General features: G+C 39.5%; 3 protein-coding genes and 2 non-coding genes across 5 annotated transcripts; 3 read left to right on the top strand and 2 right to left on the bottom strand.

Annotated features, from left to right (window-relative positions):
- The first annotated feature begins 618 nt into the window (after window positions 1–618).
- Window positions 619–691, top strand: Trnar-ucu. The gene has a single exon. It is a non-coding gene; the product is annotated as a tRNA-Arg (tRNA).
- A 1,234-nt stretch (window positions 692–1,925) lies between these two features.
- On the top strand, window positions 1,926–1,998 carry Trnar-ucu. Its single transcript has one exon. It is a non-coding gene; the product is annotated as a tRNA-Arg (tRNA).
- A 17,859-nt stretch (window positions 1,999–19,857) lies between these two features.
- On the bottom strand, window positions 19,858–22,354 carry LOC115210691 (ubiquitin-conjugating enzyme E2 A). Its single transcript, XM_029779372.2, has 2 exons — window positions 22,058–22,354; window positions 19,858–21,683 (listed from the first exon to the last, which is right to left on the bottom strand). The coding sequence occupies exon 2, from the start codon at window positions 21,454–21,456 to the stop codon at window positions 20,974–20,976; it is 483 nt and encodes a 160-aa protein (XP_029635232.1). The 5' UTR covers window positions 21,457–21,683; window positions 22,058–22,354; the 3' UTR covers window positions 19,858–20,973.
- An 8,992-nt stretch (window positions 22,355–31,346) lies between these two features.
- LOC115210835 (60S ribosomal protein L29-1) lies at window positions 31,347–66,254 on the top strand. The gene is made up of 4 exons (XM_029779584.2): window positions 31,347–31,447; window positions 52,344–52,397; window positions 65,202–65,266; window positions 66,027–66,254. Exons 2-4 carry the CDS (start codon window positions 52,361–52,363, stop codon window positions 66,204–66,206), a joined length of 282 nt encoding a protein of 93 aa, XP_029635444.1. The 5' UTR covers window positions 31,347–31,447; window positions 52,344–52,360; the 3' UTR covers window positions 66,207–66,254.
- On the bottom strand, window positions 42,547–51,324 carry LOC115210834 (G-protein coupled receptor moody-like). The gene is made up of 3 exons (XM_029779583.2): window positions 50,872–51,324; window positions 45,595–45,798; window positions 42,547–43,388 (listed from the first exon to the last, which is right to left on the bottom strand). The coding sequence occupies exons 1-3, from the start codon at window positions 51,035–51,037 to the stop codon at window positions 42,625–42,627; spliced, it is 1,134 nt and encodes a 377-aa protein (XP_029635443.1). The 5' UTR covers window positions 51,038–51,324; the 3' UTR covers window positions 42,547–42,624.
- Window positions 66,255–72,089: the final 5,835 nt, after the last annotated feature.

Below are 72,089 nucleotides of genomic sequence, written 5' to 3'. Positions count from 1 at the left end.
GCTTTACTGCAATTCACTGTTAGAAATAGTAGCTAAATATCCCGAAAATTATACACTCTCATCTTTAAAATAAGAGAATACATTACATGAGAAATATGCTGTATATATTAGACAAGAGAAGCACGGTTGGAATAACTTTGATCAGTGGTCTGCTCGGTCAAGACTGACCGAGTATTTAAAAGAAAACAACCATTGTAGTCTCTTCTTTAAATACCCAATCCTTCTTCCATGCAATTACTTCCCCCTACAACCATCTAATATCAATGGATTCCTACTCAGTAGCAGTTGTTAAACAATACTAATTTAGACCGTCAATTATCTAATCTCATAAATCACCCCCTACCCTCATCCTTCATTCTAAGACGTTTTAAGAATGCTCTGGCGATGGGTGGCGGCAGTAATTTAAGAACATAAGCTCTCTAATTACAGCTGGAACTGGTTCCCCGCACCTTTAAAAGCTCCATCAGAAAGCGTAATGAGAGAGAAGCCATTAGTAAGGTGTAAGAAAGTGTATAATCACAGATCTCACATTGACATGTCTTAAATACAAGAAGAGGACTTGGAAAAAACCCACTTACAACAATCTATATATTGGTTTTAGAATCAAGCATTAGTGCAGTCCCTGTAGCGCAGCGGATAGCGCGCTGGACTTCTAATCCAGAGGCCGTGGGTTCGAGTCCCACCAGGGATGATTTTTTTTTTTTTACCCCCTTCATAAAACTTCAATTTATCGGAACTTATCCAACCTTGAAATGGTTTAGCAGAAAATCTTTAACAGATAAAGAACCGGTGGTGACCATTTTCTTACATCTATTCCTTTACGCCTTTCAAGAAATCTGATTCACATCCTCCACGCCTTCGTTGCCAACAAAACTCGGAGGCAGCCACAGACGAATCCGAAACGCACCTATTTTCTTCATTATCTTAACGACTGTCAAATTAATCATCAGGAAAGTAAAGCACCGAATTTTGAGTTCAGTCTTACTGAACGGCTTCTTAAACAAGTATTTCCTACTCCAGCATATCCAAAATATTGTGAATGAAATTTGATGAATGGTAACTTTATGACGGAGGAATAGTTCTTGTTTTGGGGTGGTCAACTCACTAGCGTAGCTAGCGGAGAACGGAGGGGCGGTCCGCCCAGGACGGCACTGATATGGGGACGGTACTATTTTGGGGGTCAACTGTAGGCAATATCTATTTCCTGTGGGGGCCCGGCACGACAGAGTGAAGGGCTGTCCCGAGCGGCACACACTCTAGCTATGCTAGTGGGTCAACTTGTTTGATTGTCCAGTTTAACGCCACCCCTTGGTACTCTGTGGTCAGTATTCACTCAGTGGTTACCCAGTTCAACTACATCTCTCTCTCAATCTCTCCTTCTCTCTCTCTCTCTCTCTCTCTCACACACACACACACATCTTTAGGATTAGGACATTTTTCTCAGACCGTTCTCTGATCCCTTAACCACAGAGTTTGCACTCCATGGTCCTAGCCCCTCAGCACCGTCTCCAACCCAACCCCACAACCTAACATTCTATAAGGAATCTATGCCCGCTGTCTTTGTCTCTTTAATGAAATTCGGGTCAGATGTGGACGCATGCGCCGTTGCAGCGCGTTGCTGCATTCATCGTTCCCCAATATATTCCTGTGTCCTCCCGGGAAACCCATCCAGTAGGGTCCTAGTCAGTCCTCATCTCCATGGGATACCTCCTCATCAGCTTTAACCATGTGGTATGCCACATGGTTCATGGAACTATTTTAAAATCTTTACAAAGTCGAACAGAAAGTAAAGTCGTTGTTAGATAATAGCAATCTTATATAGAATGTACTCACTGACCTCACCTTGATAAATTACAAATAAAAGCAGACGACAAGATTATATTTAAAACAATCTGTATTTCATTTTGATGTCAATTGCCGTTAGTGTCCCTGTAGCGCAGTGGATAGCGCGCTGGACTTCTAATCCAGAGGCCGTGGGTTCGAATCCCACCAGGGATGTCAGGAAGCAAATTTTATTTCTTAAAAATTTCATTCATATCTTCCTTTTTGATATTTTTTCTCTTCAAATCCTTGTTGCAACGCAGTTGTTTTCTATAAATTTGACCCTCCACCACACACACACACACACGCTCCAGCCCATTTATTTTCTTGTCATATTTGAAATAGGAATTCCTTTCTTTGTTCAAGGGCACATCAGGATCTCATATAAAAACCTCTCTCCCGGTCCACTCTGTCATTATTGTCCATAATGCTTCTTTGTACATCTTTTTCTCACCCATTTTTACATTTACACCCCCCCCCCCTCAGCTCTTAATGTCTCTATCCCAGTGGCAACAACTGATTGGTCTTGGAATGGAGTCGATAGATATTTTAATTAGTACCAACACCATTTGGACTGTAACCAATTTCAGCCAATAAAAATCTTGGGTCCAGACATGATTGTATGACTAAAATGTACACTTCGCATTTTGCGAGGTTTCGTGTTCAAACTCATTACGCGGCACTTCGGGCAAATATCTTCTACCATATCCTAAAGTTTCGCAATATGAATTTCAAGAGACCGATAGTGTCTGGAGGCGTGTCGGAGGAACGATTTCCTGTCGTGGGCGAGGAAGATGTAATTCCTCGCTTGGTTTAATACCATCATCACCTCCTCTTTTCATACCTTTAGCAGGCTGCACTCTCTGGCAAACTTTTATACAACGTCTTTGATCTGGGAATAATTTCCTCCTCTGTCTCTCTCTGTCTGTCTGTCTCTCTCTCTCTCTCTCTCTCTCTCTCTCTCTCTCTCTCTCTCTCTCTCTCTCTCTCTCTCTCTCTCTCTCTCTCTCTCCCTCTCTCTCTCTCTGTAATCTTTTAATAAACTTTGCAACGCTCTTTCAGAAATAAATCTCAAAACTGTTTCCTCGGCTAAATTAGTCAAAATTATATTCAAAGCTATCTGAAATGGTTTTATCAGCAAACCACGTGACTTAACTCCAGCTAGCTCCACTCACTTGGCAATTGGTGCAGTTATAATGAACAAAAGTTTAGTCGTTGCCTTGATGGGAGCTCATAGAACGGAAGCATCAATAACTTTTCAGTAATATAACGACTAGAGACGAAAGATAACTCGTACAAAAAATTTAAGAGTTACCTCCCTTAGAAACAAACTAATTCGTGATTAATTTATTGTTATTGGTATTGCTGCTGAGCGTAGCAAGATGGGAGAAGTCCGAAACGTGGTCCTTTGCTATTCGTAAGACCCGCAGAAGAGAAAGCAGGTCAACCTCCGACACCGAGAGCATCGACGGATGGATGAATGCGCATCCAGGCTCAGCGGTTGCGTAGGAAGTCCGGGAACAAGAAACAGGAAGGAAGAGGGAGAGAAAGTTGGAGCGAAAGAGTACAACAGAGGTCGCCACCACCCCCTGCCGGAGCCTCGTGGAGCTTTAGGTGTTTTCGCTCAATAAACACACACAACGCCCGGTCTGGGAATCGAAGCCGCGAATCCGCTGCCCTACCATTGGGCCATTGCGCCTCCGCTGCTTCTGCTGCTGCAGTCCTATGTGTAAACCCTGGTCAAACGCTGACTCGCTTCAGAAAAGGAGTCGCTACATGATTGACCTAAGGAAATATCTAACTATCGATGCTAAATCTCCTTTTCTCTCTCTCCCTATGACCATTGGCCATCTTTCTTCTAATTTGTGTTTCTTTCTCTCCGTTGTAGCTAGATCAAGGAAGACGTGTTTTTGTCTATCTCCTGTCCAAGCTTGATTTACGCGTTCGCCACCACAACCTCATTTAGGCTTAGCAGCCCTTCTTGTTTGTTTTCACTGTCCTGTTTTTGTTAACAATTTTGACTCACCGCAAAATCCCAAATTTTATTCAATTTGCTTTGCGGGAGCAACTGTTTTATTGAAAGCGTATATTGTTGTTAAATGCTCGAAATACGAGAATAGAAAAACAGTCAACGACTGATGATGGGTCGTTCTTTGTGTTATTTGTTTTGTTTTCCAGTTGTGTCTTTCGTTTTCTAGGGTTCTTTACATTCTGAGTTCAAACCCTGCCGAGCTCAACTTTGCCTTCAATCTTTTTTATCTTTTGGGTTCGTTCATCTCTTTACGTTCTTTGTTCAAATTCTGCCGAGGTCAACTTTACCTTTCATCCATTCGGGGTTGGTAGAATGTGATAACTAATAGATTAGCCCCTCCCCTCAAAACTGCTGGAATTCAACCAAAATCCAAATCATTATTTATTAGTTTATTTCCATTTGTCATCTTTCTATAATCCTCAGAGTAACTCTCCGTGGCTATTTTTTTGCGTACATTTACCGCCATGCACCCCATCACCCTTGGGCCAGTGGAGTAGTAGATTCGGTTGAACAACGGCGGGAATCTTAGATTAAGGTTACATCAAATCCTGCTTCACATCAATATAATTTTCCATTTTCTAAAATTGTACTGCGAGACAAAAACGGTTTTATCTAAAATTTTCTCTTGATTTACCTTACAAATCACCGACATCAGCTGCAACAGCAGTGGAGGCGCAATGGCCCAATGGTTAGGGCAGCGGACTCGTAGTCGGAGGATCGCGGTTTCGATTCCCAGACCGGGTGTTGTGTGTGTTTATTGAGCGAAAACACCTCAAGCTCCACGAGGCTCCGGCAGGGAGTGGTGGCGACCCCTGTTGAACTCTTTCGCTCCAACTTTCTCTCGCTCTTCCTTCCTGTTTCTTGTCCCGACTTCCTACGCAACCGCTGAGCCTGGATGCGCATTCATCCATCCGTCGACGCTCTCGGTGCCGGGGGTTGACCTGCTTTCTCTTCTGCGCGTCTTACGAATAGCAAAGGACCACGTTTCAAACTTCTCCCATCTTGCGAGCTCTGGGACGAAGACCGTCCGCTCAACAGCAACAGCAGCAGCTGATCTGCTTTAAAGTCTAATGTATTACTTTGCAAGTTAGACATGTCCTGTTGATTGGATGGACATACGTTAAGTGTTTAGGTTTCGTCACGAACCGTAACACATTCGTGGAATCATGAATGGTCCTTGGACCTGTTAGAAATAGCATCGATATCTGTTTGAAACCATACGAGGAAGTCCCCCATAAGAAAAGAACACATTAGATAAGATGGTCACAGCCGGATTGTTTTTGCCATTCATCTGTCGATCACTGAAATTAAAGACTTATAAAGGCGTCAATCACTATAGTTGCGTTAGATATGCAGGGGAGGTAACTCTATGTAGCGTAAGTGGGAGTTACCTCCCTTAAAAACAAAGTAATTTGAATTAATTTTGCGTTTTCAATGATACAGGAATGTTAGGAATGAGTGCGCGCGTGCGTGTGTGTAAGTGTGTAAAACTGCGTATCTTTGCGTTTGTCTCTCCACCCATTACTTGGTTTGTTGGCAACCCAAAAGGAAGCTAAAAGAATAATCCTATAGATGGATAAGTTGTGGAGCCATCTAATGTGACTCTACTTAAAAGGCTGCATTCTCATTTGACACAAACATGGTATAAAGAAATAGATGGAACTAGGTGGTAACTTTAAGTGTCTGTAATTATTATGGATTAATTAACTGCCTTCATTTGCATTGTTCTGTTAATTGTGGTGTGCTTCACTTTATGGTGAGGTCTTTTATGGATCCACTGTAATCAAATATGTATGCATATGGATGGTGGAGAGTTTGTACCCTCATCATTACATGAGCATTGTCTTCCATTCCCAGTCTTGTGTGAAAGCATGTCCTGCAAAGGGAAATATTATCTTGCTTGAAAACAGGTGACAATTGGGGACGGGAGGGGTGTTTCATCATCATCGTTTAGCGTCCGCTTTCATGCTAGCATGGGTTGGACGATTTGACTGGGGACTGGCGAACTAGATGGCTGCACCAGGCTCCAATCTGATCGGGCAGAGTTTCTACAGCTGGATGCCCTTCCTAACGCCAACCACTCTGAGAGTGTTTGACTATGGAAAATCTGTATCAACAAATTTCATTTGACCCATGCAAGCATGGAAAAGTGCGCATTAAAATGATGATGATAGTCTCTATAAGTATGTGCGTGAGTGTTTGTATGGTAAGGGTTAGTGACAGGAAGGGTATCCAACTGTAAAACAAAGCTTTAATGGCATATTCTTTGAAAGCCATGTCAGCCTGGAAAAACAAGAGTGAAAAACGGATTTCTTTTCTTGCAAGTCGTTCCCCACAGACATTTAAGATGCATCACCATATCAGCTGATCTAACCAGTCTTGGGGAATCCGGTACCTTCCTGCTAACCAAAACTGTTGCCAACTCTTACCTGTTTCAACACAAAGGCATATTTCTCTATGACCAGACATATTCTCATAGAATATAGAGAATATCACTGCTTTTATGACAGTGACACTTGCTTACAACTACCACATGTTGCCAAGATAGAGAAACACAAATATGCACATGTTCACACACATACCTAAATAGATCATGGGTTTCTTTCAGTTTCCATCTCTGAAATCCACTTGCAAGGCTTTGGTCAGCCCAGAGCTATAGAAGAAGACACTTGCCCAAGGTCCCATGCAATGATATACTTTTCTTTTTTTATTTCTTTTGTTTCAGTCATTTGACTGCGGCCATGCTGGAGCACTACCCTTTGTCAAGCATTCGACTTCAACTCAGAATGCCAAGTAAAGATGACAAAACATTCAATGTGTCTCTTCCACAGTTCTAACAATATCTATTTTCATTTTCTATATTCCATGACTTTGATGTTAAAAAATAATTATAATGAAATTATTGTATACAGTGCTCAGGTGCACCACAACTTAAAAGTGCACATAAAGCATATGCAGTAATGTACAAATGCCTGAAAAGTGAACAGTGTATGAGTCAGATACATGCTTGCGTGTGTATGGAGGGGAGAAAATCAGGTGTAGTGTTGGCAAATCTCAGGAAGCATGGAAGTTTTGAAGGATGCAGTGCTCCGACAACTAACAACTGATGCTGGCAGTTTGTTCCATACTTCAGCAACTCTTAGCGTGAAAAATGTTTCCGAAAGTCATCGGAGCTGTGCTGTTTTCTGATTTTGTAAACATGTCCACGAGTGTTAGACAGGTGGAGTTTGAAAAGGAGCTCAGAGTTATTGTTAGTAAGATGGTTAATAATTTTATGGGTGTCTGCCAAGTCAGCTGCCAGACGTCAAAGTTTCAATGTGTCCATGCCCAGGGAAGTAAGGCGTTATCTGTGTTTGTTTTTTCAAATTGTGAGTTCTGTCTTTGAAATATGAAAGTAAGCTGGAGATTACAGGGAACTAATGGGGGTCTGTGTTGGACAATTTGTAGGTTTTATTAGTTGTTAAAAATGAAAAATATTTGGTTTCCCATGAAGAAGAGTTAAAGTTTAATATCTCTAGCAGTATCCTTTATGAGTACATCAGAAAACATCTCCATTCCATATAAGATCTGCCCAAAATAGCGGACTTTACTTCTTCCTTCTATATTAGACTTTCAAACAGTTTAATGTTTGTATCAAGACATGATGAACCTCTCTCACACTCCATGAAGCAGTTTTGTCTTTGACAACATCTGTTGCTACATTCCAGTGGAGCCAACATTCCAAGCTTCCATTTCAAATGGAACCTAGTATTAGACAGGCTGAAACATATAGTCTGTTGGTTCAACAAGTAATGGAAGATCCTGGACCATTTTTGTCAGCATCCCAACCTTTCAATGATGTTGTTTGGTGGTACAGGGTGGCAAGCTGTCAGAATTGTTAGCATGCCAGGTGAAATGCTTAGCGGTATTTCGTCTGCCGCTACGTTCTGAGTTCAAATTCCGCCGAGGTCGACTTTGCCTTTCATCCTATCAGGGTCGATTAAATAAGTACCAGTTACGCACTGGGTTCGATATAATCGACTTAATCCATTTGTCTGTCCTCTCTGTGTTTAGCCCCTTGTGGGTGGTAAAGAAATAGGTACAGGGCCCAGGGCCCAGCACTGATTAAGCAGGTGTATGAAACACACAGACAAACAAGTCTGATTCTCAGCTATCATGGTAAATCATTGCCCCATGTAAGATCACCACCACCACCTCCTGGTGAAGGCATGTTTCTGGGTGGTTAGGGTGTTGCACTCACAATGACCAGACCATAGGTTCGATCCCTGCACAAGGCAGCATGCTGTGCTCTTGAGTAAAACATTTCTTTTCACGTTGGTAGTGCTTGGTGGGGGTGGGGGAACTGACATCTCAAAAGAATAAACTTAATATTTCCTCTGCATATCATAAAAAAAAGATCAACTAAAAGGCTCGGAAAACTCTCACCAGCAATGAGAAACAGGGGTCAGAGAGTTGCCACCTGAGTAGGGAAAAGGCATCATCTACCAGTAGAAGAAAGTCACCAATAAATGGTGCACTGCCTCCATATTACCCCCACCACCACCACCACCTGGCCCTTACCTGCCTCCAGCTCAAAAGATAACTTCCTTCTTCTCACCAGTGTTGGAGCTCCTTAAAAGGGTCAAGGGCATGTCCCTCCATCCTCTGATGATGATACCCTTTGAAATATCTATAAAACCATCAAAAGCGTATTTGTTTTTGTGCTTTTTGATTTATTATTAGTGTTGTTTAATATGTTTTGCAAAAATTGCTGTTTCTTTTGCGATATCATCAGAAAAAGGTAACTAAAATTCATTAAAATGACAGATCTATAGGACTTTCAACGAGGTCAAATTGTTGGTGCTCATATGGCAGGTGCTAGCATAACGAAAACAGCCAAAAATGTTTGGTGTATCAAGAGGTACTGTCTCAAAAGTAATGAAAGCCTTTGAGAAAGAGGGAAAAACTTCCTCGTCGAAACAAAACTCCGGAAGAAAACCAAAACTTTCAGATAGGGACCGTCAGACTCTCATGCAAATTGTTAGAAAGGATCACAGAAAGACAGCTCCCAAAATTACTGCAGAGCTCAATGACTACCTCAGGAACCCAGTTTCCACAAAAACTGTTCTCTGGGAGCTGCACAAGGCCGGATTTCACGGGAGGGTTACAATCAGAAAACCACTACTTTCAAAAACAAACGTCGCAAAGCATTTAGAGTTGAGTAAAATCCTACAGAATTGGTCCCTAGAGCAGTGGAAGAAATTATTTTCTCGGATGTGTCATCCTTAAACTTATTTCTGACCACTGGCCAAGTATACGTGAGGAGACAGCCAAAAGAAGCATTTGACCCAGACTGCCTTCTTCCTACTGTTAAACATGGAGTAGAATCTGTAATGACCTGGTGGGGGGGGGCTATATCTTGGAACTCCACCAGCCCAATGGGTTCCCTTCGTAGCAGAATTAATAGTCAAGACTATTTACTCTTTTACTTGTTTCAGTCATTAGACTGTGGCCATGCTGGAGCACCGCCTTTAGTCGAGCAAATTGACCCCAGGACTTATTTTTTGTAAGCCTAGTACATATTCTATCGGTCTCTTTCACCGAACCGCTAAGTTACGGGGACGCAAACACACCAGCATCGGTTGTCAAGTGATGTTGGGGGGACAAACACAGACACACAAACATATATATATATATATATATATATATATACACATATATACAACGGGCTTCTTTCAGTTTCCATCTACCAAATCCACTCACAAGGCTTTGGTTGGCTCGAGGCTATAGTAGAAAATACTTGCCCAAGGTGTCATGAACCCGGAACCATGTGGTTGGTAAGCAAGCTACTTACCACACAGCCACTCCTGCGCCTATTTAAGCATTTTATTTGATCAAATTCATCCTATGGTTGCAGAACTGTTTCCGGAGGGAAACGCAGTCTTTCAGGATTTGACCCTCTGCAAAATCCCAAATTTTACCTAATTTGTTTTGCGGAAGCAACTTCTTTTTTCGAAGGTGTATCTTGTCGTGACTTGCTCGAAATACGGATTAGAAAAACAGCCGACAACTGATGAAGGGTCGGGGTTTTTTTGTGTTGTTTGTCTTGCTTTCCATTTGTTTCTTTTGTTGTTTGCAAAAAAAAGTTCATATTCCATGTCCTCGTACTTCATATTTTTCGTTGTTTGCGTTTTATGACGGCATGTGCCCACATATGCATATGTATATACGTATACATGTATGTATACGTATGTATATATACATATATAAATGATTTATATTATATATATGTATGTATGTATGTATATCATCATCGTTTAACGTTCGCTTTCCATATTGGCATGGGTTGGATGATTTGACTGAGGACTGGCGAAGCAGGTGACTGCACACCAGGCTCCAATCTGATCTGGCAAAGTTTCTACAGCTAGATGCCCTTCCTAATGCTAGTCACTCCAAGAGTGTAGTGGGTGCTTTTATGTGCCACCAGCACAAGGGCCAATCAGGCAGTACTCGCAACGGCCACGCTCAAATGGTATTTTTTATGTGTCACCTACACAGAAGCCAGTCCAGCGGCACTGGCAATGACCTCGCTCGAATGTTTTTTTCAAGTGCTACCAACACAAGTTCCACAACACAAGTGCTTTTTACATGCCACTGGCACGGAAGCCAGTCAACCACTCTGGCAACGCTCATGCTCGGATGGTGCTCTTAGCATTCCACTAGCACAGATGCCAGTCATCGAATTTGATTTCGATTTCACTTGCCTCAACAGGTCTTCGCAAGCAGAGGCCATGAGGTTATGGTCTCATTTGATTTGCGGGGTCTTCTCAAGCACAGCATATTTCCAAAAGTCTCGGTCACTAGTCATTGCCTCGGTGAGGCCTAATGTTCGAAGGTTGTGCTTCACCATTTCATCCCAGGTCTTTTTGGGTCTACCTCTTCCACAGGTTCCTTCAACCACTAGGGTGTAGCACTTTTTCACACAACTATCCTCATCCATTCTCGCCACATGACCATACCAGCACAGTTGTCTCTCTTGCACACTACATCTGATGCTTCTTAGGTCCAACTTTTCTCTCAAGGTACTTACACTCTGTCGAGTATGCACAATGACATTACACATCCATCAGATCATACTGGCTTCATTCCTTGCGAGCTTACACATGTCCTCAGCAGTCACGGCCTATGTTTCACTGCCATATAACTCAGTCGGTAGAGCATCAGACTTTAAAAGCACACACACATACATACATACATATATGTTGAAAGAGAGAGAGAGAGAGAGAAAACTTGGGCATAAGAGGGATTAGATGTAGTGTACAAGACTGCAATGGTTTGCTCATGTGACACCTATGAATAAGGACAGAAGCTTAAACAAGTGAATGGAGCTTCTGGAAGAGGGAGGCCCAGAAAGACATGAGATGAAAGCTGATCTGAGAATGTGGGACCTTACAGAGATGACAAAAGACAAGATGACTGGTATTCTGCTGCACTCGAGAAGACCTGCCCACCACAGCAGAATTGGTATCCTAAAACCACCTCGAGTGATGCAGGAATTGCTTGTACATGTGGGACCCTGCCCCATCTCCACTCTCTCTCTGCTCTGTCAAGCATTTCCCCAACATTGCATCCCCTAACAGTCACCATTTCTCAATACATGGCACTACTCGGCTGCTGTAATCATCTGAGAGCAAAATAGACAAGTACCGCATCCCCTACCTTTCTATCCATCCCTACAACCATTTCCATCTCATTATCTCTCCTGTTCACTTTTCCCTCAATCTCCTCCTTTCTGGGCCTTCAGCCATTGCTTTCTCTCTCTCTCTCTCCTCTGTTGTGTTCCATTCTTAACACCTCTCTTATGATACACTCATTCTCAATGCCCTCACATACCTACCATTGCCCCTCACCAGCACCAATGAGCAGCCTGTATTCGCTCACCATCTCTTGCTAGTCACCCCTTCCCCATCTCTAACCACCTCCCCCTCACACTCTTATGAAACATCTATTACCCCTGCCCCACTTCTATTCAGGGTATGTCCTGACATAGCTCCACCACATCAATCTCTTTCCATCTTTCTCTCTCTTTTCTCTCCAGCTGAGGTAGCCATGTTATCTCTATATATATAAAATTCTTGTCTCTCTGTCTGTTCCCTAGGCATTCTCAAACACTTCCACCAAATCAGTAGTTACAAAAGAGAAAATGTCTTTATTCCAAAACAACCTCATACATACAGATGTTCTATTTGAATTTAAGAGGCTTCAGTTTCCAGTCAAATTAAGTTTTTGGTATTTCAGTTAACAAAGCCAGTCGCCTCGCCCCGACTGGCTTCTGTGCCTGTGGCACATAAAAAGCACCATCCGAACGTGGTCGATGCCAGCGCTGCTTTGACTGGCTCCCATGCCGGTGGCACATAAAAAGCACCATCCAATCATGGTCAATGCCGGCCCCCTCTGGCCCCTGTGCTGGTGGCACCTAAAAAGCACCCACTATACTCTCGGAGTGGTTGGTGTTAGGAAGGGCATCCAGCTGTAGAAACATTACCAGATCAGACTGGAGTCAGGTGAAGCCTCCTGGCTTTCCAGAACTCAGTCAAACCATCCAACCTATCCCAGCGTGGAAAACGGATGTTAAACAATGATGATGACGAAATCTCAGAGTCAATCCCACGAGGCAGTTGGACTTGATCTCTCTACTACAGGCTTCTCCCAAGGCCAACTCCATGTTGGTTGCTTACAAGTTGGAAGCAACAATTCATTCATTTGGACACCAACAAAAAATTACACAATGAATATTGTTTACCCAGAGGTGCTTCAAGATTGACAGATTTTCACTTCTAAATTCTATTACCATTACAATCTGGATATTTTTTTAAAATAAAATATAGATATTTTGAAATATGAGGAAAAAAATGTATCTTCAACAGCAATAACCTGGGCAACTCCAAAACAAAAAAAAAAAAAAAAATGGAACCTGGCACGGTCCTTTGGTTGGTTTTGAGCTCTGGTCAAATCATCCAACACAATCCAGCATAGAAATCAGACAGTAAATTATATATATATATATTCATTTACATGTTTCAGTCATTTGACTGCAGCCATGCCACCTTAAAAGGTTTTAGTTGAAGAATTCGACCCCAGGACTTAGTCTTTGTAAGTCTAATACTTATTCTATCGGTCCCTTTTGCCAAACTGCTCAGTCACAGGGATGTAAGCACACAAACATCGGTTGTCGAGCAATGGTGGGAGGACAAAGACAGACACATAAATATATATATACACAACAGGTTTCTGTCAGTTTCCATCAAACAAATCCAGTCACAAGATTTTGGTTGGCCCAGGGCTGTAGTACAAAACACTTGCCCAAAGTACCAAGAGTGGGACTGAACCTGGAACCATGTGGTTGGGAAGCAAGCTTCTTATCACACAGCTATACCTGCACCTACATATTAAGTAAAAAAAAAAAGGCCCCTTCTTTGGTCATGAATGACCATGGGATTGGATCTTGAAAGTTGCCCTCTTGAGGCACAAGTCCAGGCAAGGTTGTTTATGGAAGGCCAGCAGTCACCCATGCATATTAGCTTACCCTCTCCACACCACTGATGTTATCCAAGGGAAAGACAAAGGAGCGGATACAGCTTGGCACCAGTGACGTTGCAACTCATTTCCAGAGCTGAGTGAACTGGAGCAACATGAAATAAAGTGTCTTGCTCAAAAACACAACATACAGCCCAGTCCAGGAATTGAACTCACTACCTCATGATTGTGAGCACAATACTCTAACCACTGAGCCATGCGCCTTCACGTATATATATATATATATATATATATATATGCCAGCCCATGCCAGTGCTAATGCCATGTAAAAAGTACTGTCCACTCTGTAATGTAGTTGGTGTTATGAAGGGCATCCAGCTGCAGAATCCATGTCAAAACAGACAGTGGAGCTTGGTTCTGGCTTGCCAGCTCCTGTCAAACCATCCAACCCGAACCAGCATGGAAGGCAAATGTTAAATGATGATGATGATGATGTAGGATACTCATGGTTGCGTAACTGGGATACCATTAGTCAAAGAACTCTATACATAGTGGGAAGTATTACAGTCAAAGGTAAACCTTAACTATTTCGGTCGTTCATATAGTTTCTATAGATTAGACAGAAAAACCGAACTCACAGTCAAGATATTCCAAACAAAATATAATTAAACAGCCATGCTACATGGCAGTGAGAGATGGGCTGTCACTACAGAGGACATGTGAAGGCTTGAAACAAAGGAAGACAGCATGCTCTACTGGATGGACAATGTCCGCGTGCATGCATGACAGAGTGTAAATGTGTTTTAAGAGAAAAATCAGATGTAGCGTCCAAGAGTGAAGACTGCACAGGTATGATCATATGATGCATATAGATGAGAACAGATGCATTAAGAAGTTCCAATCTCTAATTGTGGAGGGAACCTGTGGAAGAGGTAGACCCATGAAGACATGGGATGACATGGTGAGAAAGGATCTTCAGACACTGGGCCTCACAGAGGAGGTGAGAAGAGATGGAGAGTCCTGGCAGTTTGCTTAAGAAGACACACCCAGCTAAATGAAATTGAGGCTATCCAAACATCCCGGCATGTCCTCTGCATCCCTTTCTCAGCTGAGCGATCCTAGTGTTACAGGCTCATGGGTGCTGATGCTCAGTAATAGCACCTTTACCAATGCCATGTAAAAGCATCAAGTACTCTCTATAAAGGTGCTGGCATTAGGAAGGGCATCCAGCCATAGAAACCATGCCAAAACAGACAACTGGAGCCCGAGCAGCTCTGGTCAACACCTATTAAACCATCCAACCCATGCCAGCATGGAAAAGGGACATTAAATGATGAGGATGTAATCAAATGTGTTCCAGGAGTGCACAAGAAATATAGTGGTATTGTAGACATGGTGACAGCAAATAAAAACTTTGTATACAGCAGATGTATAAGAAGAGCTTGGAGTCAAAGAAGCCAGGGTCTAAAGAAGTTAATAGTTTCTGTTACCATGGCAGCAGAATTACAAATGGAAGAGGGTGATGTTTAACCCTTTAGTGTTTAAACCGGCCATATCTGGCCCAGATATTCTACTTGTTTTATATTCAAACTGGCCCTATCTAGCCTCTCACACCTAACTTACATTGACATTCTAAAAATAAACAATCACATCATTGAAACCTCAAAGCTATTAGACAATGCATGATTAATTCAAAACAATTTGAGTGAAAAAATATTACATTTAACAGTAATCAGAACACTAAAGGGTTAAATATAGTAGCCAGAATAAGGACAGGATGGGTGAAGTTAGGGAACTATTACCTCAACTGGTAACAAAGAGATTCTCTCTTCCGGCAAAGGGTAGATTGTACAATGCTTGTGCATGAACTGCGACAAGACATGGCTATGGCATGGAGAGGATGTTTAAAAGTTGGAGAGACACAAAGCAAGCATTCTCTGATGGATGTGTGATGTTAAGTGTGTATATATGAGAGACAGATGAGTTGAGGTGAAAACTGAATAAGATGTAGTAAGAGAGATGGCTACATTGGTATAGATATTAACATATACTGGTGCCTGGTGCAGCCGCTAGCTTTCCAGACCTCAGTCAGTGGAGGCGCAATGATCCAGTGGTTAGGGCAGCGGATTCGTGGTCAGAGGATTGCGGTTTCAATTCCCAGACCGGGCGTTGTGTGTTTATTGAGCGAAAACACCTAAAGCTCCACGAGGCTCCGGCAGGGGGTGTTGGCGACCCCTGTTGTACTCTTTCACCCCAACTTTCTCTCACTCTTCTTGTTTCTTGTCCCCGACTTCCTACGCAACCGCTGAGCCTGGATGCACATTCATCCATCCATCGATGCTCTCGGTGTCGGGGGTTGACCTACTTTCTCTTCTGCGGGTCTTACGAATAGCAAAGGACCACGTTTCGGACTTCTCCCATCTTGCGAGCTCTGGGACGAAAACCGTTCGCTCAACAGCAACAGACCGCAGTCAAACTGTCCAACCCATGCCAGCATGGAAAACAGATGATGATGATGATGATATATATATATTGTAAGAGGTGGATAAAGAATTGGCAGGAGATCCACGTGGAAGGAAACAGAAGAAGACATTTACAGAAATGGTAACAATTGATTTTAGGTGGCTGAACCTCGCAAAGTAATGTAACAAGTAGTTGGTGAGGGAGGATCTGTCAAACCCATTGAAGCATGGAAAAGTGATGATGGTGGTATAGAGATCTTTAAAAGTATGTGTGTGTAGTGAAGGTGCATGGCCCAGCGGTTAGGCATGTTGCACTCACGACCACCAGACCATGGGTTCGATTCCCAGACCATGTGGCACATTGTGTTCTCGAGCAAAACACTTCATCTCACTTTGCTCCAGTCCACTCAGCTGTAAAGCGGTCACTCTATGATGGCCTTGCCTCCTGACCGAGGGGCAATGTTGGCTTGCTCGCCTAACCCAGCTGTAGAGTTGCATCACTCAAATGCTAAAATGACACAAAGTGCACTGCGACCAGTGATGTATAACAATATCCTATAGTCTGATCAATCACATGACACACACACACACACATTTTCTATTCATTTTTAACAGCGGAACTCAAAATTAGATGAAGCTATAAATAATATTGAGTAAATACCGAGTTTAAAAACGAAATCCTTTCGGAGAAAAAAAAGTGACAGCTGCCAGTTGGACTTGAACTCACATCTTCAGTGCACACGAGACACCATTATTTCCCTACTTTAAATTCCCTCATTAAAAACAAATTATTTCACTTAGGTGCTGCTCTGGCATGTGATCTACAAAAGGAGATTTAGGTTACTTTTCAATTTCTAGAACCCCATTAAGATATTGGCAAAAGGATTTTACGATGTAGTCAGCAATGAGACGAAGGCAGTTGCATTTCTACAAGAAATCAGCACTAAATTCACATCATTTCTTAAAAAAAAGACAGCTGCCAATTTAAAGGTAGATCACTTTAGGTTACTTTTTACGTTATCATCATCATCGTTTAACATCCGTTTTCCGTGCTAGCACGGGTTGGACGGTTCGACCGGGGTCTGGGAAGCCAGGAGGCTGCACCAGGCTCCAGTCTGATCTGGCAGTGTTTCTACAGCTGGATGCCCTTCCTAACGCCAACCACTCCGTGAGTGAAGTGGCTGCTTTTTACGTGCCAAGAGAGGCTGGCAGTGGCCATGATCAGTTGGTGATCTTTACGAGCCACCGGCACAGAAGCCAGTCAAGGCGGCACTGGCATCGCCCACGTTCAGATGGTGCTTTTTACGTGCCACCGGCACAGGTATCGGAACTACGGATTTTGTTATTTAAACCAGGAAAAAGCAATTTCCCTTGAAGATCACACACTAAAGCAGCACCTTCACTTCTCTATTCTTACAACATAAACAATGCCAGTTCTATCTGAAGTCCAAGAATGGACCAGAATGTAAAACTAAAAGTATTACATTTATTCCTTAGTTGAGTGAGTTTCAACAATTCATGTTGATATATTTTTCCAGGAATAAAAACCTAAATGATCCAATAATAACGCAATAAATTACATGTGATCCATGCACATCAGACAAAATTCTACACCAATCACTATTCAACCTTGTCTTGAGATGTGCTGGGTTTACAAGTAAAATGTTGTGGTATCAGAAAACCAATCAAGCTGCCAGAATCATTAACAAATTGGGCAACATTTTATATGTCTTTACGTCCTGAGTTCAAATTGCACTGCAGATGACTTTTGAGGTTGATAAAACAAGTACCAGTTAGATACTGGGGGACAATGTAATCCACTAACCTCTCCCCCAGAATTGCAGGCTCTGCATCAAAATTAGAAACCAACATTACAAAGTCGTGTTTTAATTTATGACAAAATATATCAACCAGGTATCATTAAAACACATGTATCTAACATAACTGTAATAAATTCCATTCTTGGACTCCATGTGTGATACTCTGCAACAAATTTAGTATACTTGGAATTTTTCGTTCTGTATAAATGGTTTCTTTTAAAGAAAATTGTCCACTTGTAAATACTCTGTTAACCAATAGTTACAAGAGCACTGACAAAGGATCTAGTTTGGATTTAATAATCCCCTTCGATATGCTATAGATTTATGGATATTTACATACATATACCTTACCCCCAACAAGCCAAACTACATCTCTCCTCTTCTTCTTTTCCTGCACTATGTCTATCCCTCTCTTTCACCCCCCAAACCTGTCCTCACCACCCTGCTCATTGTATCATTGCTAACCTGTTGTCCCCCACCTCGTCTATATGCTCAGCTTTTACCTGTCACTGCATCCCCTATCCCCCACATTCTTTGCATTCATGTGAAGTCTCTACTCATGCACCTTAGCAATACCCCACCATTTATATTCCGACCCCATATCTTGAGAGTAGCCCTTCCATTTTGCCACCTCTTATCTCTCCCTGGCTCTTCTCTACTATCCTATTTATATTCTGAGCCCTGTTCCTTGTGAGCAAGCCCTGGCACTTTGCCACCATCTTCCTCCTGCTCTCTTCCTCTATCCCTCTGACTGGTTAACCATGTATCTCTTCTGTTACTGGCCTCAATCCTGATCACTCTTTATCTCTCTCTCTTACAGGATAACCATGCCTCTTCTCTACGGCAACACACCTGTTTCTCTCTCTCTCTCTCTGTCACACTCTAACCTTTCATCACCAGACACAAGAACCCCTCCTCCAATTGCCCCCACCCCTCTCAAAGGTTCTTTGTCTTGCAAATTACTTGGTGACCCTACCAGTGTGCTGATGCCATGTGAGAAGCATCCAGTCCACACAGTAAAGTGGCAGGCATTTGTAAAGGCATCCAGCTGTAAAAATAACCAAGCCAAAACTAACCTCACCACATAAAAAGCATTCAGTCCACTCTGGGGAGAGGTTGGTATTATGGAGGGCATCCAACCATAAAAACCATGCCAAAACGGACTGTCAAACCATCCAACCCATGCCAGCATGGAAAGCAGACATTAAATGATGATGATGACATATGTATATGCACACAGTATAAAGATACGAGCAACTAATGGTTCCATACACTGGAGATGTGGGTCTTTGCAGGTTTTTATCCTTGGGGACACAAGGCAGGTTATAAAAAACCTGCCTAGACCCAGGTCTCTAATGCAAGAACCTATTTATAGCTCACATCATTATACCGTGTACATTAAATGACGGCATTCCTTCGTTTTAACTCGACAAAACCATAACAAGACCTCAGTTGTTTCCATGTCAACTTGAGTGGAGGCACATGGACTAGCGGTTAGAGCAGCGGACTCACGGTCGAGGGATCGCGGGTTCGAATCTCAGACCGGGCGATGTGTGTGTTTATGATCGAAACACCTAAGCTCCATGTGGCTCCGGCAGAAGGTAATGGCGAACTTCTGCTGACTCTTTCGCCACAACTTTCTCTCACCCTTTCCTACTGCATCTTGCAGCCCACCTGCGACGGAGCAGCGTCCCGTCCAGGTGGGGAACCTATACGCCAAGGAAACTGGGAAACTGGCCCTTATGAGCCAGGGATGGCTCGAGAAGGAACAAACAATGTCAACTTGACAATTCCCTTTGGATATCTTCGTGACCTCCGTAATGCGTGTTCCGTCTTTATGTATTCATGTGTTGTGGAATTTAGATATAACGAAATTATGCCAGCAAAAAGCTTTGCATATTTGTTCTTACCTGCTTCATGTGGGTTATGTAAAATCCACAAATTTTCGGAGGTCACAACGTTATCCAAAGTGAATTGTCCAGTTGTCATGGAAACAACCGAGGTCTTGTTATGGTTTTGTCGAGTTAAAACGAAGGAATGCCTTAAATGACATTTCTCTCTCACTGAATGGAATACATTTTTTTTTTTGGTGATTTTACCTTAACAGAACAGTAAACTACACACACACACACGTGTGTGTAGATATTTAGACATGAGGAAGAGATGGTGAAGAAAATAAAACAAGAAATAAAAAAAAACAGCTGAGTTGCATTACTGGAATGAAAAACTGTAATTACTTTCCAATGAAACAAATACAGAAAAAGATTCTTTCTTGATATAAAGTTTTTCTTTGAGGTTTTGCAGTCTGTGGTGAGAGTAATACCTAGGTCAGAGTTTCATCTAACTCCTCGGGTTTTAGTGAGAGTATTGTCTAAATGAGCAAATCAGAGTTTATCTAACCCTTTGCTTTCAGATGAGACTATCGTCTAATTAAACACGGCTGACATAAACTCTACAGTCTGCTAGGAGCATTCTTGTCTGAGTACGTCCAAGCTGACCCTTACCCTTCAATTTGTGCCTAGAATATTGTCTAAAAATATCAGGGTCTATATTAACTGAATCAATAGTGAGAGTATTGACTAAATGTGGATGACTACGCTTAACTCCTCTGTCTTTGGTAAGTACTGTCTGTGAGTCTAAAACTCCTGTTAGAGAACGTACTGAACCGATCAGATCTGGGCTTAACTCCTCTACTTGTGGCAAGAGAATGGAGTGACCATTTAAAGGCTTATGTTCTTAGTTCGTCATCTATGGTATGAGGGCTGACTAATTGAGCAGGTTGCGGGCTATATAAATGTTGGAGATAACCAAGTGTTAGTGACAATAACAACAATAAAAGAGTGAAGAATCTAATCAAATACATTTACTTACTCACCACTCCCACATCCCACACACACCCAGTCATTTGACATAAAACCAACATATTGATGATGCAATTTAGAAGTGTAATAGATATGTTTCTGAAATAAATGCTGTGTGTATGTATGTGTGTGTGTGTGTGATAGTGTTGACTAAGTTTGTATGTTGGCAAGTTTTTTCATTTTGTAACAACCAGATTTTTTGGAACTTGAAAATTCAAAAATAAATGATAAGAGATGAAGTCTTCTTTTATTTTTTTTAAGAATTGTTTTCTTCGGATTTTTCTGTTTTCTTTTTGTATTTGTGCTTTTTTTTATGTTTTTTTTTTTTTTGTTACGTGGCAGGATTCAGAGAGAACGAACCCAAAAGTCAGTAGAGAGAGAATGAATTTATCTAACATTCAATGTTGGACAAGAATGCAACCAAGACACACAAGTGTTCATTATTAATATTATTATTATTATTATTCCGATGAAGTAGCTCCGTTGCCTTGGTAAATCCAGCTCTCTTCCACTATGGCCTTTACTCGTTTCTCGTACTCTCGTCGATTTTCCTGATAGAGTTGGGCGGCCAGGTTATTGGCAGGACTGTTTGGGTTGGGTTCGTCTAACAACGACTGGATAGAAGTCAGTATAGAAGACACATCGTATGTAGGACTCCATCGGTTCTGGAGAATGTCCAAGCAGATGCTACCGTCAGCATATATATTAGGGTGGAACATTTTAGAAGAGAAACGTACGGCCGGGGGTTTATTCGGGTATTCCTCTGTGAATTTGATGGTCAGTTTGAAGGTACCGTCCTCGAAGGGTGTGTCTGTCGGGCCGAAAATCACTGCATTCCACAACATGATGTTGTTATCGGTCGGTGCTCCGCTCACTCCGGCGGGTGGGTCGTCTTGCAGTCTCATAAAATCTCTCATTAAACGACGACGAGCAGGTGTAGACATTTTCTCGCAATATCAGGTAACCAATTACAGAAAGTTAAATAGTTTTTGGTGTTGCGAATATATATATATATATATATATTTTATTTTGTTTTGTTTGTTTTTTTTCGAGGGGGGAAACAGAAAAATAAAGGCCGTCGGTAAACGATAAAAAATATCCTTTCCAGTAAATTCCAAGTTTCCGGACGAGCGGAAGTTTTTCAGTTCTATTCTCCACACTCGGAAGAAAACTGCAAAATAAAAACAGAATATAAATCAGATTTATATATCTCTTTTTAAAGAAAAAAAAAATACTTCCTTTTATGAGGAAGATTTCTAATTTGTCCTCTCAATAAGAGAGCAGAGATAGAGAGAAAGAGAGACATGTAAATAGCTTCATATACATACATATACACACATACCTATATAGCCAGCAGATAATATGGAAAATACGATGTGTAATATAATAATATATATTTCTTTCTTGCCCACAAGGGGCTAAACACAGAGAGGAGAAACAAGGACAGGCAAAGAGATTAAGTCGATTACATCGACTCCAGTGCATAACTGGTACTTAATTTATCGACCCCGAAAGTAATATAATATAATAAATGATGTTGTATACCTAGACGGATGTTGCTTCAGCAAGACGGTGTTTTCGGGAGACACCACTTCCTTACTTTCAATCGATTCATCAATTCAATTTATGCCATTTCCGACAACTGTTCAGTGCTGATCCCCATAGAATACCAGTTGGTGTTTCTGCTGTATATATGTGGGTGTATAGAATTTGGTAAATCCTCTGGGTTGGTGCTGTCTTCGCTCTCTCTTTCTCTAAATAATGGAAATTAATAACTTTGTTCCTCAAAGTCAACAACAATGACGCCTGAGTGTCACTTCCGCTTTCGGATTTATTTATTTTCCATAAACAGGAAGTGACGAAACAGAACTCTTCGTGTTACACAGACAGCTATCACGTGACATTATGTATGGAAACCAATTTGAGTAATAAATAGTATTTTCTTGAATGATTTTGCTAAATTATTCTGTTGTTGACAACGATCTGGAGATATTGTATTCACCTCAATAGACGTCATTGATTGGTTGAAATTGCCGAAATGCAAGAAATTAAACAACAAATAGTTTACAAACTATAGAATTTTCTCAAGAAAGCCAAGAGAAAAAGATGTTTTATAAACACATTCTACCAGTATACGAAGTTTAAAAGTGTTTAGTTACAAAGAAATTATTTTTTAAATCTGCCGGTCAAAGCGAAAAGATCCATTTTCGGCGATCTTTCGTTTCTAGTAGACCTTTCCGTCGATTTCCGTAAAAAAATTCATTTTTTTTTACATATGGGCTTGCGGGAACTTTTGAAGTAATGAGAGCAAAAGAGACTAAGAGAAAGCGATTGTATGACGAGGGAAGTTCTTTTGAAGTTACCGTGCATGGGAGCATTGATGTATATGTGTGTGTTTGATGGGGTGTGGGAGACAGACAGTATGTTGTGTAAGTGAAGTGCTTCTGTTAGTGTGTGTGAAGAGACAGAGTAATGTGTGAAAGAAAGAGATAACTGAAATTTTTTACTCGGTGTATGTGTATATGTATGTATATTACTTCAAAAGTTCCCGCAAGCCCATATGTAAAAAAAGAAAAAAATTTTACGGAAATCGACGGAAAGGTCTACTAGAGACGAAAGATCGCCCCATTTTCTGTTTGTGCCTTATTATTTAACACACTCACCGGTAAAATTTCCACTTTTTTCTTATTTTTATTGTCCAAAAATTTCGTTGCGTCTTGCAACCTTTTCAATAGTTTTGACAAAATAAGAAAAAAGTGGAAATTTTACCGGTGAGTGTGTTACATAAGGCACAAAAAGAAAATGACTCTCCCCAGACACAACAGAATATGCTTCAACACACGAACTCATATAAAGAATCTTGCAAACCAAATACAAAAACGAAATTCGCGTTAAATTATAAAATTTATAATTTTTTCTATTTTATGTTGAAGCAAAAGAAAAAAATGTCATTTTCTGAAGAAATTAAATGATGATAAGATATATTAATCATTTGCACAAAAAAATAAATAATTTGGAACTAGTAACAATTCAAATGTGAACATGATCTTTTTGAGGTTTATCCTTTAAATACACTTTTTGTCATTACTATAGAATTTATTTGACCTGCGTCACAGCAGAGAAGTAATGGTATGCCTTCGCCTTCTATGGATGACCGTACTAGAAGTTATACTCTTGATGGCGTCATTCCCGAGATCTGGAATGAGGGACGATGAACATTTCGTGGAATCGACTGGACAAAGAATGAATAAATTTCTTATAAAGAAAATGTCGAGTGTGTTATCACAATTATGCAAGGTTCTTCTCGTTCACTATTTCACCGAGGAAACTTCGTGGAGGGCGCTTCATGCGCTAGAAATAACAGCACCATCTCCCTTTAAAAAAAAGATGCATGGAATAATGTAGTGTTCGATGCTCTATGTCTGAAAACAGGAGATGGTCGTAAACAATGTATCTAGATTGGTAGCTAATACATTTTTCATGGTTTTAAAAACAATAGGAAGAGATTTTAATGAGAACCTGTTGCCATCCTCTGCAGATGTATGTGGTTTCCTGTAGAAGTTCACTCTTTAAGCAGACAATGGCAGTGATTGGAAGAGAATAGAATCTGAATCAAGATAGGGGAAGGGGACATGTGTTTAAGACTCTCCAGAGGAGCAGAGAAAAGAGATCAGATGCAGTATTTGGATAAGAAATAATTAAATGAAATACAAATGTTTTAACTCTGAATAAGTTACTTGTCCTTCACTGAATGTTTTTCTTTTTATGTCTATATATATAAACGGCAAAATGTCTGTCTGTGTGTATCCTTTATACAAATCCACAATTTTTTCAGTTAGAGGGCTCGCATTTTCTATGGTCATTGAAAACTGTCCAAGGGTGGTCATGCACATCTTTACATTTCCCCCAGTCACCCCGCAAAGCCATCAAAAAATCAATAGAAGTGACTTTTTTGTGAATTTTCTACCCAAAACCCAATCAAAATGCCCGAAACTTGATACGCCATTGGAATGCCAGCTAGCTGTATGTGATTGGTCAGTGATTTGGACAGTACTCGCGTGTATGTGCGCATGCAGCTGTAAATGCATGCACTAGCACTATGACCTGGCATTGCCGGGTCATAGTGCTAGTTTTGAATAATATGACCAAGTCTTAAATACATCTTTCCAAACTATTGACTGAAATTGGAAATATCAACCAATGAAATCCAATATCCAAAGAGGGTTATAATGGATTTAAAGGTTTATGATACTTGTGGATTATCTCCTTCTCCCATTGTAATTATTTCTATAGTCTTAAGAAGTTTACAAGCAGAGTACAATTCAATAGTCATTTATTATTAGTTCTCATTCATGTTGTTTGCTCTCAGTGACCATCTTTATGGCACTGCATGGTTCGTTATAGCTCTGCATACATGAGGTTCATTACCTCTGGAGATAATCAGTGAAGTTAGAGTGGGATAAGAGTCTGCTGTGAGCTGCCAATTTTGCAGTGTATCTCAGCATAAGTGAGAAGGAAGAAAGAGAAAAAAATGTCTTAATTCTCCTGCTTAAATAGTCGTTGCCGATGTGAGTCTCGCTGTCGTCTTGTGCATGGCAAATGGTTGCAGGAGAGATCTCGCTCCAGTCTCGGACATGGTAATGGCTACAGGCAAGTTCCCATACAAAATGGCGCTGGCTTCTTGTGCCTCGCTACAGGGTCATATGTCCACAGTATGACACAACTTTCTCTTCATATTTTATGGTCATTTACCTACCTCATCTTTTAGATTTCACTAGTCTTTGATGTTCACAAACACCATCCTTTATTGACTTCTCATTCCTCCTTTTGTTGAGAGTTCCTTCATACGCTACCAAATTCAGAAGTAGAGAGTCACAGCATCGCATTGTGATCAAACTACTTCATTGTCTGATGTTTTAACCATTATAACCATTGCATAAATTAAGTTCATAGCAGTTATCTGCTAACTTATCCAAGAAATTTTTGTCTCAGGTTTGATAAAATATTTACATAAAAGAGGTTGAGGCAGGATTTAAACTCCTAACTCATAAAAGCTTCACCAGAAATGACTACTCAAAGAGACCCATGGGTTGGAGGGTTGCCACCTGAGTGGGGCAAAGGTGCCATCTGCCAAATATAGAAGGGATTCACCAACAAACAGTGGATGTAGTGATGTGCTGTTGCTGTGTCTTCCTCACTTTTAGTACCAGAGTTCAAAAGTGAGTGACCTTTGAAATTGAAACAATCAAAGTGGCTGTGTGAACAATTAATAATGCAGAGAAGTTTATTATTGTTTCATCCCTCCACCTACCATGCTTGCATGGTTGGTGGTGGTGGTGGGAGTAAGAAGTTTGCTTCATGGCTACATGGTTTCGGGTTCAATTCTTCTGTGTGGAACTTTGGGCAGGTGTCTTCTACCATAGTTGCTGATGGATCAAAATCTTGTGAATGGTTTAGTAACCACCAAGAACCACACCTGTTCTTAGGTTTCTTAATCTGTTGCTTAATACAGCATTACAATTTAGTTACTGAGTGACTTTAGAAGGATCCACCCTGTTGTACCCATTTGTGCCAAGTCAACAGGGTGCTGCTTCTGGCCCAATTCCTGGAAAAGGGTCAGAGGCACTACCCTTCCATAAAAAAGCAAAATGAATAAAGTACCTATGTAAGTTCTCTTGGCATAGATGTGATACAAACAAGATGAGGACAAATATCCATCAAATGTAAATAATGTGCATAATTCCTCATCTCTTGAATATAGAATTGTATTATACATGATGATGATATCTGTCCACTTGTGGCCAAAGAAGACCATCACTGACCATTGCCTGTGCAAAATGCCAGCAATGCTTGTGCACCAGCATTTGGCTTCATCTGGGTTAGCGTCCATAGCCTCCCTGCTTCCTGTGGAAGCCTCCTACTTCTTGACCAGGCATTGGATGGGTGCCTCACTGGTAATTGCACAACCAAAAATTTTAGGTCCAATACAGCTGGCACAGCACCCCACAGACTCTCTCCACTCTGCTCACATGATCCACACATTCATAATACATACATATATTACTTACATCGCCAGACCTCACTTAAATCGTCCAACCCATGCTAGCATGGAAAGCTAAATGATGATGATGATGATGATGATACATACATGTATCCTTTAAACTGCATCCAGTTGTGTGGGGCCCTGTTTTGGAGTTCCTATTGCTCCCAGGTCTACTTTCACCTGGAGCAGTAGCACCTGTCAGAATCTCAGCTATGGGTTAATTAGCATCTCATAGAATTAGCTCTGGAAGAAGGTCACTCAGAGACCCCCCCTCCCTCAACAGGCCCCAAGACAGATGTGACCCTTCAGCTCTATAGTTGCTTATCAAAGGGAAGGTCACTCCATAGAAATCCTGCATGTTGATATCTACTGGGCTTATGGCCCCTCATACTCTACCAGACCACTGCAAGTTTGAAGAACAAGACTAGATCTACCCAAACCATGTCCACCATAATAATAAAACTCTGCCATCTTGTGAGTTATTTTTTTGAGTAAACTCATACAGAATATTCAAAGGGCTGGACCCTAAGGCAGATCATCATCATCATCACTTAATGTCCATGTTTTATGCTGGCATAGGCCAAACAGTTTGATGGGACATGATGGCCTCATGGGACTGCTTGGCTTGGTTTCTATGGTTGGGTGCCCTTCCTAACGCCAACCATTTTAGAGTGTGAATTGGGTGCACTTTTCTTATGCCACCAGCATTAGTGAGGTCAGCATGCAGCTTGCATGACTAAGAAACTAGAGAGGGGTGAGGAACTTTTTGCTAGGAAAATAAGGAATAGAGAGGGGTCAAGCATGAGGAAAAAGGGGCTGAAACAAAGTAGGTTTCTTGCAGAAGAAAAGCTACAAAAGCTCACACATTTTAGAGGAGAGGGGCAAGCTGTAAATTGGGGATGTGGTGTCAAAGTGGACTGTCAAGGTACAAGGAGGGTAGGAATGAGTGGTGGGGGTCTAGGGATGAGTGGGAGGGGTGTAAGGGATGTCTGGTGCAAGCAGTAAAATAAAGATGATGACAGTGTAAATAGGGGGATGAAAGAAAGAGAGAGAGCTGACATGCAGTTGGGTAGGTTAAGAGAGAGAGAGATGGGCAGGCAGAGATATGAAGAGGAGTGTTGTAAGGAAGTGAGGGTACATAATATGGTGCACAGTAGGTGGGGGAGAGGATGATTGAAGAAAGTATTGGTGGAGATCAGAAGTAAAAGATGAATGATGGATGAAAGTGGATGAAAGTGGTTCTGGGGAGTAAGAAAAGGGGTATCAAGAAGGAAGTACAGTTAGGAAGGTGATGGGTAATGTGTGTTTTAAGGAGGTAGGGAACTGGATAGAGGACCCAAATGTGCAAACACACACACAGCTCTGTTTGAGCTCAGTAATGCTAATGTTGGCAGGTCTTTTCAAGAACAGCATATTGTTAGCCATCTCAGTCCTTTGTCATCTCCTCTGTGAGATTCAAGGACTTGCGACCAGTCTTCACTGCCACATCCCATGGCCCATGTCCACCTGAGCCTTCCTCTTTGTTAAGTCTCATCCACTTTTAATGATTGCCCCTTCTTTAGACAGTCGTCCTCATCCACAGCCTTCACGTATACCCACCAGTGCAATCTTCATTTTTGCACACTACATCTGATTCCACTTTTGTCCAATTTTCTCACACCACATTTATGCTGCCTCTTTCGTGTGCATTTACATTGCACATCCAACAGAGCATGCTTGCTTCATCTTCTCAAAGCCTCTGCATCCACCACTGTACAGCACTGCAGTTCTAACACATGCACCAAGCAATCTGCCCTTACTCTAAGGCATAGGTTCTCAAAGTGGGCACTACCACCCCTTGGTCCAGGTGGGCGCTGGTGGGGGTGTACAGTAGAGAAAAAGGAGGCGTTGGGAAGACAGTGAATTAGGGGATGCTATAAATTTATAATAATATTATTATAGTATTGTATACAAATTATATAATATTATATTAAATATCAAAATGATTCATAGTAAATATAAATTAGTAAAATATAAAATATATATACATAAAAATAGGGGTGGGGGTGCTGAGGGTATTATGTGGCCATGAGTGGGGAGAGTGGCCCAAAAAGTTTGAGAACCTCTGCTCTAAGGGAAAAGATCTTGATTGTCAGTAGTGGTAGCAGCTCCCTGAACTTCCTCCAGCCTTTTCTCACTCCAGGCTTTCAGAATAACCACTTACTTTGCTGATTACATCTCCTAAAGTAATCAACTACTTCTACTAAGCCATCAGTGCATTTAAAAGAAACTATTGGGCTGTCCAGAAAGTTCTTGCCGATTTTTAAAGGAAAGAAAAAGGTCAATAAATACTTGCCATTACATTTTTAATCAACCAAATGTGAACCATTTGGTTGCAGAATGCATCTCCATCTTTCCTTAAACTTGAAAATACCCACTTCCCAGAATTGAAGTGGTTTCATGGCAAAGAATTCATCAAGGTATCTTTTTACATCATCCAAGGAATTGAAATTTTTACCATTAAGACTATTCTGCAGAGACCTGAATAAGCAGAAATCCGAAGGAGCAATATCTGGGGAATATGGAGGGTTGGGTAACCATCCCAGCCGAGCTGCAGCAATTTTTGTCTGGTTCCCAAAGCATCAATGTCCGAAAATGAACTTTCTTATCTTCCATTTTAAAGGGTTACAGAATTAACACAGGTTATAGGAACATAAACTTCTTCCATGAAAAGATAGCTTAAACTGGCTCTCTAAATGGAGGTGTAGTCAAATCTATTTTATGGACTCAACCATGTTCTAAAATAAGTCGAAAGGTAAGCCACTATAAATCGCACAAAACTTCTGGACAACACAATATTTCAGTGCGCTCTGATATACTTTTGCTGTACATATGGAGATTATATTTTTGGATACCCTGCCTGTGATTCCACAACATCTCTTGTGTGTCCATAACTTACAGTGAGTTATTATGTATAGAGTTTATACCCACCTCTTTTCTGTATATTGAGCAAGGCCATTTCCCTGAAGATACCTCAATTACTAAAAACCTTTGTCTTTGCTAAGTTTAATTTAAGACCTCTCTGTTCTAGGTTAAGTTTCCATGTTTGGAATTTCCTTTCTAATTCAAAAATAAAAAATGGAAATCGTAGTTGTGGACGTTGCCAGTGCTGCCTGACTGGCTGTCATGCAATAAGCACCATTCATACGTGGATCTTTGCCAGTGCCACTTGACTGGCTCCCTATGCTGGTGGCACATAAAAAACAGCATCTGAAATTGGTCGATGCCACCCCTAACCCCATCCCTGCCCTGACTGGCTCCTGTGCTGATAGCACGTAAAAAGCACCATCCGAACATGACCGATGCCAGTGCCGCCTGACTGGTTCCCGCACCAGTGGCACATAAAAAGCTGCATAAAGAAGTGCCAGTGACTTAAAGTGGACTGAACTAGTGGAAGTGGGAAACCCAAGACATAGGACAAAGCATTAACCCCTTTTGATGCCAACCCGACTGAAACCGCCTCTGGCTCTGCAGTACAAATGTCTTGTTTTCATAAGTTTTGAATTAAAATCTTCCACCAAACTTTAGTACAATTTATGTTCCTAACACTACCTTAAAGATAACTAAGTTTCTTTTAACTAAATTCTTTGTTACATTTAAAGTAATTGAAAGAAACACAAAGCATCTCGAAATAAATACAGTAACAAAAGGGTTAAAAGCTAATCTCAGGACACTGGGCGTTATAAAGGTTATCTGGTGCTTTGCAGTATACAAGAAGACCTGTCCACCACAGCAAAAGTGCTAATGCCTAGATGAAGGGGTTCTACCTGTAAGAGTCCTATGCCGGTGCCACATAAAAAACACCCATCACACTCTGTAAGGTGGTTGGCATTTGGAAGGGCATCCAGCCACAGAGGTCAAGCCAAATCAGACTGGAACCTGGGGCAGCTCTCCTGCTTGTCAGCTCTGGTCAAACTGACCAACCCATACCAGCATGGAAAATGGATGTTGATTTATATAAGTGAAGTTAACAGTCTTTGTGTGATTTTGAGTGGCTAACGGATGTATTCCATGCTGCAACCGTTTTTGTTTCATAATTCATTCTCAGATCAAAACAGCTGCAATCAAAGCACATCTTTATAATATGGCTGTATGATAAGGAACTTGCTTCCGACCCACAAGGTTCCGGATTCTGTCCCACATTGGGCAAGTGTCTTCTACTATAGCCCCGGGCCGACAAAAGCCTTAGGAGTAGATTTAGCAGGCGGAAACTGAAAGAAGCCCGCCGTACATATATATAATAGTAGGAATTTGTCGGTCTCGGGAGGCCCTGGATCTGCGCTCAAAGATTTGTGTGTGTGTGTGTGTATGTGTTCCCATCACTTGACAACCAATATTAATGTGTTTATGTCCCCGTAATCTAGCAGTTCAGCAAAAGCAACCGATAGAATAACTACTGGGCTTAAAAAATAAGTCCTAGGATTGATTTGATTGATTAAAAACCCTTCTTGGCGGTGCTCCAGCATGGCTGCAGTCAAATGACTGAAACAAGTAAAAGAATAAAAGAATATACATATATATATAAAATTATTATTTGAGGAAATAAAATCCAGACTTATAAGGAAAAAGAATTCAATTTAGAAATACTAAATCAAATTCCACACATTATAATATATATTTTCTAGATGTTGTAATTTAATTATTCATTTTGAATTGATAAAAGATGTTTTTTTCTAATATTTTATATATATATATATATATATAGATAGATAGATAGATAGATAGATAGAGTGTGTGTGCGTGTGTAGACACCTAGAATTATCTATTACCTCCCTTGAGGTAACTCTTTCTCTTCTTCCTGTCACTCTGTTTATTTCCCCCTTTTCCGCCATCGCTGTAGAATTGTGAAGAAGGTAAGCTGACATGTTTCTGAAAATCCATCTCCATCGATGTTATTCTGTTATTCCATGTAGTAAAAACGTTTCAGTTAGTCAACGTATTCTTCAGTCTAAGTATACCTTCAGTTTCGAACATTTTCAATCGTTTATTTCTTTCGAAAATTGATATTTAAATCCGAGCATATTGTGATAAGTATTTCTCCAAATGTTTCACGTGTTACTTCGTCCCACGTTGAATTTTTGTTTAATTATTTCTCTCATAAAGTTGTAAATTTGAGATTAGAGAGCCTCTTACAAAGCAGTTTTTATTTTAACCGAACGATAGTTTAAATCTAGGCGATTATTTATTAAAACCATAAATATTTCATTTCGCAATCGTGTCGTGTCCCAGTTTGCTTGAAAGTTGTTCCTTAATTTTAAGTTATTCCTTATTAAATATTTTTGACTTTAGAAATGATACTTATGATTCAAATTTTTTATTTTGTATGTTTACTTGTGTAGTTATTTAATTAGCTAAGTTTAATTAACATTTAATTTTATAGATGTTAATCGTAAATCTGTATGATTAACGACGAAAGTTCGGAATTAAAATTAATGCAATTAGTTAATAAATGACAGATTGTAATTACGAATAATATCCCGTGTACTACTTGAGAACAGTGGTCCCGGCGCTCGCATCCGCGCTAGCTACTCGTGACTAGTCGATCCTACAACGACTACTTAGCAAAGTAAATAAAACACAAAATAAATAACTTTTTGCACAAAGTAAGGATCCGATTAGTCATGACTAGCTAGCGCGGATACGCGAGTGCGCGCACCGGGACCACTGTTCTCAAGTAGTACCATTAGTTAATAAATGAGAGATTGTAATTACGATTAGTATCCTGTTTATATCCACCTGGTAGTGTGGTAGTTATTAATACGTGGCTCCGTAGTTGAGAAGCTGGTTTCTCAACCACATGGTTACACGTTCAGTCCCTCTTTGTGGCACCTTAAGCGAGTGTCTATAGAGACCTGGTTTGTAAGTGAATTTGGTGGACGGAAACTGAAGGAAGACCGTTGTATTTTTGCGTTACTGTTTACAAACAGTTTCCAATCTGCCGTGAAATTATAATTGTCCAGGGACAGTATTATATTGGTAAATTTTTACAAGTGCAGCCCCCCACGCGGCGTGGTGGGATGCACTTGAAAGAAATATTCCCCTCAGTTTTGAAGTTGCAAACAATCAAATCCAGCGTGGGGATACATCCCCCATCAGGAACTGCTCATGATTTATAAGGGTGTTCACTTCTGGTATTATTTTAAACTTTAAACATTAATGCAATTGTATTCTCTTTTAACTATCTTTTATCTTTCGTTAGTGGTAGGCTTAAGATTATTTGAAATCAAATCTTGTCTCGAAACTCTGTTTCTACGTTTGTGTTTCAGTCAAAGGAGCACCATTATTTCTTTTGTAGAGATTCAGATCAAAGAGAGAGAATGGCACAGACAATCTTGTGTGTGTGTGGAATATACACACACAAGCAGACGCAGGCATAGCTGTTTGGTAAACACACCGCATGGCCCCTTAGGCAAATGGTCTTCTATAGACCTTGGCTGACCAACGAATTGGGAGTGGATTTGGTTGACGGAAACAAGCTTGCCATTTGTGTTTGTGTACCCTTGTCTAAAAGTCACGCGAGCAATGGTTGTAAACGAGCGTCACCGTCATACAAGTGAGGTTGTCCATTTCCAGCTTTATGTGAAAAACATACCTGATCATGGGTGTAATATTACCTTGCTTGGAAACTAAGGGTTGGTGGCAGGAAAGGCAGTCAGTTATTGATCCCTCAAATTCCCTATGACTGATGCAATCATGAAATTGTGTCTTCAGAGGATGATGGGGGTAAATTTGTGAGGATTTAAAAAAAAAACAAGATTAAAGAACCTGTAAAATTGATGCTTAATTGAAGTGCATGGGCTGAATGAAATTTGTTGAGATAGATTCTGTATGGCTGGATGTCCTTCCTGTAGCCAACCCTTACCTGATACTTCCCCATAATCAGACATGTTTTTCACAGGAGATTGGAAACCCACCATTTGCAGGACGGTGACACTCGTTTACAGCCATTGCAAAATGTCAAGACAAAGAGTAACGCACACACATGCATATATGATAGACTTCTTTCGGTTTCTACCTTTCAAATCCACTCAAGGCTGTAGTTAACTCAGGGCCAAAGTAGAAGACACTTGCCCTGATCTTGAAACCATGGGGTTTGGAGGCAAAGACTTCCTACCACATGGATACATAAAGATCATGTAGTATATGTTGAAAGCTCCTTTGATGTGGTGAGAAAAACTCTACATTAAATCTCCAATCTCAATTTTTGACAAATAAAGGAGTTCAGTCTCTGCACTATGCACTCAGACACCTGTTTGTTCCAGTCTAGCAGCCTAAGCATGCAATCTTCATCGTTTAACATCCACTTTCCATGCTGGCATGGGTTGGACGGTTTGAATGAGGACTGATAAGCCAGGAAGCTGCACCAGACTCCAATCTGATCTGGTAAAGTTTCTACAGCTGGATGCCCTTCCTAATGCCAACCACTCCGAGAGTGTAGTGGGTGCTTTTTATGTGCCACCGGCACAGGACCAGTCTGGTGGCACTGGTAATGACCACGGTAAATATTTACTGAGTTCTTATATAGAAAAGCTAGGCTTTCTGGGCTATGGTGTTCTAACATTTTGTCTAAAACGAAAGAGCCTTTACAGGTTCAAATATGTATCTGCTGCATATTTGAACTGATCTCAAGTTTATGTTGTGTCACTGGGTCAAGAGGGGACTTTGCACCATCCACAGATCTGGTCATTGGCCCTCAGCAGGTTGTCCTGTAGAAACCTCCAGTTGTCTTCCACATCATGTGATGCTATATTCCCTTCTATTTCGTCAAAGGCTTCGATTAATATGTCTCTAAATTTCTGTCCATTCACAGGATCCTTACGTTTCCAGACCCTTCTCCGTGCTGGTCGTCTTCTGGGCATCCATTTAGCCCTGATCCTGAAGTCGCTATCTACTAGTCTATGTTGTGGGATACATTCTTCGCCTGAGAAGGTTTTGGCATTTATTAGCAGCCATCTTTCCCTTTTTCCAGCGAGGATGTAGTCAATTTGGCTAGTGTGTCTGCCAGAATGGTAGGTGACTGGCAGGTTTCCTGAAGTTAATATTGCAAACCATAAGATCATTTGCATTGCAGAACTCAAGCAGCCTGGTTCCCTCCTCATTGCAAGAACCAAAACCGTAGCCTCCATGTATGCCATGGAAGGCCCCTGCATGTTGTCCAACATGTTCATTGACGTCACTAGCCAAATCGTCAATGAGGTAGTCTGCAAGAGGGTGTCATAAAATCGGTCATTCTGTCCATCAGGTAGCCCCGGCTGAGGGGCATAGGCTGATGTAATGGTTGCTAACCCATGATGTAGCTCTAATCTTCTGGTACACACGCACATACACATATGTAGTATCTTGATTTGAAATAGAGGTTGATATGACTGCAACTAAAATATGTCCTGAGGTGTATATTGAGGGTAATACTCAATCTTGGCCATACCAACCCGGCTCTAGTTCCGAGTACAAATGTCTTCTTTACAATAAGTTTTGAATTAAAATCTTCCACCAAACCTTAGTCACAATTTATGTTCCTAACACTAGCTGAATAATAACCAAGTTTTTATACTAAATTCTTTGTTATATTTAAAATTAATTGAAAGAAACACAGAGCATCTCAACAGGAATATGGTAACAAAAGGCTTAAATCCTGTAAAAGACTAACCTTTGTTGTGATCTTGTGACAGTATTTTAATATTATTTAGCTTTGACTTGATTGGAGTTTGTGTGTGGACACCGATGCAACTGCATTAAATACACCTCGATAGATTTAGTTTCTTTTGTGACGGCTTGTACATCAGTGACTGGTTGCAGATAGAATTTCACTGTCTCTTTGGAATTCTTGACAGTGAATATGATGAGAAATGACGATCGATTCTGATGGCCCCTTACACTTTGGTGGAGGGGGATTCATTTGTAGTCAACTGCGCACTGATTCACTGTTGAGGATCTGTCCCCTTGTGCAAGCAAAGTGGTTGTGATGGACTCTGGTGTAATTACATGTATGGCCCACATCATGCTCCACTTGCTATAGACCTCTTTTCATCATTCCTAGCATCTACATCCACCCCCTGTTGCTGCTCTCTGTTCTTCACCTTATCTTGACACACTCTTGTTCCTTGTTATCATCATTTTTATCTCCTTCCATATGTAATGTGAGGTTGTGCTTAAGTTTCTACTAAACCCACCCCACTACCCCTATCACTAAATCTCTCTAAACTTTACCCTTCTATTACTCTTTTCTTTGGACGTCTTTCGGTCCCTCCATTAACACCCTTGTAACAAAAGCCGTTCCTCATATTTTATATTGGGCTCTTCAGTCTTTGCAGCTACAAAGTGACTTTTCTAATGTTGGTGCCTGTTAAAAAGTACCCAGTAGTCTGTAGAATGGTTGGCATTAGGAAAGGCAACAACAGAAATCTCAGAGTATTTTCATTTGTCCTCAGCTTGTTTGTTATTAACACGTTTTGGCTGATATACCCTCCAGCCTCCATCAGGTGTCTTGGCGAAATTTCGAACCCGGGTTCTCATTTCTAAGGTATTTTTCGGTGTTATTCAGTTCACTGCCGAAAATCAAACTTGTAATCTTGGGGTTAGTGGCCTGCGCTCTTAACAACTACGCCATATGCCTGTGGTTAAGAATTCTTGCCAAAACTGAAACTGGAGCAATATGTGATCTTTTGACCCATTGGGTCCTATTCAACCATCTAAAACTGGGTCTCCACCAGGGTCCATATGGCTCTAAGTGGTGGTGGTGGTGGGGGCTCATGTAAGATTTTGTTAAAATTTATTTGCAATGAATTGCTTATAACTTTTACAATATACAAAATATTTTAATTTTATTTTCTACAATTCCTAATAATTTTCTCTATTAAAGGCACAAGGCGTGAAATTTTGAGGGAAGGGACTAGTGTGTAACTGGTACTTTATCGACCATGAAAGGATCAAAGGCAAAGTTGACCGAGGTGGAATTTGAACTCAGAACGTAGCAGTTGGTGAGATGCTGCTAAGCATTTCGTCAAGCATGTTAACGATTCTGCCAGCTCACCGCCTAATAATATTCTAAGAATATAATAGGATTTTTTAAAAAATCGAATGGCTATGGGGGTATATTGGAGTAGAATGGAAATCAGAGGGGTCCATAGATTAAAAGAAAAAAATTGGTTGAGAACCACTGATCCAAATTACTGGTATGGAAATTATATTCAGGTCCCCAGAGCAGGGTTTGATGGTATTATTTGCAGCATCTGTCTCAGGTGTTGCTTGTTTACAATTAATCTTTCTGCTCTTTTCGTTAGCTTTCTTTAATAGTTTAGCCGGGATGTAGATACAGAATTAATGTAGCATATCTAAATCATCACCATCATACATTCTCCATGTTGGCATGGTTTGACGGGAGGCTGGCAAGCCTGAGGGCTGCACCAGGTACCGCTCAGCTATACCAACATTTTATCTTCAGCCACACATACACACCCATGCACATCTTCCTTTCTATATTCTGATACGGTTTTATTTTTAACTCCTGTAATTTCACCGAAATACATTAAGCCTCAAGCTGCTGCAGCTATTTATTTTGTGATTGCTTATCTCTGATTGTGGCCTCTCTTAGTCATCATTCAGTGCTGGGATTATATTTAAAAACTGCAAGTGCACTTCTGCTTAACACAAGTGTGTGTGTGTGTATGTATTTAAATACAAGTGCATGTGTGTATATACTATATACCTGAACACAAGCAAGTATACAAGTGTGCATCTACTTGTATGATTTGTCCGCATTACTCCATAAGGAACATCGTATATATATATATATATATATATATATATAATCAAAATAAGCAACAAGTATATCCAGGGTAGAGTAGTACAATTGTTTCATGCTACTTCATTTTATTAAACACTAGCCTGAAACAATTGTACTACTCTACCTCGGATATACTTGTTGCTTATTTTGATTATAATCACCCCATTTGATTTATATGGATAATACCATACAAAATTCTGGTGCCTTTGACTTAAGTACCATATTCATCTGAATATATATATGTATATTATATATATATATATATATGTGTGTGTGTGTGTGCTCCTTCTTGGGTGGGACACCGTTTCGTTGTGGGGTTACTCATTTTCACCAGCGAAGTCGAGTGGGGCAGCATAAAACGAAACTCAGGAAAACTGCATCGTCTGATCCGGGAATTGAAACCACAATCTTATGACGAGTCGAACACCAAGCCATGCGCCACTGCATAGACTTGTGTATTTGGACACAATGCCTACCTTAGTGTGTATCTGTTTAAACACACTGATTGTGCATCCACCCCACCTTTCATTTTATGCTCAGATGCCCTTGATATCAATTATTCTAGTCTCGGTGTTCGTCTTTCTTTTTTTTATTCCAAAAGTCATGTTGCTGCATTTATTTATATAGAATGGAGAAGACCTCAGTTCGTGTCCACTTTCCATCATGGCATGAGCAGGGCCTCACTCCGTTTTATTTTTGGCATGATTTCTATGGCTGGTTATTTTTCCTTACAAGGTGTCCTGGGTGAGTTTTATAGTGGCGCCAGCACTTTGGGTTTGTCTGGTACCTTGCGAGGGCTAAAGTCATTGCTATTCTCTGTCTCTCTCAGCACAATTAATAAACGAACTCTTGAGAAATAATATTGGTGGACCAATAAATACATTCATCGCTGGCCTGGTTATGTTGTCTAATTAGACCAAGACCTGTCTAGTTATCTCCCTTTCCTTTCAAACTCTGATCAATCCAAATTTGTCGATAAATTCAATGAATTATCTCCCCTTTCCCTGTGAGGGCCTCTGACCATTATCCCTTAGAAGGGCTTTCTTTTCTCGTTCTGCAATTGAACAGGAAATTTGAGAAATTTCTTGCTTCCATCATGAAGGAGGTTATTCCCTCACAACATACTGTGTGCGCGTGTTTATTTGAAAACACGACTGGTGTATGCTTTTATCTTGTCTCAGTCATTGGACAGTAGCCATCCCGGGGTTCTGCCTTGAAGGGTTTAGACAAATCGACCTCGGAACTCAACTTTTTTAAAGCTTTGTACTTATTCCTGTCAGTCTCTCTTGCTGTTAATTTACAAGGACGTAAACAAACCAACACTGTCAAGTGTTGGTGGGGGACAAAGACAGCCATGTATAAATGACAAACTTATTTCAGTTTCCCTCAGTCAAATCCACTCTGAAGGCTTGGTTGGCCTAGGCTGTAAGAAAGGTACTTCCCCAAGGTGCTGCACAGTGGGACCGAACCCAGAACAATGTAGTTGAGTAGCAAACTTCTTACCACACAACATAAATCGTAGAGTATCTCTTTTATCACCCCTCTTAAAAAATCAACTTGCTTGAAGTTGTTGCTTGTTCTGTGGCACAAACTTTCTGCTTTAAAAAATATCTAAATAACAACTTTCAGAAAAGTTCCAAACAGCTTAAAGACAGTTATTTTACTATTAGTTTGGGGGAAAATTTTTTTGTGCCTTGTTAAAATAATGCTTTATATATATATATTTTGTGGTGTGTATTCATTCAGTTCACTCAAACTTTTTCCTCAACCTAGTAAAATCTTTATTTCCAAAATCGAAACCAAGTCAGTGTATTTCAACAGAAATATAATAACAAAAGGGTTAACAGACACCACAGATGTGTCTATTAATAATAATAATAATAATAATAATAATAATAATTCAACAATTAAGTACAGACACATTGGGGAAGATGATCTCCTTTCATGTGAATAATTAAAAAAAATCTTAAATATGTTGATTTTTAATTAAAGAACTGTTTTTATCAATTAGCCATTTGCCTTTCTGAATCTGATTTCTTTAGATTCTTATCTTCCTGTTATCTAGAGTCGACGGTACCTGGTGGAACTGTCTGTAAGGTCTTTAGATAAACTATATTGGAATGGTTTTCTGAATGTTTTACAGTGAATATGATGAGAAATGACGATCGATTCTGATGGCCCCTTACGCCTTATGGTGCTGGGGGATTCATCTGAAGTCAACTGCGCACTGATTCACTGTTAAAGATCTCTGCTTGTGTGTCGTTTTAATGTCCACTTTTCCCTTGCTTGCATGGGTCGGATGGAATTTGTCAAGGGAGATTTTCTCTGGCCAGAAAACCTGTTGTTAACCCTCACCTTTTTCCAAGGAATGTAATATTTCCCCATGACCAAATATGTTTTCATGTAAGATTAGGAATGGACATTCCCTGCATGAAGGTGATCATGGTGTCAAAGAAAAGGAGATACGCACCTGTATGAAGGCCTTTTTCACTTTCTGTCTTTTCAGTTCCACTCATACGGTTTTGGTCAGCCTGGGGCTATAGTAGAAGACGCTTGCCCAGGGTGCCACGTAAAAAACACCCTACACACTTTCTAAAGTTGGTTTTAGGAAGGGTATACAGCTGTAGAAACCATGCCAAACAAACAATTGGGTCCTGACGCAGCTCTCTGGCTTATTAACCCCTATCAAATCACCCAACCCATGCCAGTATGGAAAACAAATGTGAAATGATATATATATACACACTTTTCTGCTCTAGGCACAAGTTCTGAAGTTTTTGGGGAGGGGGAGCATCGATTAGATTGATTCCAGTACGCAACTGGTACTTAATTTATTGACCTTGAAAGGATGAAAGGCAAATTCGACCTTGGTGGAATTTGAGCTCCGAATGTGAAAACAGACAAAATACTGCTAAGCATTTTGCCCGGCATGCTGACATTTCTGCCAGCTTGCCGCCTATTTATATCTGTGCAGGCGTGGCTGTGTGGTAAGGAGCTTGCTTCCCAACCCCATGGTTCTGGGTTCAGTCCTAATGTGTGGCACCTCGGGCAGGTGTCTTCTGCTATATCCTTGGGTCAACAAAATCCTACTTCTCAACATGGTCACCGTTTCTCTCAATAGCAATGTTCTACCTTTGAATGAAAGCATGTATCCCTGCCCTGTAATATTCTGCTAACTGTTCTTTGAGCCACTTCTTCACTACCTCCACCATATTTAGTGCCTTCAGACTATCATCTCTTCGGTACCACGGAAGAAGGTTTGAGAGGCAAACATTAATTCCAGTGACGAAGAAATGAAAACTGTAGTGAAGAAGTGGCTCAAAGAACTGTCAACAGAATATTACAGGGCAGGGATACATGCTCTCATTCAAAGGTGGAACATTGCTATTGTGAGAAACAGTGACTATGTTGAGAAGTAGGGATATGATCCACCACAGGACCAACTTCATTTTGATGTATGATACATTTCCCTGTGTTGGTAATTATACCTGTCCTAAACAGAATAGCATTACTTTTTGACTCACCCTCGTATATCGGTTAAAGTCTACCAAGTTTCACTTGGAATACTTGGTTGATGGGATTCCTGCAGTGTGTTAGAACCCCCAACCATGTTCTAAAGTAAACTTTTTTACCACACACCTTCATCTGTACCAATTACTACATATTACACTAACTATAAGTGTAACTTTTCATTATTTGGTTCCTGAATTAGCAATGGAATTAAACACAGTTGAATTTATCCTTAACTGCCTGCCTCTCTCTTTATATATATATATATATATATATATATATATATATATATATATATATATATATATATATACATACATACATATACATTTCTGTATCTCTATAAACATCTGTCCCTGTATATGTCTGTATCATACACTACTAAACTTCTCATTTTCATCATCTTCCTGTTCCCTCAACTGTGACAAATCAGTGTTTGGTAACCCATTTCTTGATTCAGGAACTGATTGCATTTTAAGTGTCTCTTTTCTATACACAGTATGCACACCCAAGGCCATCATTCTGATGTCGTTGTGCAATGGGTGTATGTTGCATTTTCATATTAACACTGGTTGGGTGGTGATGTCTCCTTTTTGCAAAATGACCAGCTGTTTGGTGTGTGAAGATGTAGGATTTAGAACTTTACTTGAAGATCAAGATGTGGGACAAAGTGGTGAAAAAGGATCTTCAGACATTGGGGTGTGGGCAGAGGGGATGACAGTAGAGTGAGGCTTCTGGTGGTGTCCCCTGCATCCCTCTCCAGCTGAGCATTTCTAGTCTTGCAGACTCGTGGGTGCTGATGCTGTGTAAAAGCACCCTTTTTACTCTCTGTAAAGTGGTTGGCATTAGGAAGGGCATCCAGCCATAGACACCATGCCAAAACAGACATGCCTGGCCAACTCCTATCAAACCGTCCAACCCATGCCAGCATGGAAAATGGATGTTAACTGATGATGGTAGGAGTGAAGGTGTAGTAAGAACATTTTTTAATCAGTGATTTAGACGCTTTAATTACTAATGAAATAATAACAATTAAAAAAAAAGGGGCAATAAATTGCAGTATAATGATAAACAGAAGTTCTGTAAGTGAACAGCAACAACAAAAATCTTGCATAGACATGTGTATATGAAGGTTAGGAGGTGTGCTGGTGACATAGATGCAACAGGAGGCCACAGTTTTGGCTTGAAAATATGGAAATTAATCAATGACTTAGATGTAAGTAATATAGATTGTGAGTGTTGGTCATTTGTGGAGTTTGAGTAAAAGCTGGACACTGGGCCTTGAATTCTATTTTTACTCTTTGATGCAATGTCATTTTGATAATTTCCTGGTAGCAGTAATTATTTTGCGTAGTGGTGACTTTTAGCTTATTAACACTGGTTTACAAACAATCCATTCTGGAAATTTCCTTAGGTTTTGTGGTGGTAATGGTCAGATGGCCTGAAACTGCAGCCCCCCCCCCCTTTTTTTTATATGTCTTTTGGAGGGTGTATGGGAATGTATATTGGTTTAAAAAACTGATTTCTCTCTCTCCCACTGGGTGATAAATATATTTATAGTGCAGTTACATACATTGTATGTAGGTTTTAAAATGGAAACAAATCTGCCAAAAATGAACGAAATCATTGGTATGAAGGAGTGAAAGCCAAGACTAATGATTTAATTAGATTAATTTATTAAAATAACATACATCTGCTGATATTTTGATTAAAGTCTGTTCACCTAATTTGGTTGTATTAGCATAACGTTTGATGTAATTCGTTATTTGATAGGTTTGTGTCTGTTTTTTTTGGCAGAGTGGACAGCAAAGTGACTTGTGGTTGTTGTGTGGAGGGTTTTGTGATGAGGGTGCTCAGGTGGATTACAGTGATGGGTGGAATGTTATGGTTGATCTTAAGTCTGCAGCTGATGAGCTTTTTGTATGCATGACTGAATTGTGAATTCGTCAAGCCATAGATGACAGGGTTTACAGCACTTCCGAAATAAATACACAACCTACAAAATAGGTGGTGAGGTTTTGAAAGGATATAATAGAGATCTATTATAGCAGTAATTGTACAGGGGAAATAAAACAAAATAAAAAGGGAGATGATGGTTAACATCATCTTGGTCATGCGTTTCTCATTTCGTTCTCGCTGTTGTGAAGTAATGGAATCCTTTAAAGAAGGCAGTCTTAGGTGGCGAGCTTTGGATGCCTGGTAGATCCCTATGTAAAAGTAGATGATTATTATGCTTGGCATGAGGGTGCGTAGTAACAATAAAATGTCTTTGAAATATTGTTTGTCCTCAAATAGATTGCATGTTGCTAGTCTCTCCACGTAACCAAATTTTCCCCAAACTTGTAATAATGGCGGCAGCAGACACAGCAATGGTAACAGCCATGCAATACTTAACATGGCTGCAATGTTGATTTGGTTGAAATGGTCCATGTATTTGTGGTAGTTGCCCACAAGTTTGTAACGGTTATAAGCAATTAAAATGATTGTCATAATGGTTGTACCTGCAAAGAAATGAAATTGACAGTTAGTCATCTCTTGTAAAAATTAGGACATCAAGTTTTATTTTGAATTTATCATTTTATAAACCTTAATTTATAGACTGAGCCCCAACAACTTTCATAATGGACCTTTTCAGTTTCGTTTACTAATTTCAATTTTTGGAAATTTTTACCCGTGAAATTTTTCATTTGTTAATTACGAAAATCATATCCATTTATTGGAGAAATTAACGATAAAGACATTACAGACGTATAAAAATGGAACAATTTTTGAAATTCATCCAATCAGATATAGCAGTTTCTGATCCTGTAAGTCACAGTTCTCACACTTGTCGTTTGTTTTTGGAGACAAGTTTCCCTTGCAGTATTTATTTTTGATTATGATGATATTCATTATTTCGAAAGAAACTGGTTATTTTTGTAATTAGTATGAAAAATTATATTTAGTAATTTCCCCCTGCAAAATCAGATCCGGTATATGAATCCAAGATGATACAAATTAAAATTGAAGTCAGGTGGGGGTTGTTTTGGCAGAGATTAAGACAGAGACAAAAATGGAAAACTGAAAGAAGTCAGGGGTTACATTTCTGAAGTAATTGTATAGTTTTTTCCAGATATTAGCAGATATATATATAATATAATATTAGCAGATATACTTTCAGGTACCAACTTCTTTAGTGCTATCAATATTCTGAAGGTTATAGCAATAGTTTACATGGATTTTTAACCCAAGTAAATTAATTTTTATTTCAATTTAATAAATGAAAGTATTAAAGTACTTATGTGTTTTATAACTAATTATCAAATATATTTTTATAGTGACTGTATTCTTAGGGCGACGTGCCATGCTTGAGGAGACCTATTGAGTCAAGTACATCAAAATCAAATGGAAATTGTAGTTGTGATCCCCATGCTGATGGCACGTAAAAAAACACTGTACGAACGTGGTCGATGCCAGCGCTGCCTTGACTGGCTTCTGTGTTGGTGGCATGTAAAAAGCGCCAACTGATCGTGGTCGTTGCCAGCCCCCTCTGGCCCCTGTGCTGGTGGCATGTAAAAAACACCCACTACACTTTCAGAGTGGTTGGCGTTAAGAAGAGCATCCAGCTGGAGCCCAGTCGAGCCGTCCAACCCATGTCAGCATGGAAAACGGACGTTAAACGATGATGATTCTATAAATGACTGGCTAACAACTATATTCGTTCCATAAGGATTAAAATCAAGATTAAGACATGAGATTCATTCATTTTCAATAAGAGATGTCAAGGTATACAAGGGTTCAGATTCAACATAGTTGGTCAGATTTTGATGTCCAATCAAGCGATTGTCTTTTCACTGATTTGTCTAGTGTTAATGTTGCTGGGAGCCAATGATAGATCTAATTAAAAACTGATTGGCTATTAACATGATTTTTTTAAATGTCTTATTCTATGTTGCTATGGGTTAGATGAAACTTTAACCAGACAAGGTTTTTTATGGCTGGATGCCCTTCCAGTCACCACTCCTTGTTTTTGAAATAAGACATTATTTCATTTCACTGGTTGTCTTGTTCTCCTGCTTTACTTAAGGATCTTTTGTTTACTGGAGAGCCAGTGTCTCTGTTTTCCACTTAAGCAGTGCTCATGTTAACACTGAGTTGACTTTCACACAATGCACACACTTGCAATGGGCTTCCATATAGTTTCCATCTGTCATTATCACTCCTGAGGCTTTGGTGGATGTCATTCTACTGTAGGGCCACACCCAAAGCCCCTGGGGTTAAGAAGCAAACCACACAATCCTACCTACCCCTGTAATTTAGTGAAATTGAACAGTGAAAAATATCTGGTGTCCCCCCACACCCTCCACAGTGGTGGGTACATTTCACTTCATTAATTAACATCTCTCCTTATTGCTGCCGCATTTTCCTATTGTCCTGCATGTTCTAGCATCTGTTTTCAATAACCTAGTGGAAATAAAGATTATTCTTTCCTTTCTTTCATAAACTACGTCTCGATAAGACAGAAACATTTTCGACTGATTCAGTCGGTAATTTGGATTGTAATGGTTTCTAATTGACATTTAGGGAATAGTTTAGTTCAGTTTCAGTCCTATTTTCAAAAGGATTAAAAGAAAAGTTGGCCCTTGTGGTAGTAAACTGAATCTCATTAAATTTGTTTTTCCTTGTTGAGAAATTGAAATAAGTATTGTTAAATTTCTAATTCCTTACCTGTTAATGCATAGTCAACAAGTGCAACAAGTCTGCATAGTAACGGGCTTATTCCGGCTGCATGGTGAATATTGGTGTAAGCATGGAATGGTAACACACCCAAGTCAAACACTAGGTTCACCACACTGAGATTGACAATAAAAATATTGGAAGGAGTCTGTAATTTCTTGGAGGTTTTCACAGCCAGAATAACCAGTATGTTTCCTGTGAAAATAAAAAAAAAAACAATGATAATAGCCATGTTGATATTCAACTTCTATTTGATTTTGGAAAGTAAAGAACTTCAATTTATGTGTGTTTTCCATTCTGCCTTGTGTGAAGCAGATCATGACAGTCTTGAGTAAGTCTTTTGGGGACTCACTGTTTTTGTACCCCCACTGGAACAATCGTATCCTGTTATATTTTTGGTTTAGTTTCTTTGATTCAGTACCCTAACCCCTACCAGTTTTCACTATATTATATTTCCCGTGGCAGCAACACCAGAGAGGATGTCAAGTCCTTGATAAGACGAGACTAAATGTTCCTCTTGCCCTTCTCCTTTGTTTATTTATCAACTACCTCACAGACTGTACAGGGCATGTTTTCATTGTGACACCTGATCAAAACTAATGACGAGATGTAGGAATCAATGCTAGTCACCGTCCAACATCTTTCTGTGTGTGTAAAGACTGTGTTTTCCATAGAAAATGCCAAATAGGTCTTTCTATGGCATCATCACCGCCATTATTACAACGCCAGCTTTCCATGCTAGCATGGGTTGGACATATGACTGAGGGCTGGCAAACCAGATGGCTGCACCAGGCTTCAATCTTGATCTGGCAGAAGCCTGGTGCAGTCATACGTCCAACCCATGCTAGCATGGAAAGCGGACGTTAAATGATGATGATGCTGTAGTTATTTTGTTGTTCTTGAGTAATTTCATTGGAATCTCTTTGATCTATCTTGTTATCTCAGGTAGCTTCATTTTCAATTAAATTGTGTTTCAACGTATAATCACACATCAATAATGTTAATATTACTTAAAATAAATTTATCAACTAATCTGCTAATTTCAAATCTTTCTTGAGCATTATAAACTTACGCTAGATAATTTCTGTCTTATCTATTTAAAACCAATGAAAACTAATCCCCTGCCCCCATCCCCATTAATAACATTTAATCAATACGGCAATATTCTTGGGCCTGTTTCAAACAATTTCCGCACTCTTTAGTTATTCCTGCTCTTAAGACTTAGGTGGTGCCAGCTGTTGTTAAGGCTCAACATTAAAACCAACTTTTCTTTAGATGTTAGGGTTTTTCTGGTGATTTCAGAGTCAGCATCCATGGTTATCTTAGTAAGTATTTACTTATCTCTTTAGCTTTCAATTTAGAAGCTGTGGTTGCTGTTGATATGAGTCAGTCAAGATAGGAATTGGGGTTTTTTTTTTGTTTTTTTTTTCTCCTTTCAGATTAGTGGGGATTATCACTTCAAAGGTTTCTCATACACCTAGCATTGATAGAAGTAAATATTTCTATGATCAGTCATACAACTGGAGTTTCTCCTCATCATTACCATCATCTATATTTAGTAAATGTAATTAATAGAGGGTTTATATAATTATTGTATGAGAAGGGTTTTAGTTGGCAGATTTAGTTTGAATTTTCTTCAAAAGTTTTGATTGTTTCTTTATCATTGTTCAACTTTTCCATGCTTGAATGGGTTCCGTGAGAGTATGTTGGGCAGAGTTTTTCTCTGGCCACTTGCTTCCATTTGAGGTAGTAATCTCTCAGTCTATTGAATAACTAACATCCTAGACTTGCTTTATATGGCAGAACTATAAACAATACTATTTTAGGGGGTTTAAATAAAGATCATACAATTGGGCCAAGACATGTCGGTAAGCTTAGATATTGTTTTATGGTGACATTGACAGAAAGCTGTTTTCAAACTGGTGAACATGAGAGAAACACAAACATGCACATACATTATATATGAAAAGCTGCTTCTGTTTCCATCTATCAAATCAACTCAGAGGATTCTAACTGGCTCATGTCTACAGTAGAAGATATTTGCCCAAAGTTCCATGCAGTGGAACTGAACCTTGATATCACAAGGTTCAGAAGTTAACTTTCCAACCACATAACCATGTTGGCTAAATAGAAATTAGCCAACTCCACACTCCAGTGAATTCCTGCAGTTATCGCAGAGAACTGCCATTCTTTTCCCTTTTGTCTTGCAGCTTCTATTCCTTATTTATCCCTTTCTAGTCTTGAAATCTTTATATTATTACAACCCAACCCTTTTTAAGTGTTCTCATTAGACTCATGCCCTCATCTGCAACAGCACATTTGGTCCCAAAGCTGAATTCCATCCCACTGAACATTTGGATTATATTTCTGTATAAGAATTCTCTTGTTTGTGTGTGAGAACCTGTTATTTAGATAAGTGTTTGTGCAACCACCACCTCCACGATTTTTTTTTTTTTTAAAACAGCAGTTAGCCATTTTAATTCAGTCGCTCATCCTTTCACCATTGTGGGTGAGAGAGACATAGAGAAGATGCAGTGAAAAACTTAAGATGTAATTTAACAACCCCTGAAGGATGAAAAGCTCACACGCATACAGTTAAAGCATTGCATAGAAAATGCTGTGTTATTTGTTTCAATGCTCCATGCTCTTGGTCGAAATCTTGCTGAGACCAATTCTACCTTTCACCATTTTAGTTAGTAAACTAAAGTGTCAGAAATCATTAATCAGACCAGGAAAATGAGGGCCTCTGCTAAACATATTACAATGGCATCTTCTATAATTCCTACATCAGGGGTTGATGGTGTAAATCTGGCATGGCCAGCCTTTCTCAAGAAGCAAGCCACATGAGACATGGCTCACTATCAGACAGGCTGCATTTATAAAAATATTGGAGTAATTTTTACATTTGGGTCTGCCATTAAGCAAGCCCCACAGATTGTCCATGATGGGTGTGTTAAACATTCACATGTATTCACATTCATTCTCTTTCTCTCTCATTCATACACACAAAAAATTTCAGTGGCATGCAAGCCTAAAAAAAATATTGCTTTTAAATCACAAATCTGACTTTATCTTTTTATATGATTGACAGCTGGAAATGTGTTATATACATGTGTGTGTGTTGATACTCCAATATTATTCTCTGGTTTAAGTAACACCTGTGTTTATATGCCTCCTTTCCTGTATATACACATATTCCCTACTTTTGTGCCCTTCTGGCTCTCTAATTCCTTCCTCTCTACTACCACTTTCTCCTTACAATTCTACCTTTCAATAAAGTTTAATTTTATTTCACCATCATAAGTGTAATGAAGATAGCTTTCTATAAATTCAGTTTTGTGTCATTTGATTACAGTAAAAGTTTTACATATTGCTTTGGGGCCCGACTTAATAATACCAACACCTGTGATTGCCACCATAAATACCAAATATTCTAGTATTGCTTCTGGCATTGCTTTAATTCTTGTATCAGTTTGCTTCTTCTATGCGTCTTCTCTCTCTTTAAATTTACATTTTTATGCCCTTTTACACACATTTTTCTCTCTGAAGACCAGATTTCTTCTTCCTTACAAAAATAAACTATATTCCACTGTTTGATCTATTAATATTATTTTTTGCTGCCATCAACCCAATATTAAATAATGTCTGCAATATTCTTCTAAATACGAATGTTGGTTAACACCTTTTAATTACCAGTTATTACCAACAATTAATGATGACTGTTTATAATTCCATCTGTTCATCAATAAAGTCAGCAAAGAGACGGAATCAATCATTGCATTTTAATAAAAAACAATTTCAAGCATCAAAATTTACCCCCCCCCCCACATTAAGTTTTGGTTCTTAGTAATATAAAAAGTGTCATTGTCAAGGCTTAGATGTTAGTAAACCAGAGTTGAGTGTACGTTTTCACTTGCTCTTATTATTATTATTATTATATTATTATTATTATTAATCTTGGCTAAGGCAGCAAGCTGGGTAATTTCATGTTGTTTACATCTCTGAGTTCGATGCAAAATGCCACCAAGGTCCACTTTGCCCTTAAATCTTTTCAGGTCGATGTAATCAACTTGCCCTTCCTCCTCCTAAATTGCTGGCCTTGTGCCAAAATTTGAAACCGTTTGCATTGATCGTGGTTAAATTTTTGCATAAATTTTAGAATATGTTTTTAAATAATGAGAAACAAATCAACTGTGAAAGACGAAAGGCAAAGTTGACTTCAGTGGAATTTGAACTCAGAACGTAAAGATGGATTAAAGTGCTGCCAAGCATTTTGCCTGGAATTCTAACAATTCTGCCCACTTGCTACTTCAATGATGATGATAATAATAATAATGGATTGATTTGGGAAGCATCAGTTTTGGCCTGCTTATTATTTTACTGTCTCATTCGTTTGTGAGGAACATGCAAGTAATTTAGGATCACTGTTGTGTGTGTGTGTATTTAAGTATATGTCTTTCTCTCTGTTGGGATAGACAAGTTGGGACTGCATGTTTTACCTTCAGCAGCAATGAAAGACTAAACTTAAAATCCCAGTCAAATAAATATTGATGAGTTTTATTCCTCTAACTGTCATGCTTCCACCATCGCTAAGTGCTTCATTGTTTTCAGTAAGTTGATACACACATACATACATGTGCACAAGCGCACGCACATACACACTTAGATTTGGTAACAATTTGTGAACAAGAATAGTCATTAATAATTTAATAGCCTATCAAAGCTATTAACCCTTTAGCGTTCAGAATAATTTGTCAAAAGTAATCCTTATTTATTCACATTTAAAAAAATTTATCTGATATGATTTTGTAGCTTCAAAATAGGAAAGATGTAATTTGCTTATTTTTAGAATGACATTGCAGGGTAGGTGTGAGATGCTGGTTCTGGCCAGTTTGAGCATAAAATGTGTAGAATATTTGGGTCCAGTCGGTTTAAACACTAAAAGGTTAATGTAACTCCAGTTTAAATTCTTTATTTTCCCAAATGAATTGAGGCAAAAGCAATGCTTTTCAACAGAAAAATGCTATCAAAAGAGTTTCGGTAAAAGTTGAGTGAAACATTGAGATCTGCAGAGGAGTCGAATCTAGAAGTTTGGAGTAGAATACTAAGTACAAAGTCTGGTTTTAATGAAGCACAACGAAATAGAAATTGCTGGGACTGGCTTTTGTAGCATTGTTAAAAAGTTAGGCTTCTGTATGTTTGAGCACTGTAAAATAAAATTTATTGTGACCAAGTTTTGTTAAAGAATATTAAAAACTGAAGACTTACCTGTGGTGCCTGCAATGATGATAATTCCTATAAGAGTAACTGAGATATAAGTAAGAACCAATTCTGTTTCACTGGGAAGCAAGGAACTGGTAGCACTGGACAGATTCTGTTTCTCAATGTCTTTCGTGTCCGGCTGAATGTGTGTGAGTGGATCATCTCGTGCCATGTTAGTCTTCACTTTGGCACAGTAACATTGTTCTAGTCTTTTACAATCAATGACTTCCTTGTATCTGAAGCACACCCACCGTTGTTGCTTCTTCTTGTAGACTTAGCAGATTATTCCATTTGGTTGCTGTAGGGGGTGGTAGGAGTTATCCCACGCACTTGGCTGCTGACAAAACTGATAGACCAGCCTATTCCATTATGGTTCCTTTCTTCCTTTTTGGTTTTTCTCTCTTAGAAGAACTGCTGCTTCTCTACAAGGTGGTAAATTAGATGCTTCTGTTTGGATTTTGAGGCTGGTAAAATATTTTAAAGAAATAAAACTGGTGAGGCTGATTTTCAACCATAATCTTAGAATACAAAAAAAAACAAAAAAACTACATTATTATTATACTGGGCACCTAATTATTGAAAACCTCATTAATATTATTGTATCTTTCTCATTAGGCTTCTATTAACATTCTCGCATTATTTGTCTGCTACATATAGCAGCATTGGTGAGAACCTATTTCATTGCTATCTTTCATCAGTTGGGGTGGGGTGGGCTGATGGCAGTTGCTTTTTCTCTCAAAAGTAATGAAATATTTCACCAGAACAGGTTCCACACATTTTAACCCTTTCGTTACTGTATTTATTTTGAGATGCTCTGTGTTTCTTTCAGTTACTTTAAATATAACAAAGAATTTAGCAAAATAACTTATCATTAAGCTAGTGATTGGAACATAAATTATAACTAAGGTTTGGCTGAAGATTTTAATTCAAAACTTATGAAAACAAAACATTTGTACTCGGAGCTTGAGCCGGTTTCAGCCGGGTTGGTAACGAAAGGGTTAAAATAACAATGATAGCAATTTTAAAAAACCATTTTTATCTTGGATAGTATTTGAAGAGAAATATTTAAATAAACTCCTGTTGAAATTAATAATAGTAATAATAATAATGATGATGATAATGAAGAGTTAATGAATTAGTTATAACTAGAAATGGTTTTCTTTTGGGCTTCTGATTTTTCGTGTGTAGGTTGAAGTGGAGTTGGTTCCCTCCTGCCTCTCTCCCCAGATTTGGATTAGTAGTAATCCAAATCTATATTTATTGTGACTACTTGAACCTCTACTGGTGCTTGTTTTCAGTTTCCTCAACCGAGCCAAAAAGTGTATTTAACTTTGTGTATAAAGGAGGGAACTTAGCTAGCTAGCAGCAGCAGGGTTCTATCGTTTGCCCTATGGCTCACACATATTCGAAATATATGTTTAATAAACTATGTATTTATGGTGTTTATTCAGGCTGTTTTCATATCTTTTTATTTCCAGACTTCTAGTTCCACAACATGGCCAAGTCAAAGAATCATACAAATCATAATCAAAGTGAGTTTCGTTTTATTTATTTCTTTTTACTATTTTCTTTCTATGTTAATCGTTGTTTTATTTTTTCTACTGTTGTTTAGAATTTGACTTGGATGTATTTTCTCTGTGTCTGTCTCCCCCAATGTTGGGTCTGGATGAGTTCATTTCGTCTGACCCACGCAAATAGGGGTCAGATAGAATTTCTTGGAGCAGATTTTGTGCAGCCAGTTGCCCTTCTGGTCACCAATTCTCACCAGTTCCCCAAGTATGGTAACATTCCTCATGGCTCAGGCATGTTTTTCACGGAACTCTGGAAACAAAAAACACAGCTTGTGTGATGATGATGAGCATTTACAACCATCATGTGATGTCTAGACTATGGTACACATACACACATATGCACAGATGGGCTTCTTTCAGTTTCCATCCACCAAATCCTCTCACAAGACTTTGGTAGCAGATGCTTGCCCAAGTGCCATGCTGAGGGACAAGGTCCCAAACCCACATGGATATACAGTTTGGGTACAAGTTTCTCAACCATACCTTCATCTTTAGTTGTTTAAACATTTGGTTTGCTCTAAATTTCCCACTTTTGCCTATCTCCAGCCACGGAGGGTAGCCTCTCTAATGGCTACATCTCTGCCAGTAACATTTACCGGAGATGACATCAAATCCTGGATAGGAAGCATTTCAGTCATACATTGACTGTGGTGTGCCGTTTAACCCCAGGGACACTAGCGATGAATTTCAGCTAAATCCTATAATTTTAGTTAGTGCAATAAATTTAGATTTGATTTTAATAGGCTTTAAAAAGACTTTTTTAGGGATCAACAGATTTGAGCAGGGCTTTAGGGGTACATTCCAGGGAACTGTTTCCCCTTTCCCTCTATTTATACTTAGTTTACACCACTTTTTAAAGCAAATATTACAATGCTTGGGTTGTTTTATAAATAATTGATTCCTGTATTTTCAATTCAGTATCCTTCGTTTAAAATTAAGACTTACAACCAAAACCATTGCTGCTATGGTCATCTCTTATAATTCAGACAAGATAATGTAGTTCTAGATATGCTATCCTTCAGTTTAGTATGATTTGAATGAGTTTTGGCTTTTATTTCTAGCATGTTGGTCTGATTCAGTGAATGGTTATTTGGTTTACAAGATTTCATCTTTGAAAAGTACCAGTTGAGTACTGGGGTTGATATAATGATTCACCTCCTCCAAGTCTGCTGCCCTTCTTACAGAATTTGAAACCATTATTATTTTGATTCATTTTTATTGCGACATCTCCAGCCACGGAGGGTAGCCTCTCCAATGGCTACATCTCTGCCAGTAACATTTATCGGAGATTACATCAAATCCTGGATAGGAAGCATTTCAGTCATACATTGACTGTGGTGTGCCGTTTAACCCCAGGGACAGTTTATCATTTTGTCTTTGGAGATTGTTTCATGGAAATGGTTCCGTGCTGAAGAAGTCTATTCCTTCGAGATAGTTTTTAGATGAGGTAACTCTTGTATAGACTTGTGTTGACGAATGGCTTGTAAGTGGAAATGCAACTGTTGTGGAGGTTCATCTGTGTGTGTTTTAACTCTGGTATCCTTGGTAACTCATAATTTTTGCAGTTAAATAAATAGATCAGTAAAATAAGTCCTCAAAGCAGTATTATTGATGAAATCCCTCAAAGATAGACTCCTTGCATGATCACAGATCTCATTCATTTTGTCCTTTTAGGATGTGTTGTGGTCTTGTGTGTCAACAGCTTCATTTGAGCCTGGTTGTATGTAATATCTAGTGTGGGTTGGCAGGTGGAGGGTAGTGAGGTTTGGTTGCTTTTCACGGGATTACAATATTTAGTTAAACAACAAATTGATGTAGGTCATCGTCATTTAACATCCGCTTTCCGTGTTGGCAATGGTTGGATGGCTTGACCGAGGGCTGGCAAGCCAGAAGGCTGCACCAGGCTCCAATCTGATCTGGCAGTGTTTCTACAGCTGGATGCCCTTCCTAACACCAACCATCCTAAAAGTGCAGTGGGTACTTTTTACGTGCCATTGGCATGAGGACCAGTCAGGCGGTACTGGCATCGATAGATGTTTATATTAACAGCAATGACCATTGTGTAATTACATTTATAAAATTCACATTTTAAATTAATTTTTACTTAGAATGGGGTACGTTAGCTGGGCTGCGTAGAGATGTCAAATGCTTGTGTTAATCCTTTAGCATCTCGAATTACTCTGTCAAATGTAATGCTTATTTATTCATCTTATTTTCCACTGATCATACCTTGTAGCATTGATATTTCGGTGATGTGATTGTATACTCTCAAAATAGCATTGTAGGGTAGGTGGGAGACGTAGGATCTGGCCAGGTTGAACTTAAAACAGAGAATAATTTGGCTGGATTAAATGCTAATGGGTTAAAGTTGGTCAAATCTCTTATAGTAACTTGCACTTGTCCATCCCATGTCTATTCCCGTCTAATTTATTGCAACATCTCCAGCTACGGAGGGTAGCCCCTCTAATGGCTACATCTCTGCCAGTAACATATGTCGGAGATGACATCAAATCCTGGATAGGAAGCATTTCAGTCACACATTGACTGTGGTGTGCCGTTTAACCCCCAGGGACACTAGTGCTGACTTTCAGCTAAATCCTATAATTTTAATTAGTGCAGTAAATTTTGAGATTTGATTTTAATAAGGCTTTAAAAAAACCTTTAGTAGCAATATTCCAGTGAACTGTTTCCCTTTTCCCCCTATTTATACACACACCACTTTTTAAAGCAAATATTACAATACTTGGGTTGTTTTATAAATAATTGATTCCTGTATTTTCAATTCAGTATCCTTTGTTTAAAATTAAGACTTACAACCAAAACCATTGCTGCTATGGTCATCTCTTATAATTCAGACAAGATAATGTAGTTCTAGATATGCTATCCTTCAGTTTAGTATGATTTGAATGAGTTTTGGCTTTTATTTCTAGCATGTTGGTCTGATTCAGTGAATGGTTATTTGGTTTACAAGATTTCATCTTTGAAAAGTACCAGTTGAGTACTGGGGTTGATATAATTGATTCACCTCCTCCAAGTCTGCTGCCCTTCTTACAGAATTTGAAACCATTATTATTTTGATTCATTTTTATTGCAACATCTCCAGCCACGGAGGGTAGCCTCTCCAATGGCTACATCTCTGCCAGTAACATTTATCGGAGATTACATCAAATCCTGGATAGGAAGCATTTCAGTCATACATTGACTGTGGTGTGCCGTTTAACCCCAGGGACAGTTTATCATTTTGTCTTTGGAGATTGTTTCATGGAAATGGTTCCGTGCTGAAGAAGTCTATTCCTTCGAGATAGTTTTTAGATGAGGTAACTCTTGTATAGACTTGTGTTGACGAATGGCTTGTAAGTGGAAATGCAACTGTTGTGGAGGTTCATCTGTGTGTGTTTTAACTCTGGTATCCTTGGTAACTCATAATTTTTGCAGTTAAATAAATAGATCAGTAAAATAAGTCCTCAAAGCAGTATTATTGATGAAATCCCTCAAAGATAGACTCCTTGCATGATCACAGATCTCATTCATTTTGTCCTTTTAGGATGTGTTGTGGTCTTGTGTGTCAACAGCTTCATTTGAGCCTGGTTGTATGTAATATCTAGTGTGGGTTGGCAGGTGGAGGGTAGTGAGGTTTGGTTGCTTTTCACGGGATTACAATATTTAGTTAAACAACAAATTGATGTAGGTCATCGTCATTTAACATCCGCTTTCCGTGTTGGCAATGGTTGGATGGCTTGACCGAGGGCTGGCAAGCCAGAAGGCTGCACCAGGCTCCAATCTGATCTGGCAGTGTTTCTACAGCTGGATGCCCTTCCTAACACCAACCATCCTAAAAGTGCAGTGGGTACTTTTTACGTGCCATTGGCATGAGGACCAGTCAGGCGGTACTGGCATCGATAGATGTTTATATTAACAGCAATGACCATTGTGTAATTACATTTATAAAATTCACATTTTAAATTAATTTTTACTTAGAATGGGGTACGTTAGCTGGGCTGCGTAGAGATGTCAAATGCTTGTGTTTAATCCTTTAGCATCTCGAATTACTCTGTCAAATGTAATGCTTATTTATTCATCTTATTTTCCACTGATCATACCTTGTAGCATTGATATTTCGGTGATGTGATTGTATACTCTCAAAATAGCATTGTAGGGTAGGTGGGAGACGTAGGATCTGGCCAGGTTGAACTTAAAACAGAGAATAATTTGGCTGGATTAAATGCTAATGGGTTAAAGTTGGTCAAATCTCTTATAGTAACTTGCACTTGTCCATCCCATGTCTATTCCCGTCTATTTTATTGCAACATCTCCAGCTACGGAGGGTAGCCCCTCTAATGGCTACATCTCTGCCAGTAACATATGTCGGAGATGACATCAAATCCTGGATAGGAAGCATTTCAGTCACACATTGACTGTGGTGTGCCGTTTAACCCCCAGGGACACTAGTGCTGACTTTCAGCTAAATCCTATAATTTTAATTAGTGCAGTAAATTTTGAGATTTGATTTTAATAAGGCTTTAAAAAAACCTTTAGTAGCAATATTCCAGTGAACTGTTTCCCTTTTCCCCCTATTTATACACACACCACTTTTTAAAGCAAATATTACAATACTTGGGTTGTTTTATAAATAACTAGCAGTATCGCCCGGCGTTGCTCAGGTTTGTAAGGGAAATAACTATAAAGCATTTTTAGAGAGTTATAGCCAAAAAATAGCAAAAAAATGGGGAAAAAATGATGGTAATTTTTTTTTTTGAGAGTTAAAAAAGGTGGAGTTGCGTCCCCTAGACGGTCTGTGGTTTGGGTTTCTGATTCTCGACCCCATGTCGAATTTATCGATTTTTTTTCAGAACTGGGGGAACTTTTCAAAACTTTCGCTGCGTTAGTTTTGAATTATGACATTGGGCTATGTGTGTGTCAAGTTTCATCAGAATCGGTTGAAAGCCGTGGTCGGAGTGAGGGTACAAGCAAACAGACACACAGAGGCACGCACAGACAAACTGCCGTTTATATAGAGAGAGATTAATTCCTGAATTTTCAATTCAGTATCCTTTGTTTAAAATTAAGACTTACAACCAAAACCATTGCAGCTATGGTCATCTCTTATAATTCAGACAAGATTATGTAGTTCTAGATACACTATCCTTGAGTTTTGGCTGTTATTTCTAGTATGTTGGTCTGATTCAGTATTAGTGAGTGGTTATTTGGTTTACAAGATTTCATCTTTAGAAAGTACCAGTTGAATACTAGGGTCGATGTAATTGATTCACCTCCTCCAAGACTGCTGCCCTTCTTACAGAATTTGAAACCATTATTATTTTTTTTCATTTTTATTGCAACATCTCCAGCCACGGAGGGTAGCCTCTCTAATGGCTACATCTCTGCCAGTAACATTTACCGGAGATTACATCAAATCCTGGATAGGAAGCATTTCAGTCATACATTGACTGTGGTGTGCCGTTTAACCCCAGGGACACTAGCGCTGACTTTCAGCTAAATTTTATAATTCAGTTTGTGTAATAAATTGAAGTAGATGATTTGATTTCAGTCCTGTTCCTTTCGAATTAAGCTACCTGTCTGAGATCACACCTGGTTCTATGTTGGAAACTTTTGCATAAATTAACGTCTTCATAAAAAAAAAAGCCTTGTTAATTTGTTTCAAATATTGCCTTAATGAGTTAGGTAGTGTATTTCCTCTGAAAGATAGTTAAAAAAAAAGTATTAAAAACTGGTCAGGGAAATAAAAAGAAGAAAAAAACTTAGAATAATTAGTCATTAAGATAATTGTATTTATGAGTTTCCCAGTGTTTTCCATTGTGGCTGTGACCATTTTTTATTCCAGACCAGATTAATGTAATTTTAGATACCAACTTCAATTTAGTGTGAATGAACAACTACTGGCCTTAATCAGTAAAAATGTTTAGTTTATGGAAATCTTTAATTAGAATGATCACAATTAGATTACAAATTCCTCTGTTTGTCAAATGTCCAATAGTAACTTCTTTGTCTTGTGTTCCATGTCTATTCCCATCTGATTTACTGAAAGATCTCCAGCCACGGAGGGTAGCCTCTCTAATGGCTACATCTCTGCCAGTAACATTTACAGGAGATGACATCAAATCCTGGATAGGAAGCATTTCAGTCATACATTGACTGTGGTGTGCCGTTTAACCCCAGGGACATAGCTTGTAGATTCTCTAACTTTTCTTTGAATCATTTCAGAAGTAGTGAATAAATTATTTTAAAATATTCACTTTTCCTAATGACTGTTAAGTATTGTTAATGTGTGTTTCAGGTGCTGGTGTCCTTCATAGGAATGTATTGTTGGCTTTTCAATCCAGTTACTTTGAACTGTTTATCATAACTCTTGCTAATTTCATAGATCTACAAATAATAGTCTAGGTCCGAAATAACTTTTCTCTTGATTTTAGCCATTAATGTGTTCTTCTATGAATTGAATCAAAAGAAATTCTACAACTCTTGTAGGCTGCTGCTGATTAGCCCTTGTGGCTAATCATCATCATCATCGTTTAACGTCCGTTCTCCATGCTAGCATGGGTTGGACGGTTCGACCGGGGATCTGGGAAGCCAGAAGGCTGCACCAGGCTCCAGTCTTATCTGGCAGTGTTTCTACAGCTGGATGCCCTTCCTAACGCCAACCACTCCGTGAGTGTAGTGGGTGCTTTTTACGTGCCAAAAGAATTATTATTATTATACTAACGTTAACTTGTTTCAGTCTTGATAAGGATGTGATTTGCAAAGAGATGTCAATTTTTGTCTGTTTAATCCTTTTAGCATTTGACCTGGCCAAAACCGCCTGCCAGTTTCAGAATAACATTGTCGGGGTAGAAGTGAGAGTTCGGTAATATCTGGCCTCTCACACCTACCTTGCAATGTCATTCTAAAATCCTCAATCATATTCACATCTTAAAGCTACGAGATATTGCATGGTTAATTCCAAACTATACGAATAGATTGACATTACATTGGACTTGAATAATCTGAATGCTTAAGAGTGAAGCTTTGTTAGGTGTCCTGTATAGTAACTTCTATTCTGCTGTCTTGTTTTGTTGCAGCATCTCCAGCCACGGAGGGTAGCCCCTCTAATGGCTACACCTCTGCCAGTAACATTTACCGGAGATGACATCAAATCCTGGATAGGAAGCATTTCAGTCACACATTGACTGTGGTGTGCCGTTTAACCCCAGGGACACTAACGCTGACTTTCAGCTAAATCCTATAATTTTAGTTAGTGCAATAAATCTAGATTTGATTTTAATAGGCTTTAAAAAGACTTTTTTAGGGATCAACAGATTTGAGCAGGGCTTTATTCCAGGGAACTGTTTCCCCTTTCCCTCTATTTATACTTAGTTTACACCACTTTTTTTAAAGCAAATATTACAATGCTTGGGTTGTTTTGTAAATAATTGATTCCTGTATTTTCAACAATAATCAATCATTAAATAATTGTATTTATGAGTTTCCTCAAGTTTTTCAATTCAGTATCCTTTGTTTAAACTTAAGACTTACAACCAAAACCATTGCAGCTCTCATAATTCAGACAAGATAATGTAGTTCTAGATACACTATCCTTCAGTTAAGTATGATTTGAACGAGTTTTGGTGTTATTTCTAGCATGTTGGTCTGATTCAGTATTAGTGAATGGTTATTTGGTTTACAAGATTTCATCTTTAGAATATTTAAGTTTTATCAACTTCTTCCTTTTACATATTATCATCATTATTATTAATTTTAAGGTGGCTAACTGGCAGAATTGTTAGCGTGCCGGATGAAATGCTTAGCAGTATTTTCATTTGTTCTGAGTTCAAATTCCACCGAAGTCGACTTCACCTTTCATCCTTTCGTTGTTGATAAAATAAGTACCAGTTGACTACTGGGGTTGATGTAATTGACTCATCTGCTCCTCCAAAATTGTTGCCGTTGTGGACAAATTTGAAACCATTATTATTTTGATTCGTTTTTATTGCAACATCTCCAGCCACGGAGAGTAGCCCCTCTAATGGCTACATCTCTGCCAGTAACATTTACCGGAGATGACATCAAATCCTGGATAGGAAGCATTCAGTCATACATTGACTGTGGTGTGCCGTTTAACCCCAGGGACATAGTTTAGTTCGAGCAGTGATAAGTACAGCAGTTTGATTCAATTACAATTTTTTTTACAGAAGATTCCAAGGTATATTTATCCTTAGGTACACTTGTGGCTGTGTGGTATTTAGGTTTCCTTCACAACTGCATGGTTTCTGGTTCAATCCCGCAGCATGGTACTTTTGCCATTATGTATGTGCACTAGTCTCCTAAATTGATATCACTGGGTCTGACAGTTTGACAGAACCTGGCAAGTCAGTAGATTGTATCAGGCTCTGCTGTCTGATTTACACACACACACACACACATCAGTGGCACTCCATCGGTTGTGATGACGAATGTTCCAGTTGATTTGATCAACTGTACAGCCTGCTTGTGACTGACCACTCCACAGACACAAGTACCCTTAACGGAGATTCAGCATGACACAGAGTATGAAAAGGCTGGCCCTTTGAGCTACTTGTACAACTCATTTTTGCCACCTGAGTGGCCTGGAGCAATGTGAAATGAAGTGTCTTGCTCAAGGATATAGAGGGCTGTTGGGAATTGAACTCCTGACCTTACAGTCAGGAGTCAGATACCCTCACCATTAAATCATCACAAAATGTGTGTTTACATCCATGTTGGTGATACTGATGATGATGTGACTAATGGTTGGCAGCTTCCCCTACTGGCTTTCGGCTTCATTCGACTGGCTCGTCTGCTCATGACCTGCTCAAGTGCAACTTTCTTGATAAAGACTGCAGCTGGTTGATCCCTCAAGAGCAAAACCCATAACTGGATTAATGCTAAAATCTTTTCTTGCAGTCTTGTAGAATTTGTGCTGCGACATCCACACCACCAAACGTTATTTTCTCAATCATTCTGGCAAATGTGACCTGACAAGTGTCATTGAGGTGGGCAACAGGAATGGGCTCAATGTTTTTGGGTTTTGTCGTATCAACTTCAAGTACAGCAGCCAGCATTGTCAGTTCAGATGTGATTCAACTTGATGTGCTTGTGAAGTGTCAGTTTCTGGTGTACAGCAAAGTGTGTGTGTCTGGGGTGGGGTGGGGGTGGGGGGGCAACAACTCCATAGGTCTTTGACTTGTCTAAGATGGATACACAACAAACAAGCATTGTACATTGTATGAAGTAAGTCTGTATTATGGCAACATCTCCAGCCACGGAGGGTAGCCTCTCTTATGGCTACGTCTCTGCCAGTAACATTTACCGGAGATGACATCAAATCCTGGATAGGAAGCATTTCAGTCACACATTGACTGTGGTGTGCCGTTTAACCCCAGGGACAGTTTATCATTTTATCTTCAGATGCTAATGTCTCACGAAATTTGAAGTGATTTAGTTTTCTGTTAAAGGACTTGCTGCAGAAATGGTTCCATGCTGATGAAGTCCATTCTTACTAGACAATGTTAAGGGCAGCTATCTTCTAGTATAGAGACTTTGGAGGTTAACATTGGAATTTGATGGATAATAAAAGAAACCAATGTTGTGAGGTTGACATAATTGTCTAAGACCTTTATGGTGGAGCTTGGCCACTGTCTAAATGAGTGGAATGGATCAAAGAAATAAAAGAATTATTTCAGTTGATAATCCCAGCTTGGCTGTAGATAGAAGCTTGGATGCTTAACCAGAGAGTAATATTGGATGCGTATTGACAGATCTGTGTTGGAAGATGTAATGCTATGAAAGTCAGTGAAGCATTGTAGCTTCTAACTTGATACTATTTTGTAGCAACATGTCTGTTGGCTTCATCCACCTTGGATTTAAATGCATCATCATCATCATCATCATGAACATAATAAACAACATTTAGGCTGTACACTTAATGTGTGTGGAAAGAAAGATCCTTTGTTTGGTGAACCAGATAAAGCTTAGTGCCAAGCAAAAACATCTGAATGTAACACAATGCATTCTTGATGTGTACTCACCTAACCCATACCAGTATGGGAAAACAGACATAAAATGAAAACTTTTTTCCAGACTAAAAAATTTATATTTGTAAATTCTGATTTTCTTTTAGCTCTTCTTTAGTTCCGGACACAGGTAGCTGTCAACTTTCTGTGCATTTCAGGTTTTTATCAAATGTTTTATCTCCAGCCACGGAGGGTAGCCCCTCTAATGGCTACACCTCTGCCAGAAACATTTACCGGAGATGACATCAAATCCTGGATAGGAAGCATTTCAGTCACACATTGACTGTGGCGTGCCGTTTAACCCCAGGGACACTAGCACTGACTTTCAGCTAAATCCTATAATCCAGTTTGTGTAATAAATTGAAGTAGATCACTTGATTTCAGTCCTGTTCCTTCAAATTGAGCTACCTGTCTGAGATCACACCTGGTTCTATGTTAGAAACTTTTACATAAATTAACGTCTTCATTAAAAAAAACCCTTGTTAATTTGTTTCAAATATTGCCTTAATGAGTTATTTTCCAAATTAAGCAGAAGCAAGGTAGTGTATTTCCTCTGAAAGATGGTTAAAAAAAAAGTATTAAAACCTGGTCATGGAGATAAAAAGAAAAGCAAAAACTTAGAATAGTTAGTCATTAAGATAATTGTATTTATGAGTTTCCCAGTTTTTCAATTGAATACTATTTGTTGCATTTGTGGCTGTGACCATTTTTTTTTATTCCAGACCAGATTAAAGTAATTCTAGAGACCACCTTCAATTTAGTGTGAATGAACAACTACTAGCCTTATTCAGTAAAAATGTTGCTTAGTTAAATATTGAAATCTTTAATTAGAATGAGGTACTTGATGACCACAATTAGATTACAAATTCCTTTGTTTGTCAAATGTCCAATAGTAACTTCTTTGTCTTGTGTTCCATGTCTATTCTCATCTGATTTACTGAAAGATCTCCAGCCACGGAGGGTAGCCTCTCTAATGGCTACATCTCTGCCAGTAACATTTACCGGAGATGACATTAAATCCTGGATAGGAAGCATTTCAGTCACACATTGACTGTGGTGTGCCGTTTAACCCCAGGGACACTAGCACTGACTTTCAGCTAAATCCTATAATCCAGTTTGTGTAATAAATTGAAGTAGATCACTTGATTTCAGTCCTGTTCCTTCAAATTGAGCTACCTGTCTGAGATCACACCTGGTTCTATGTTAGAAACTTTTACATAAATTAACGTCTTCATTAAAAAAAACCCTTGTTAATTTGTTTCAAATATTGCCTTAATGAGTTATTTTCCAAATTAAGCAGAAGCAAGGTAGTGTATTAAATATTAAAAACTGCTCAGGAAGATAAAAAGAAGAGCAAAAACTTAAAATAATTAGTCATTTAGATAATTGCATTTATGAGTTTCCCAGTGTTTTCCAATTCAATACTATTTGTGGCTGTGGCCATTTTCTTTATTCCAGACCAGATTAAAGTAATTCTAGATACCAACATCAATTTAGTGTGAGTGAACAACTACTGGCCTTATTCAGTAAAAATGTTGCTTAGTTTATTATCTACTTAAATATTGAAATCTTTAATTAGAATGAGGTACTTGATGATCACAATTAGATTACAAATTCCTCTGTTTGTCAAATGTCCAATAGTAACTTCTTTGTCTTGTGTTCCATGTCTATTCCCATCTAGTTTACTGAAAGATCTCCAGCCACGGAGGGTAGCCTCTCTAATGGCTACATCTCTGCCAGTAACATTTACAGGAGATGACATCAAATCCTGGATAGGAAGCATTTCAGTCATACATTGACTGTGGTGTGCCGTTTAACCCCAGGGACACTAGCGTTGACTTTCAGCTAAATTTTATTATTCAATTTGTGTAATAAATTGAGATTTGATCTTAATAAGTTTTAAAAAAACCTTTTTAGGGATCAACAGATTTGAGCAGGGCGTTAGGGGTACGTACATTCCAGAGAACCGTTTGCCTTTCCCCCCTATTTATACATGCACCACTTTTTAAAACAAATATTACAATACTTGGGTTGTTTTATAAATAATTGGCGTTAGGAAGGGCATCCAGCTGTAGAAACATTGCCAGATAAGACTGGAGCCTGGTGCAGCCTTCTGGCTTCCCAGATCCCCGGTCGAACCGTCCAACCCATGCTAGCATGGAGAACGGACGTTAAACGATGATGATTCCTGGATTTTCAATTCAGTATCCTTCGTTTAAACTTAAGACTTACAACCAAAACCATTGCAGCTATGGTCATCTCTTATAATTCAGACAAGATAATGTAGTTCTAGATACACTATCCTTCAGTTTAGTATGATTTGAATGAGTTTTGGCTGTTATCTCTAGCATGTTGGTCTGATTCAGTATTAGTGAATGGTTATTTGGTTTACAAGATTTCATCTTTAGAAAGTACCAGTTGAATACTGGGGTCAATGTAATTGATTCACCTCCTCCAAAACTGCTGCCCTTCTTACAGAATTTAACACACCATTATTATTTTCATTTGTTTTATTGCAACATCTCCAGCCACGGAGGGTAGCCTCTCTAATGACTACATCTCTGCCAGTAACATTTATCGGAGATGACATCAAATCCTGGATAGGAAGCATTTCAGTCATACATTGACTGTGGTGTGCCGTTTAACCCCAGGGACATGTCTTGTGAAGTATTTACATTAGCAACTGGACTTCTGTTGTTATTATTATTATTTATTCTATGTCCACATTACATTCTTTCAGACAGCAAAGCTCACCGTAATGGTATTTATAGACCGAAAAGATTCAGATGTCCTTCAATGAAAGGTGTAAGTAAACTTATGTTGTCATTAAAAAATTTTTTTTTTTTTTTTGATAGCGTTTCTGAATGAATAAGGAAAGATTACAACTGGTATTCCTTTGGTTGTGCCACCTGTATGTGATCTGGTTGATCTGATCAACAGAGTAACTCGCTTGAGGAATGGATGTGCAACTGGCTGAGCACTCCACAGACATGCATAACCCATGATATAGTTCTTAGGTAGACCCAGCATGACACAGAATGGGACAAGACTGGCCCTCTTTGAATTACTGGTACAACTCATTTATGCCAGCTGAGTGGACTGGAGCAATAAAGTGAAATAAATTGTCTTGTTGAAGGACACAACACACAGACAGGAATTGAACTCACAACCTCATGATTCACCAATAAGAAGTAGCTGTGAAAGTCTCAAGATTTTGCAGTCTTTAAAAATATTTACATAATTTATTAAGTCTTCATTCTAGACTGTATCTCAGAAGGAAGAATACAATAGTAAATCTTGTGGAACCTGTTTAGAATGGGTGGATGATTGCTCCATGGAACTTTCCACATATTTGGGATGGCACTTGTCTATTGAATTCTCCTGCAACTGTTATGCATTGTTTTATCCATTTATTTATTAGGAGTAAGTGGTTATCTTTTTAAGGAATAATGCCGATATTTTACTGTGATGAAATGTGTGTTGGTTGAGTGGGACTTGTCAGTTTGGGTGCAGTTTATGAAATGTGTTGTTTTGATTGTTAAAAGTGTAATTGTATCGTTTGCAGGTTGACAGGAAGTATCTGAGAAATCTTCGGTTTGCTCGAAAACACAACAGATTAATTCCAAAAGAAGAGAGGAGAGAGATGCGTGAGGAGAGACACAGAATTAAAATGGCCAAACGAGCTGCTGCCAAAGCTGAAGCCAAAACTGCAGTAAAGGCCACTTCTACTACTACTACTTCTTAGGAAGGAATGTTTTGAGGTGTTGTAGGAAATAAAACACTGGAAAATCTCGACGATTCTTTGTTCTTTATTACTTGCTTATAGTAAAGATTTCTGTCTATAGAATGAATGTTGGTTGATTGATTCCTTTGGTCAGAAGAGAGAAAAGAAAAACACCAAGTTAAGGTACAGAATGAGTACATATACTAGGCTTTGTGCCTGGAAATGAATAAAGGAATGTTACATGTACATAGTGTGTGTTTGTGAACTTCCATAATATAAAGTTAATGTGTTTTTTTTGTTTTGTTTTTTTAAAACTCAGCGTTGCCTTACTGGCATGTGAAAAACAACAACAGTGCTGCCAGACTGGCCCTCATGCAGGTGGCACGTAAAAGTATCCACTACACTCTTGGAGTGGTTGGCATTAGAAAGGGCATCCAGCTATAGAAACTTTGCCAGATCAGATTGGCATCCTACCAATGCCAGCATGGAAAGTTGATGATGATGGTCTGGCTATTTCATTCAACTTTATTAAGGTAATACTAAGAAATTGGTATTCACCAAGAAATTTACTAAAAGTTAAAATAGGTATGCTATATTTCTTGAAATTAACCCATGTTGATGAAAGAATACTTGCAGAGTAATCATATGATTGGTATGCAGAGGCGGCGAGCTGGCAGACACGTTAGCGCGCCATGCGAAATGCATAGCGGTATTTTGTCTGCGTTACGTTGTGAGTTCAAATTCCGCCGAGGTCGACTTTGCCGTTCATCCTTTCGGGGTCGATAAATTAAGTACCAGCTACGCACTGGGGTCGATGTAATCGATTTAATACCTATGTTTGTCCCCTCTGTGTTTAGCCCCTTGTGGGTAATAAAGAAATAAGTATGCAGTGGTGAGAAGCCAGCAAGCAATATCAGCTGACTGTAAATCGGGTTGGGTCATACAGTTGAGATAATTGCCTCCAACAATTTTTAAATGAGGTGTCATCTATCTCCAACCAATCTTTATTGTGTGTCCATGTTGGGAGCAGATGATGCTGGCTGAAGTGATTGAGGTAGTGTGTGTGTGGGTTCACTTTTCCATGCTTACATGGATCAGACAATTTATTGATGCAGATTTTCTTCGGCTGGATGTTCTCAATATTGGAAAAAGACGACAGTGGTGTTCCTATACGACAGGTTTTCGAGTACTGTCTTCCAAGTAGACACACAAACCTTTGGTTGGCCCGATGCTGTTGTAGAAGACACTTGCCCAAAGTGCCATGCAGTGGGACTGAACCCAGAATCGTGGTTGGTAAGCAAACCTATTGCCACGCCTGTGTCCATGGCAAACTACATAAGACTTCGACTTGTTAGATACAATGCTGTATTTTACCACAATCAGGATTGGTCGATGAATAAAAGGACTTTGTGCTGACCACCTGATTAACAGAGGACTTCTATGAGACCAGCTGTAAACTACTGACCAGATCCGTGGGGAGAAAGATAATTTGTGAGAAGAAAAAAAATGTTAGACAGCAAAAAAGATGAGAAAATAGATAAGATGTGTGAGGTTCTGGATTTCAAAGTAGTATGCCTATAAATGTGGAACTCGTTAGTCTGTATAAACCCAGAGAGGTAAACCAAGAAGATAGCTGTGTGATTAGAGACTTGGTAACATCCAGACTATTTCGAGGACTTGTTGGTTATTCATGTAACATCAAAAGTAAAAAGTCTTGCTTGAAACGAAGCAAATATTTGGCCATTGAACTGATAAACAGAAAAGTAACAAATTTATTGCTTTAGTAAAAATCGGTTTATGACTTTCATCACCTGGTCCAGCATTTCGATATCTGTAATTATTCCTGTCAAAGACATCACCTTTACCTTTGTAGCAGTTGACTTTAATGTCGCTACATCAGTCGTCGGGTATGACTTTCTCTTGGACAACCTGATTAACTATACGAGTGACCAGGTCACACTCTGTATCGCCGGATATTTTAAGCATCTCAGTTTTGCTTCCTGATGGGCCAGTGGTTTTATCTGTCTTCATGTCCTTAATTGCTTTATCAAGTTACTGTCGATTCAGACAGTTGGGTCAACATTTGGCAGATTCACATTTAGCAGCCTTTCATAATAGCATTTCCAAGCCTCTTTCTTTGCAGAATCATTAAATGCAAGTGCACCATCATCCATGTGGACACATTTCTCTCACACAAACCCTGGTCCTCATGTTACAAAACAAGCAAACTTCTTTTCTACTTCATCCCTACCTAGATATACCCGTCTCCTAGCTTCCTTTCTGGCTATCTTATACGGTTTACTACTACCGCCACACTTCCGGTCTTTCCAGGCCTGTTTTGTTGCTCTAATGGCCTTGTCTACAGCATTATAGTCAACTGCTACAAAGGCAAAGGTGACGCCTTTGGAGTAATTACAGAGGTATCAAATTGTTTGACAAGGTGATGAAAGTCATAACTATATAAAATGCAGTTCGGATCTGTGCCAGGCAGGAGCACGACTGATGCTATATTCCTGGTTAGGTAACTACGGGAGAAATATCCAACCAAAAATAAACCCCTGTAAATAGCATTTGTCGACATGGTGAAAGTCTTTCACAGGGAACCCCCGCTCCCATATCTGGTGGTCAATGCAGAAGCTAGGGATACTGTCAGTAAGATGAAGGTTAACAATAAGTATAGCGATGAATTTAGGGTACAAGTAGGGGTTCACCAAGGATCAGTCTTCAGCCCATCTTGTTCATCATAGTCCTCCAGGCAATAAAAATAATTTAAGACAGGTTACTCCTGGGATCTCCTCTGCTGATATCCGAATCACTACCAGAACTAGAGAAGAAATTTCAGACGTGGAAGCAAGGTAAAGAATCAAAAGGCCTTAGAGATAATCTAGAAAAAAAAAACATGATTAATCCCTTCAAGTAGATGGCTTTGCTCGATCTGTAGAAAAGGCGTAGGTAGAAACTGAATTAGATGTGGCCGGTGTAAGTATGGACACTTAAGAGATGCAGCTATATCAGAGGAAGGTTGACAGGGAAAATAGTTTTTGCTTGTGGGTGACGCACAAATTCAATTAACACGAAAAACGTAGAGGTAACAGACTCCATCAAATGTCAGGTGGGGAAACTAGAAGTAGTTAATAGCTTCTGTTACCTAGGTGACCAAGTCAGCAATGGGGGTGGATGCTCCGAGAGTGTAGCTGTTAGAAAAAGAATAGGCTGAGCAGAGTTCAGAGAACTATCTCTGTTGGTAACAAAAGGCATCTCTCAGAATGAAAGATTGTATGATGCATGTGCGAACAGCCATGCTACACGGTAGTGAAACATGGGCTGTGACCACCGAGGACACGAGTAAGCTTGAAAGAAATGAAGCTAATATTGTTCGCTAGATGTGGCAATGTTAGTGTGCATGCACAACAAGATGTAAGCGTCTTGATAGAAAAGTTGGGTATGAGAGGAATCAAGTGGTGCGCAAGAGAGACGACTGCGCTGGTATGGTCATGTGGTGCATATGGACGAGGACAGCTGTGTAAGAGGTAGATCCAGGAAGACATGGGATGAGGTGGTGAGGCATGATTTAGGAGGCAATGACTAGTGGCCGAGACCTTTGGCGATATGTGTCGTGCTTGAGAAGACCAGTCGAGTCAATTGAAATAGTAGCCGTGACCGACGCCAGTGTCGCGTAACTGGCACAGTGACACGTAAAAAGCCCCGAACGTTGAGCCCCATGGATGCAGTGACAAGTGATCGAGACCTTTGGCAATATACTGTGCTTGAGAAGACCTGTTAATCTAAGTGAGATCTTTGTCGTGGCCGATACCGGTGCTTCGTAACTGGTACCCATTACACTGTTGGAGTGGTTGGCGTTAGGAATGGCATCCAGCCGTAGAAACATTGCCAGATCAGATTGGAGCCTGATACAGCTTACCAGTTTTCAGTCAAACCGTCCAATCCATGCCAGCAATTATTCAAGCTATGGGAAGCCATACGAAATATTAACAACGTACAGTAAACTTCATGAAATGAACCTTATGTAATAAATTTTCGTTATAGATATTTTTCTGTTTTAAAACACTCTTGATTGGTTTATGTGAGGTGACCGAAAACTTTTGCATAGCCATTTTTGGTGGTCGTCTTTCATCCTCCCCTCTCATTCAGAGCCCCTACTACAAAATATAAGGATTAGGTATGGAAATGACTCCAACAGGGCCATTCGTCTGTAAAAGATGCAATGCGAAACATCCACTTATAATTTGGCGATTAGTAGAAATTTTCAATAGTTGGCCGAAGACTTTAGCTAGTTAATTTGTTTTCATTATTTGCAATTTTAATATGTATGAAGGAACCTGTGGAAGAGGTAGACCCAGGAAAACCTGGGATGAGATGGTGAAGCTTGACCTTCGAACATTGGACCTCATTGAGGCAATGACTAGTGGCCGAGACCTTTGGAGATATGCTGTGCTTGAGAAGACCCAACAAGCCGTGGCTTATGCCAGTGGTGTATAACCAGCCCACCTAGGAGTTCCCTTCATTCATTGGTCAATAAACTACGCTTGCAAAGACCTATTGAGGCAAGTGAAATCAAAATCAAAATTGCTGACGTGGCCGATGACAGTACCACCTGATTGGCACTCGTGCCAGTGGAACATTAAAAGCACCATCCGAGTGTGACCGTTGCCAGGGTCGCTGGACTGACTTCCGTGCAGATGGCACGTAAAAAATACCTTTTGAGCGTGGTCGTTGCCAGAACCGCCTGACTGGCCTTCGTGCCGGTGGCACGTAAAAACACCCACTTACTCTCGGAGTGGCTGGTGTTAGGAAGTGCATCGAGCTGTTAATGGGAGTAAAGAGTATATGCAGATCAGATTGAAGCCTGGTGCAGCCATCTGGCTCACCAGTCCTCAGTCAAACCGTCCAACCCATACTATCATAGAAAGCGGACGTTAAACGACGACGATGATGGAGATAGAGGATCTTATTCAATTTGCTGACTACGCATTTGTATTGAAGGAGCTTTGCGCAATCGATTTCATGTTGCACATATCAGAATTACGTTGCTTTCAGCAGCACGAGCAGTGGAGGCGCAATGGCCCGATGGTTAGGGTAGCGAACTCGCGGTCGGAGGATCGCGGTTTCGATTCCCAGACTGGGCGTTGTGTATGTTTATTGAGCGAAAACACCTAAAGCTCCACGAGGCTCCGACAGGGGTTGGTGGAGACCCCTGTAGTACTCTTTCGCCCCAACTTTCTCACTCTCTTTCTTCCTGTTTCTTGTCCCCGACCTCCTACGCAACCGCTGAGTCTGGATGCGCATTCATCCATCCGACGATGCTCTCGGTGTCGGGGGTTGACCTGCTTTCTCTTTTGCGGGTCTTACGAATAGCAAAGGACCACGTTTCGCACTTCTCCCACTGGGACGAAGACCGCTTCACTCAACAACAACAGCAGAACGAGCAACAGGGATGACCAGTCCAGCCAATATTTGATCTAATAGCAAAATTACAATTGGTCAGTGAAAGTTTGCCAGATTATTCGTATTTTTGATAATTTCACTTTCTGTCTTCATGCGTCTGGTTATGGCGAAGGATTCTTTGTGCTTCAAAGTTTACTAATCCCATATGGAACCGTCTTCCCCTGTCATTTTCGCTCTTTGCAATAACCTCCCAATCATTACCTTTTGAGGCGTTTTAATTAATCCCTAAATTTGTCATTAAGCTGTAGGAATGGTCTACCAACTTTACGTCGTGATTTTTTTTAGTTGTCCATAAAAACTTGGTATGGAATTCTCTCTCTCTCTCTCTCTCTCGCCCCCACCCTACAATTTTATATACGTTTTACATTTTGGCACAATGCCAACAATTTCGGAGAAGAGTAAGTTCGACTGCATCCATCTCAGTGCTCAACTTTTGCT

The sequence above is a fragment of the Octopus sinensis genome, linkage group LG4, assembly GCF_006345805.1.
Source record: "Octopus sinensis linkage group LG4, ASM634580v1, whole genome shotgun sequence".
Taxonomy (NCBI): Eukaryota; Metazoa; Mollusca; class Cephalopoda; order Octopoda; family Octopodidae; genus Octopus; species Octopus sinensis.
This window is presented reverse-complemented; position numbering and strand designations above follow the sequence as displayed.

Bases quoted from the DNA above. Each gene is read 5' to 3' on its own strand.
- LOC115210691 (XM_029779372.2), bottom strand. From the start codon at position 21,456: ATGTCTACACCTGCTCGTCGTCGTTTAATGAGAGATTTTATGAGACTG.
- LOC115210834 (XM_029779583.2), bottom strand. From the start codon at position 51,037: ATGGCACGAGATGATCCACTCACACACATTCAGCCGGACACGAAAGAC. The intron at 45,799-50,871 runs GTAAGTCTTCAG...TTATTTTCACAG, and splicing joins CATCATTGCAGGCACCACAG to GAAACATACTGGTTATTCTG. The intron at 43,389-45,594 runs GTAAGGAATTAG...ATTTCTTTGCAG, and splicing joins TGTTGACTATGCATTAACAG to GTACAACCATTATGACAATC.
- LOC115210835 (XM_029779584.2), top strand. From the start codon at position 52,361: ATGGCCAAGTCAAAGAATCATACAAATCATAATCAAA. The intron at 52,398-65,201 runs GTGAGTTTCGTT...ACATTCTTTCAG, and splicing joins TCATACAAATCATAATCAAA to ACAGCAAAGCTCACCGTAAT. The intron at 65,267-66,026 runs GTAAGTAAACTT...TATCGTTTGCAG, and splicing joins GATGTCCTTCAATGAAAGGT to GTTGACAGGAAGTATCTGAG.